This window comes from Ambystoma mexicanum, chromosome 4p, assembly GCF_040938575.1.
Source record: "Ambystoma mexicanum isolate Mex_15411 chromosome 4p, UKY_AmexF1_1, whole genome shotgun sequence".
Lineage (NCBI taxonomy): Eukaryota > Metazoa > Chordata > Amphibia > Caudata > Ambystomatidae > Ambystoma > Ambystoma mexicanum.
The window spans coordinates 499,956,912-500,029,000 of NC_090927.1; positions in this window are offsets into that span (position 1 = coordinate 499,956,912).

Genomic DNA, 72,089 nt, shown 5'->3' on the forward strand with positions numbered 1-72,089 from the left:
TATTTGGATGGGTTAAAATCTCTATTACGTTTATCATCATCATCTTACTTATAATCATCATAATTCCCAATCGCAATTAAGGGTGAGTGATGTAGACAGAGAGGTTTCCATATCCTGTTCTTCAAGACTGTGTGCTGTTTGTCTTGTCTGATCATTATCCTCAACCCTGAGGGTTGTTTGTGACAGCGCATCAGTATAGACAATCTGCCCCTCTCCCCCGTCCTATTTTATACACAGTTGACATGACCTCCTCCTCCACATGCAATACCTCTCTGCATGGACTAATGACGCTTAGGTTGCAGGTGATTTGATATTGACATTGATGGCCTCAATTTACTATGCACAATTCTGGCCTCCCCGGGGCTCCCATCAGCTTCTTTGGCTGATGTAAAACACGCTCTAGCTGCATCTCTCCATCTGTTATAGACATGTTGACACTCGAGATTTACATCCACTAAAGGTAACCCATGTTTTGCCTTTCTGCCAGAAAAAATTAAAGGATTGTATCTATGAAAGTGACAAGTATTTTCTCTGTCCACAATAAGACAACACGCTCAGTTACAGCAGCGGATTGTAATGTGTTGCCTCCAAAGAATTTTAAAACGTGTTCCGCACACGCACTGGTTACTTTCTATGGTGAAAAAAGATGGCACTCTTCAGTACAGACATTGAATGCATTCACTGGCAGGCGGACGCAGTCACAGGCGCTGAATGAATTCTCTTCACTAAAGCATCTTGGCAAATGGAAAGTATTTGTACAGCCATAAAAGGATGTCACACTAAGGGCCTCATTACTAAATCTGCATTATCAACTGTGCTAATACTGTGCAAATACTGCCACTTTGAAGTTTCATTAACACATGACCGCAAAAAGAAAACTCACTCAATTACATTAACTGAATGGAATGAGCTTGTTTTAAAACGTTCTCCACACTTGCACTGATTACTTTCTATCATGAAAAAAGATGAGGCTCTCCAGTACAGACACTGGCCCTCATTACGACCCTGGCGGAATTCGGAAAACGATGGTGGAAATGCAATACCGCCATCGAATAGCGCTCGGTGCGACTATGACCCGTCACCGCAAAGTACGATGCCATTAGCGACACCGTAGTGAACGCCAACGCTAACTGCACCAAGCACGCGCGCGCGCGCCATGCCAAACCGTAAACACCACCATGGCGCAACGGTACGCCAATTCCGACCCCAGCGGACATGTACCTAACGCCATCAAGCATGGCGGAATGCACCATTCCGCCATGGTGAGAAGTACGGCATCGCGAATCAACCGTAAACGGCCCCACTGACTGCCCGTACACCGCTCCCTGCCCACAAAGTACAACTCCCCGTAGGTGCAACGAAGCCACAATGCAACCAGTGAAATGCACAAGTCACCCATGCATGCCAACGAACAAATGAACCTCAAGAGGGGCCAATGGGAGCTGCAGGGCACAGATGGCACGAATACAGAAGCCATCCCAATGGACATGACCACAGTCCCCCACCAAGAAACGCACGCAAACACAGGCACCTGTGACCAGCAATATTCAGAAAATCACAACATTCCACCAGTCCACCTGGCTGACCGGCATCTGTCACACAAAACCCAATCCCCCGCCCCTGAGCATGACAACATTCAAACTGTCATATTGGCAGCCCCCATCCCTGACCTCACGGGCTTCGTAGGCAAACGCGCCCAGTACAGGACCACGCAACAAAACTCCGAAGCTGGAACCCAATGCAGATCCCCTCACAATACATCGCTCCCCAAATAGGAATATGCCACATCACTTGCAAAGAAGAACGCTACACGGCCCATATCAGAATAGAATTTTAATGCACATCAATATCACCAAGCCCATACAGCCATCAGGCCATGAACTCCAAAACACATTTCACCATTGTGGGCTGCATCCGCAAGAAATGACCAGCCACTACTCGTGTGACGCCCTGTTCCCTCATGGTACACAGAGCCACATACACGTACGAAAAGGCAACATGGAAGCGCACAGAACCGCAGGGCCGTCCCAATGGGGAGGCACTAGTCCAGCTGAAAGGCCGAAATGTTGCTCCGAGCCACCAGTACTGCGTAAGGGCATGTGGCCCATTGGCGATCGTCCCATAAGATCGTAATGCTGCTCCACTGATTAACACGAAGCAGCAGGTGTCGGGAGTAAAATCCATCTGCAGGAGTGGCATACAGATGGCAGTGGCAAAAGGGGAGGAGATACCTGTCAACCAAAAGAAAAGAAACAGAATAGAATGGCCATCAGAACTACATTCGAACAACTCACTTCAATGATCACACTAGATCCACAGCCATATGCATGCAAGCCCACTCCAAAGGATCATCACCACCCCAAAACCACTTGCGAATCATAACTATCAATATCGAGGTGAAAACACCATCACAAACGAGTGTACCTGTGCATGCGCCTGTGAAAACAGAATCCTTCAGATGGGATTGGTAACGTGCATGGACACAAGTGTCTGAAGGCGCGTCGAGACAGGGAGGGCTCAACAAGGCCAGATAGACGATGGTCCCACTATGGCAGCCCTGCATCACATAGCGCAGGGGGGGCTGACAGATCCCAAGAAGCCCTGTACATGGCAAACACTGTATCAAATCACCTGCCCATGCATCCATTCATCATTCCCTCATCCCGTAATGAAAACGCCTGAATATTTACTCACATAACATTAGAAATATCCATTGAGTCTGTGCGTTATGCAGCCTGCAAAATCCACAGTGCCCCAGCCCGTAATTCCAGTCTAGTGAAGTAACATGTATTTGGGAACGTCCTGCCTTATCGTCCACTACGCAATTGCGCATCCCATACTATTCATATCAATCATAGCATTCTCGCCATGGCCCCTGTCCCAAGGACATTGAACAATAGAACGTTATATTTGCAGTCAGACCTGTGGGCATCTCCTCGCCGCTAGCTGAATACCGAAAGCGCCGCCCTTCGAATTCCTCATTTGCAACATCACGTCGAAGAGGCATCTGTGGCCGTTTGAAAACCCTAATTAATCCATCGAGTGCGCCTGTGTGTGAAAATGGCAACTGCCTTCACCCACGAATGGGACGCCCCGCCCGTCGTTGCAACTCGGTACAGTGATGAATGAGGGCCCACCGTTACTCGAGTACTACGTTCCACTGACCCTTCATAACTCTGTTCGCGACTGCACAGATAGTATGTGAAACAATGGGACCACAACAGAATGAACATATCAACCAATGTTACACGGCCATCGGGTACAAATACATGATTGCAATAGCAAGATGCCATTCCACGAATTGCAGCGTTGTGCGCGGGACGTGCTCGGCCAAAGGGGAGAGCAGTTTGCACAGGTGGAATGAATCACCACAGGTGGAGGCCATTCAGCCTGGAAACACATAAATTGCACAGCCAGTCTCCTCCCACAACCACACCGAAATGCTACCGGCAGGACTCGCGATGTTGGCCCTGGGGGACCTGATAGCACTGCAAGTACTCCAACTCCAAGAAGAAGACGAACACCAACTACAACCGGCCGCACGGAGGAGACGCAGGAGGAGGAGGAGGCCAAGGCAGGGCCAGCAAGGGCCGCCAGCACAGCCACTACCACCACGCAGGCAGCCCGCAATCCCACGCCTCCGAGCACATCCGTTCAACCTCACTGATGAGCAGATCCACACCCTCTACCGTCTGGACCGGGACACCATAACCGCCATTGTGGACATGACACAGGCTGACCTTGTCAGCATGATAGATAGCCCAACCGCCATCCCACCCCTACTGAAGGTGGTGTCTGTACTCCACTTCCTGGCCACAGGCACCTACCAGCACACAGTCGGACAGTTGCATGGCATATCACAGCCACTGTTCTCACGGACACTATTGCAAGTGCTCGATGCCCTCCTGCAGCACGCAGACGACTACATCTCTCTACCACGCTCGGAGCAGGAAATTACCAACACAAAAGTGGGATTCCATGCACTTGCCGGCATACCGGCTTGCATTGGTGCCATCGACTGCACCCATGTGGAATTGGTCGTCCCACATGCCATAGAGGCCCAGTACCGCAACCGAAAACAATTTCATTCCCTGAATGTACAAATGGTGTGTGACTCCAACAGGATCATTACACATTGTTGTGCCCGATTCCCTGGATCAACCCATGATTCTATGGTCTTGAGGAACTCAACAATACCACGCTACATGGAGCGACACGCAGGGAACAGATCCTGGGTACTCGGTGAGTCTCATTTCATGCATGATGATGTGGGGTATGTGATGCGGCAATGACCTGGCAGGAAGGGGGGGGGTGCGTACGTAGCAATGGCATTCCACATAATTCGTTTATCGTCCACATACAGGTGATGCCGGATATCCACTGAAGAGATGGCTCCTCACACCAGTCCGGAACCCACGGGACCAGCATGAGGAGGACTACAACCATGCCCACTCACGTACCCGTGTAGTCATTGAACAGGCATTCGGCCTACTGAAGACCCGTTTCCGCTGCCTCAGCAGGTCTGGCGGGGCACTCCTGTACCGCCATGAGAAGGTTGCAAAGATGGTGATGGCATGTGTCATGCTCCACAACATGTGCGTACGTAGAAATGTGCCCATGCCCCCTGACGCAGAACTGCAAGCACCTGAAGATGGTCATGATGAGGGTGGGGATGTGGCAGCACCTCAAGGAGTCTGCGAGGCACCGGAGGCCCGTGACATTCGTCAGCATCTCATTGATGTATGCTTCTAGCACTCACGCCTGGTGGCTGATACATGGACACGGGACTCGTGGCACTGTGTGTGTCTGGGACATGCACAATATGGACTGTACGCCTATGATGGCCTAGTACACAAAGATCAATGTCCACACATCTCATTGGTTGATCGTGCACTTTTTATGGCATATGTGATATCATGTTGTACACCCTATCGACCCGCCACCCAAGTGAGCCCAACACACCCCCTCCACCCTACTACCTCCCCCCCGAACACCAGTGTCCAAAGATGCTCATTGTCAGTGGGCAGTCGCTATTGCAAGCCCCCTCTGCGGGTATCAGGGGCACCCCTGCCTGTGGAGCGCAGGTTCCTCCCAGATCTACGTTGGGGGCTGCCCTGGACGGAACTTGCAACGGATGATGTCTCTGCCTGCTCACGTCCATGCATGTCCCTAAGGGTTTGCGAGAGCTCAGTGAGCACACGGCGCACTGCGGCAAGTTCGGCACATACGTCTTTGGACGTCGCATGCAGTTCCCCCCTCAGGCTCTCGGTGCTTCTCTCCATTTGGACTCTCAGGCTCTCGGTGCTACTCTCCATTTGTGCTCTTAGTGTCTCTGTGCCTCTCTCCATTTGTGCCCTAAGTGTCTCAGTTGATGTTTCTATGTCTGCCTTAGTGCCCCCACATTCATCGGCATGGTCCTTGAGGAGCGTGGCCAGTTGCTGCTGTTGCACGATTAACTGGTCGAGGGACTGTTGCCTCTGCTGGGCCATGGCCATTTGCGGGGGTGTCACAGAGGGGCTGTTGTCCTCATGTTGCCCTGCCACAGGGCTTGTGGGGGATGGCCAGTCGTCGTCTTGTGGGTGCCCCTGCGTGGTATCCTCATGTAGTACGGGATGGAACAGACAGGGGGATTGGGACAGGTCATGGATGGATCTGACTTCGACATCCCCGTCTTCTGTGTCGGAGCATGCTGCCATCAATGGGGTGTCACCTATGGTGCTGCTGCCACCGGAGGCAGTGCCTTCTGTGGCATCCGTTGGGGGGACCTGTGGTGGTGGTGTTGTGGGCATGCTGGCTGCTGGGGTGCCTGTTGATGTTCCCTCCTGTGTGCTGCCACCTGATTTGTGCTGCTGCCGTGTCTTGATGCGTGCAGCTGAGGTGGAGGGTCTTTGGCCGTCGGTCTTGGCCCTCTTTGCAGGTGTGCTGGTAGGGGTGTCCTGCAGCTCGTCGTTTGGATCGGACCCTGTGGTGGAGTAAAGGAGGGCGAGGGTTATTGGTGGGTCTGTGGGAATTGGAATGGCATTGTATCACATGCATTGGGGTGGTACCTGAGGGTGATTTGGGTCGGGGCCTTGGAGGTGCTTCCATTTGTGTGTGGAGTGAGGGTGCAGTTGTTTGGCAGCCTGCAGTTAGGGTGTGCCTGCTGCACGTGTAGTGCGTGTTTTAGGGGTTTTTAATTATTTATGTATTTATTGTGGGTTTTAACGTGCGCTATCAGGCCAATGTGTGTGGACGTTCTCCTGGACATGTGTTTCTGTTGCACTATGGGGACACATGGTGCTTCACATGGATGGACTTTGTGGTTTTGGCATTGTTTCATTAGGCCCACCTACCTGAATCTTTGGATGTCTGCACTCCTTTCTCCATCCCTCCGACTCCCTCTATGGTCTCCATTCCGATGGTGGAGGCACAGATTTCTTCCCAGGGGGTCAGCTTGATTGGTGATTCCGACCCTCCCCCGGTGGCTGTGGCAATGTTGCGGTTGGCAGAGAGTATGCTGCGGACGCGTATCCGCAGGTCGTCCCATCGCTTACGGCATTGCTGTGGGGTGCGGGGTGCGGTCCCCACCGCACTTACCCGCTGTGCCACCAGAGCCCATATGGCCTTCTTGTTTGCGAGTGCCGTCCTGGTCATTTGCGTGGAGAAGACGACGGCAGCATTCTCCTGGAGGGTCTCTGTTAGCACGGTGAGTTCCTCACGGGAGAAGTGGACCTGCCGTTTGCGGTCGCACGCTTTCTTTGCTACTTTTCCCATTTTTCTTGGTTTTGCTAGGGTGGATGACGGGTTGGGTTGTGTCTCAGGGTGGTGATTTTAGTGGTTGTGTGGTTTTAGTGGTTTTATAGGTGTACGGCGGGTTGTTTCCCGTTCCGGGCCCGTGTTTTAACTTCCGTTTCCGTATATTTCCGGTCACCGTACTTTACGGTAGGCGCACACTGCGGTGTCCGCTGTGATGGGTGGCGGTATTGCACCTAGGGCGCCGTACGGCGGCGGTGTGGGCCGTTTTGGGGTCATTTCCGCCATCGCGGACTTTGCACTTCCGCCATGCCGTGGTGCTCGTGCCCGATGGGTCGGAATGGGCCGCACTTTGCTCCTTCTTGCAATGGCGGAAACGCTATTTACGCTGTGGCGGTCCGGTCAGTCACTTTCCGCCAGGGTCGTAATGAGGGCCACTGAATGAATTCTCTTGATTAAAATAAATTCAGAGATTTCTTTTATTTGCATCTTGGCAAATGTAATTTATTTTCACAGCCTTAAATATGTCACACGAAAGGCCTCATTACTAAATTTGTGATATTAACGGTAATAATACTACTCAGAATTGTCATTAACACCTGGTTGCAAACCGATAACATACTAAATTACAGCAACTGAATGCAATCTACTACAGCCAAACAATCGTAAAGCATTTTCAATGCAAGATCCAGTAGTTTTTTATGGCCAAAAAGATGACACTGTCAGGTGCAGCTACTGAAAGCATGCACACATGCAACAATGATTTTGTTTGGCCATATAGCGATTGCAAACCGAGTTACAGCCACTGAATCTAATCTCTCCCTTCCCTCAAAGAATTAAAAGGCTTTCTGTAGGCAAACCACAATCATTTTATTCGTCCATAAAAAGAGCACTTCCTTATTTAAAGCCACTTTGATGCTGGATATGCATTGGAGGGACAGGGCCTCCATGCCGGTGTCTTGTACTCCCTTATCATGTCTGCTCTCTGTTGTTTTCTGCACAGGAGTCCAGTTGGAAACAATTAAGGGTTAAAAAACCCTTAATTGTGGGGTGCAGTAAAATAGTTATTTTTCTGAAATACCACGTGATTAATGGTTACTGCACAAATTGTAATGAGGTCTTGAGTGTCAGCCACTAAGGCCCACATTACCAGTTTACCAGTATCCCGCTGGTAAAAACCAAACAAAGATGATCTTTAATGAAAATCACTATATTGTCTGCAATCCAGTAAGGTAACCTAACTTTTTGAGATCTTAAAGATTAATAGTCTTGTTTCTATATATTTTCTAAAAGCACAATTTTTTTTTTTACTTCACAGGTTTTGAGAAACCACATGCAGTGGACCTATAACACCCACAATTGTGCTAAACCCATTTAGGCGGCCAAATGCAAATGTTGATGTTCTAACAGCACAATAATTGTATGTTTATTTGCAACTTTAATTGTTTCTTTACACTTACTACATTAATGTGTCATAGTAATTGTAACCCAGGGACCTGTATGACCACCAGGATATGAAATTCATTGGAAATAAACTATTATCAAATGTTCTTTGTTCATTTCACTTTGGAGTCAAATTCTATTTTCTATGTTTGTTTCTATTTTTTTATCGCAATACATTAAAGTATTAGCATAATAGTGTTACTTAGGACTTGCAGATTGAGTTTCTAATGCACTGAGCACTTGTAACAGCACAGAAAGATGATATAATTATGTTATATATATATATATATGAAAAAACTGTGTTAAAGAGATTTTATGGTTAAGTTGCACTAATAAAAACATAACAAATTCAGTGGAACAACTTTATTAAAGGGATATTATGGTTACAAGTAAAATCGAAAAACCCCAGAAATTCGCCAGTTATGGTAAGGTAAGCAACCATATCTCACACCACCACTGTGCACTGCTAAAACTAACACCCGGGACATCAAAGATGATATGCCAATTTTCACATCTTTACAAACGGTTCTGTTTATCATGTTGTTAACAAGGTGTCATGGGTAATTGGGGGATCTATGCAAAACTGCTTAACATATGAACAAATGTACTTATGCAAAGAAAATATTATATTACAGTGTTCTTCTTAATACAGGAAGCTACGCATACACACACATAAGAAATGGGTGCAGCATACACTGTAGAAGTAGAATATTTTTATTCTCCTAATTCTGTTTTGTGACATCATGAAAGATATCCTTGCAGTGTCGGAAGGAGGAAAGTCTGAGTTGGGCCCTGGCGGGATTCAAACCTGCATCAGCAGGCTCTACAGAGATGTCAACGCGAACGCGCTACTCACTATGCTATCAGACCGGCTACATGGAAGCATGGAATACATAGATAATAAGTCAAGACCTACTACATATGTTTGTTACTACGAACAACACATACAAAGACCCACAATGCATGCAAATTAGAGGCACATACCGGCATACTACAGTACAGAAGAAAGAAACAACGTCAACACAAAATGTCTATAACATTATAAATCATTATCAAGTACTCGCATGAGTTGTGTGTTCATGACCTGGATATTGGCTCATATCTGTGCACCATGAGCTGGCTGATACCAAACCCTAACCCAAGTACTCTGACAATATACAAGAAGGTTAACATCTTCTGCATATATTGCAACTTTTTCATTTAAACATTTCTACAGTCAGTGAACAAAACCAAGTGGCCCAGATTTCTGAGGTCATATGTGAAGTCATCAATGAACATTTTCATGTCATCTTTAATGTCCTGGGAGTTAGTCTTAACAGTGCACAGTGGTGGAGCGAGTTATGGTTGCTTACGTTACCATAACTGGCTAATTTCTGCTTTTTTCTCGATTTTACTTGTAACCACAATATCCCTTTAATAACGTTTTCCCACTGAATTTGTTGCACATGGCCAAAAACATGTACATGAAACTTTAAGAGATTAATGTACCACATCCAAAATGAATATGTATAGAAATTATGTACTTGAAAAACCAGAAGTATGTTGTCATAGCTTGCACAACGTAATGGAATGCATCAAGCACAAAAGTTAACTGTACACCTAACAATAACACCGCAGTGTAACCTTCCTTACACACTCATAAGCAGCTGTCAGTTATTCCAGAAGAAAGCCTAAGAAAAATGTTAAGTGCACTATTTTTCTTTCTGTACCATTGCAATTTTTGTATAATTTGTTATGTATACATAACTTGTAACCCAATATACTAAAAGGGGGAAACCTAGGTACTAGCTCTACCTTTTATTGGGAGAATAATTATCTTAAACGTTAAGGGTAGTTACCTCATATCAACAATAGGGTTGTAACGGTATACCGGTATACCGGTATAAACACTGTGAACAATTTAATTATCTTTAAATAACCGTTACCTTGTTTGTAACGGTATACCGAATCCCGATATAAATGATGTTTTTGTAGTGCACTTTACAATGAATGCAAGCAGGGGTGTGAGTCACTGGGCTGGGCTGGCTGGCTTCTGTTCAGCGAGTCTGGGGCTGGAGGCGGAGTTTGCCCAGGCACAGGCTTCACAATGAATGCAAGCAGGGGTGTGAGTCACTGGGCTGGGCTGGCTGGCTTCTGTTCTGAGCCCGGGACTGGAGGCGGAGTTTGCCCGGGCCCAGACTTTACAATGAATGCAAGCAGGGCTATGAGTCACTGGGCTGGGCTGGCAGGCTTCTGTTCAGTGAGCCTGGGACTGGAGGCGGAGTTTGCCCAGGCCCAGGCTTCACAATGAATGCAAGCAGGGGTGTGAGTCACTGGGCTGGGCTGGCTGGCTTCTGTTCTGAGCCTGGGACTGGAGGCGGAGTTTGCCCGGGCCCAGACTTTACAATGAATGCAAGCAGGGCTATGAGTCACTGGGCTGGGCTGGCAGGCTTCTGTTCAGTGAGCCTGGGACTGGAGGCGGAGTTTGCCCGGGCCCAGGCTGCTTGGAACATTCCTGACGCATGTGTAAGACAGACACGGACGGCCCATGCTATCTGCAGCAGAGAGGAGGTTACAAAAATAAGTTTCTGAAGTTTCTATCAACACAGCATGACTTCAGTCACCAAGAAGAACTCTGAAAAGCCAGGCAGCTATTAGACTGAGCAGGGAGCAGATTTACTTCAGACAGTGCCCTCCTGGATTCTGGAATGGAGGCCCACTGGACCTGCGCAGGGTTGTTCAGTGCCAGAGTTGTGGCCTGCTCCTTGACGATCGTGGGTGCAATGGCAGCACCTGCAGGAGCCTATATACCTACGTACGTGCAGCAGCAGGTAAGGTACCCCTACCTACCCTTCCTTTCCCCCTTCCCAGCCCTGTTCGCCAACCCCAGTTACAAACCAGCCACAGGTGTAACTGTAATTCCTATTCTCAGCTCAAACAGGGCTAGGCACGAGGAGGGTATTGGGAGGGAAAGGGGGCACGAGACAGGCATAGGCAGCCTCAGCTGAGAGAAGAGAAAGTCAGGATGCAGCTTTCCCCTTGTGGTCTGCCACATTAGACAGAAAATTAATAATGGGTATCAATTTCTGCACTCCGCCTGCAAAGCCCCGTGTGTGTGTGTGTAGTCTCTTCTGTCTTAGGGGGCATGGTGAGGGGTAAAATATGGGGCACTGCACTTCTCTCTGATGCCAGTTAGCATGAGAGGAACGGACATGGTGGCGGTACATTATGCGAATGCGCAGGGTTCTCACTCATGTACTGACTCAGTTTTAAAAACTAGCAAGCACGTATCTCTCCAAGAAAATGCATTTCGTAATGATCCTGCACGGTTTTTATCATCCCCCTCGCCCCCCCTTTCAAAACTATTTGAAACCCCTCGCAAAACTAAAAGACAAACATTTAGAGCAGCACAGCATACTTCACCCGAGCAAATCGAAAGTGGCCATTTACTGTGTGGCCTTAGAACTGTCTTTTAATTGTACAATTGCTCGGTTATTATGAATGCTATATGTGGCATAGTGCATTCTACCAGAAAACCAGTTAAGTCTTGGAATGTACTAGGGAATGGTGGTACAAAGCATGTTTTGGCCGTACCCTAGCAGTTTACTCTGTATGTTATGTTCTGCAGTGGCGCAAAACCATTGTTCTGATCGGACTCTACCCCAGACCCCCGCCCCTTCCCCCCGGCCACCAAAATGTTGGGCTATTGATTCGACCTGGCTGACCTAAAGAGCTGTGGCCGGACCAACAGACAAAGGGGCTGCATTACTAACTTAACTCATTTCACTGTTAGCACCTGTATTCGAATGCATGCATACATTTTTAGGCAATTGAAATCGTGATGTGGGGTTAGCACTGCGTGCCAGGCGAGTGATTGGAAGTGTAGATGCGCGCCAGGGGAGTGATTGGAAGTGTAGAGGGAATAGGAGACTGCTCAATCTCACAGCAGTTCTTAAATCCTCTAATGACTTGCCCTGTACTTGCCTTTAGCCTCTCAGAGGTCCATCTCTTCTTGCTTGGCCTGTATTTATGCCATGCACAGATCGCCACCTCTGGTGGCTTGGCCTGCAGAGCTGTCTGAAGTTTTTTCCCCAGGCTAACACTCCTATGATAACACGTTTCTGTTGAGAAATTGTGAAACACATAAAACAATGTGACTCATCGTGATTCGTGTCCCCTGCCAGCTGCGAACACTGCCATGTTACCCTGACAGAGGCAAGAGCCAATTTCAGCTCCTAGAATTTCACAACTGAGTGTTTAGCCCCGAATATAAGAGTGGGCCCGCCCAAGGGGGACGAGAGTAAAAGCAAATAATATACCCGAGATTTTCTGACAAGCCTCTTTCCATGTCTTCTGACTGTCTCGGAAAGGATACGCCAGCCCATGTCCCTAGAGCAGGCCCCTGCACCCGCCGGCACTGTATAGGTATTGCCGTTGTGTGGCCATATGCAATGCATGACTGACCCTTGGAGACCCAATACGTTGCATGCTGGGACATGTAGTTTAATTGCTCCTACCATAATTACTGATGTTTAAGAAAAACAGGACTGGCTGAGACTGTACGCAACTAACAGGGCTAGGCAACTGGCAGTTCTAGAAATGGTATGCTGGGAAGAAAACTCTGTGGGGTCGGTGATGTACCTGCTGCTGTCAGGATCTGAAAGTGGGGTATCGCAGCCTTTTGTTATGTTGTGTTGTAAAGCTTTCGTGTTGTGCCTTCATGTGTCCACCGCAGTAGTCTCTGAGCATCCAGGCAGGTCTGGAGGTTTGCATATTGTGCGCCCCTTGCCCGGGGTATCCAGACCGTACTCTGTGAAAGGAGAGGAGTGGATAGGGGCCATTGGAATGGGGGGAGGGGGGAGTGGTGAGGGCGGGAGGAATGTTTTGTGGCAGCAAGGCTGCATGTCCGTCCTGTGGATCTGAGAACTTGTTCTTCAGAAGGGGGATAAGAGACGCACGATTCAAAATAGGTTTCGGGGGAGACGTGGCCTGCGGGGTGTTAACAGCTGTAGAAACCACTCCTAGGCACCAAACGCTCTACTCCTGTTGCCCCAGGGCCAGAAGGCGCTCACTGCTTTGACATTCAATCTTTCGCCCGCTCCCTATCAGTAGGGGACACTCGAACTGTTGACAAAGCCCCATGGGCACTTGGAGGAGAGCGCCTCCTTCCTAAAAGCAAGATGTTGGCCTGGGCCTCTTCTGTCATCGGCACTGGTGGCGTGAAAGGGCTCTTTATTCCGTGCCCGGCGCTGCTGCTGGCAGGGGCGAGTGGCAGCTCTCCAGCTGGAAGGGAAACCAGGGTCGTGGGGGATCCGGTACCAGGCCGCCGATCTGACCCGAAGCCATGATGCAGCGAGGTGGTGGCATAGGAAGCGGGGAACCCCAATACTTTGGCAGGGCTAATGGGATCACTGGAAAATAATGCTAGGTGGTGTGTCAGAGACGTGTGGTTGCTGTCCTGCAGGTGAGTGCTCCTTAGGGCGCTTTTACCCAGGGGGAGGGTGGTCGCCTCTTTAAACAGGGGATGGCCTACACTGGCCATGCACAGGACTTCAGGGGTCTCGGTCCTTTCCTGCGGCCGGAGATCCCTCAGATCATGTTCCAGAACTCAACCTCTTCATCCCGAGGTTCAAAAGCACTAGAGCAGGGGGGGGCAGCTTTCCTGTTGCTGCACCAAAAATCTGGAACTGTCTCCCCATGCATATCAGAAACAAGCCATCCCACCAGCGGTGCAAGAGCCTAATCAAAACTTGGCTCTCCAACAAGTTTTAACAATCCATGACAATGAGATCCTCATTCTTTCACTTCACCCTTCAAGGATATTTCCCTCTGCCTGCATTGTTCTATAATTATGTTATGCCAGAACTGCACTTCCAGTATTGCACTATAACCATGCCATGCCTTGACTCTGAGAGCCTCATTCTCCCACTTCACCCGGCTATCTTCCTCTGTCTATATTGACCTATATCTATGTTATAGCCCCGCACTGCCTGTATTGTATTATAACCAAGTAAGTGAGTAGTGTGGAAAAGGTGGCCCAAGAAAATGTGTGGATGCGCAACATTGAGATATTCACAAATCGCGCTAAGATAAATCAAAAATAGGAACAGCTGCAGCCGTGTGGTTAGACTGGTGATTTTCCACTGTCACCTTGAAAAACATGTAACTTAAAAAGTTGCTAGCCTCACAGACTGCGCTTGATCTTGCATTTGTCACACTCTTGTGGCATTAGATAGGTGGATTTGTTCAATTTGTGAAATATATTCATTGATTAGAGACACACCTGGTAAGTGTTGATAAGTAGGGTTCCAAGTTTTAATATCAATAGATAAACAAATCACTTAGAACACGTTACATCAATCTGGCAATATCAATTGTTCATTGCTAAGTGCACCCTAGTATTCCAGAGTACTTTACGCATTAGAACATATTATGCCAAAAACACATTGAGCCTATTATACAACACGTGTTTCAACCTTCCTAGGTCGTCTTCAGGGCGTCTAAATTACAAACAATTAATCCAACGTATAATTTAAGTAGATAAATCCTAATTTCCAGAGGTAGTCAAGGGAGAGAACATATACAACGAAGAGGTCAAATAATTTCCCAAAGGAGAGCAAATGATAGAGTCAGGGAAACAAAAGACAAAAAGACAAAAGAGCATTAGTATAATTATAATGACATTACTATTTTCAAAAATAAACCAATGATTTAAAAACTTAATCAAAAGGTTTGCACTTGAAGAAGATTGCAACTTTTCTATGAAACTTATTGCTATTTATTTGGTGTACAGGCAATATTAGTAATTATTCTGCTTCGACAGAAAATCATGTAGCAAGTGCCGTGACTTAACATAGGAGAAACTCGGGGCCAAGTCTTTCCCCCCAATATCTCACCTAATGTGAAAGTCTTTTCGGGTGCTGAGGCCGTGTATTTTCCGCTGACATCATTAACAAAGACTTATTGGTGATGAAACGTTGCTATTTTAGCAGCGGTCAGATTTCCTGAAAGTGCAAATAGTAATGTCATTATAATTATACTAATGCTCTTTTGTCTTTTTGTCTTTTGTTTCCCTGACTCTATCATTTGCTCTCCTTTGGGAAATTATTTGACCTCTTCGTTGTATATGTTCTCTCCCTTGACTACCTCTGGAAATTAGGATTTATCTACTTAAGTTATACGTTGGATTAATTGTTTGTTTGCCCTGAAGACGACCTAGGAAGGTTGAAACACGTGTTGTATAATAGGCTCAATGTGTTTTTGGCATAATATGTTCTAATGCGTAAAGTACTCTGGAATACTAGGGTGCACTTAGCAATGAACAATTGATATTGCCAGATTGATGTAACGTGTTCTAAGTGATTTGTTTATCTATTGATATTAAAACTTGGAACCCTACTTATCAACACTTACCAGGTGTGTCTCTAATCAATGAATATATTTCACAAATTGAACAAATCCACCTATCTAATGCCACAAGAGTGTGACAAATGCAAGATCAAGCGCAGTCTGTGAGGCTAGCAACTTTTTAAGTTACTTGTATTATAACCATGCCATGCCTTGAACTGTGCCGCTGGTGGCTTAATCAACCACCCTAACCCTCACTGCACTGTACTTTCCCCTGTACCCAGTTAAGCCTGTTCATGTAACCTACGCCGTGATACCTCCGGGTTTGGGCGTATAACAAATGTAATAAATAAATAAGTGGGTGATTTCAGAGGTATAGGGCAGAGTTAACAGCTTTTAGCCTTCAAGCTTGACCAGAATAGTCTCATTGGAATGTGTAAAGAAGTTAGATGCCCCCACACAAGTATGTTTGCCACTCCCCCACATTCTCTGAAGTTAGTGCCTCCACCAACATTTAGCCCCCCCGTCCCCCACCCACCGAAATGTTACCCTAGGTGCACCACTGGAAGGAGCAGATATGCACACTTGCTGTTGGCAGAGAGGTGAGGAGGGAAGACTTTCCTGAAACCGGCAGCATTAAACTTTTACTCTGTTTGTGCACATGCAAAAAAATGTACTTGCACTAACACAGTAAAACTTGAAAGCTGCTATTTTCAAGACTTCCATGCCTGTCTGCCTCAGCAAAATCAAATGCTCACATAAGCAACCTCCCCACGGATGCGAGCCAACATATAATGACATTATGTGTACTTTTTCACACCCGAGGTTAGGGTCTGTGCAATTGCTTTTTCTTCGGCATATTTGTTATGTGAATGTCACTAGAATAGCATTTTGGTAGTCAGTCTAGTCATTTATTTCTGTGGCATGACCTTATAGGTACAAGTGTTATCGTGTACAATCTACTTTGTATGGCATGACAGTATTTTACATCATTTGAGATTTGTTTTTCTTCATATTGATGGTCTAATTACCATTAGTGCGACTGAGACATAAGTGACTTCTACTACAACACTTGCATAACTCCACATTTCTTGACCTCCTACCTCTCTAAACTTCTATAAAGGTTGTATATTGTATGACCAAGTTAAGTTGCACCACCAGGATCCCCGTCTGCTGAGTTAAAGTAACATAAATTTATGTAAGAAGAACTAAGGCAACTTCTTGGTGGAGACTCTTGTTTGTGATTTGTGTCTTGGTGAAAATGTGTGACTTTCCCTGGCAAAATATTATCTAAGATAATGGTTAAACACGCGTGTGTGCTATACCGCGATAACCACAGTATACCGTCATTTCGCATGCAGGTTATCATACCGTCAAAAAATCAATACCGTGACATCCCTAAGATTCAACAATTTACAGTCAACATTCATTAAATTTGTGCTGTAAAATTACGTATTTAATCATTTTTTAATAATCAATTTCATTGAAAAACACACATTGGCTTAAAAGAAGCGATGGGCCAATCCCATTCACTTTGCATAAAACAATCGCACGTTGTCTAAAAACAAACAATTAAGGGGCCGATTCATGGAACAAACGTGCGCCGAAAATCTTCGCGCAAGCAGGCGCAAGCAGGCGCAAGCAGGCGCAAGCGGAAAAAAACAGGCGCACGCGCACGCGTGCGATTCATGGAAGTCCCTGCGCGTGTTCACCGCGGGATGTGCGCCAAACCCATGCATGGCGCACAAGTCACTGCAACATCGCGAAAGGCGTGCGCGACGCGCACAGTGAAAGCGCACAACCTCAGCGCACACACCAGAAAGTGGGCGGGACATGGGGCGTAACGCGCGGAATGGGGAACAACATGGGAAAATAAGGGCGTAACTGGGGATGTACTGCAGGGAAGCAGACGGAACGCCCACACGCACTCGAACCACACGTATTCATGGAATCGAATAGGGCAAAGCCACGCACAGGCAAAGACACGCACAAGCTGAAACACGGCCGCCACACGAAGGCAGGCGGTAGAGTCCCAGCGCATCCAAAAAGTGGCACGCGGGAAGTCAAATACGCGATTGAGCGGGGTACGTGGATCTCCGGGGTGCGTGAGAAATTCTACACGCGATTGGCCTGGGTACGTGTATTTCAGGGGTGCGCGTGAAGTTCCACACGCGAATGGGCTGGGTACGTGTATTACAGGGGTGCGCGAGAAAATCTACACGCGAATGGGCTGGGTACGTGTATTCCGGGGGTGCGCGTGAAGTTCCACACGCGAATAGCCTGGGCGCGTGTATTTCAGGGGTGCGCGGGAAGTTCCACATGCGATTTCAGCAGGGTACGTGTATTTCAGGGGTGCGCGAGAAAATCTACACGCGAATGGGCTGGGTACGTGTATTCCGGGGGTGCGCGTGAAGTTCCACACGCGAATAGCCTGGGCGCGTGTATTTCAGGGGTGCGCGGGAAGTTCCACACGCGATTTCAGCAGGGTACGTGTATTTCAGGGGTGCGCGAGAAAATCTACACGCGAATGGGCTGGGTACGTGTATTTCGGGGGTGCGCGTGAAGTTCCACACGCGAATAGCCTGGGCGCGTGTATTTCAGGGGTGCGCGGGAAGTTCCACACGCGATTTCAGCAGGGTACGTGTATTTCAGGGGTGCGCGAGAAAATCTACACGCGAATGGGCTGGGTACGTGTATTCCGGGGGTGCGCGTGAAGTTCCACACGCGAATAGCCTGGGCGCGTGTATTTCAGGGGTGCGCGGGAAGTTCCACACGCGATTTCAGCAGGGTACGTGTATTTCAGGGGTGCGCGAGAAAATCTACACGCGAATGGGCTGGGTACGTGTATTCCGGGGGTGCGCGTGAAGTTCCACACGCGAATAGCCTGGGCGCGTGTATTTCAGGGGTGCGCGGGAAGTTCCACACGCGATTTCAGCAGGGTACGTGTATTTCAGGGGTGCGCGAGAAAATCTACACGCGAATGGGCTGGGTACGTGGATTTCAGGGGTGCGCGAGAAATGCTACACGCGATTGGCCTGGGTACGTGTATTACAGGGGTGCGCGAGAAATCCTACACGCGATTGGGCCTGTGCGAGTGGGGCAGTGTATTACGTGGGTGTGCGAGAAGTTGAAGAGGTGAATTGCCAGTGTGGGTCCTCCCAGGTCTCCCCTCTACCGCCTCCACGACCTCTGCAGGCAGCCCACACCACAGGGGACTAGCCTGCACCCCTGGTCATGTCCCGCAGGCAGCCCATCCACCATGGGCATGCCCCCCAGCCAAGCCACATGTCCCCCTGCACCCCCACCCCCCAGCACTGTGGGGCACCTGCCAGCAGGCCCCCACCCATGTCCAACTCATGTTCCCCACCACCCCCACCCCCCAGCACTGTGGGGCACCTGCCAGCAGGCCCCCACCCATGTCCAACTCATGTCCCCCACCCCCCCACCCCCCAGCACTGTGGGGCACCTGCCAGCAGGCCCCCAACCATGTCCCACTCATGTCCCCCTGCACCCCCACCCCCCAGCATTGCGGGGCACCCTCCACCAGGCCCTCGCCCATGTCCCATCCATGCCCCCCTGCACCTGGGTCCCAAAAATCCCCAATCATGTCCGTAATGGCCATCCTCCCCTGCCAAAAGGCCCAACCAACTATCACATCCACCCACATATCAAAGGCAATTACATGTTACACACCCAATGTAAATAATGCAAATGAACACATGTCTGTCACACACAATGGCTGCAAGTGAATGTTAAAACACCCAACATGACATGCATGAAAGCAATGAGATGATACGACACATTGAAGGATGAAAGTAAAAATGTATTGAAAATCAACTAGAATGGAAATGAAATGAGAAAAACCACAAAGAAAAACAACAAAAAGAAGATGAATGTCCATGAAAAAAATCCAAAAAATCAAAAAATCCATAGAAAAACCATTAACAAGACAATCCCGGGTCCATGAGCCCAACCAAATGAAACCTAACTATGTCAACTAACTAAAAACTGAACTATATACAAAAAAGTGGCGCATTGTCCAATCGCAACCAAATAAAAAAAAAAAATTCAAAGGAAACCTACCACTAACTATATAACTATATACAATGGCAGCGGGCAAGTCCTGCGGCTCACTCTGTGATGTTGCCGGCCAGGGCATCATCGAACTCCATGTCGATGTCCCGGAGGCGGGACTCTGTCCTGGCCCCGAGGTCTCGCAGGGTCAACCCCGTGTCCACCTCAAACTCCCTGCGAGCTTCCTCGAGGCACTCAGCCCACCTCAACGCCCGACGCATGGAGAACTCCGCCCTGACCATGGTGAGCCGCTGCTCTTCCGCCCGCTGCCGCTCCGCACCTATCCGCTGGACCAACTGCTCCCACACGGAAGACACTGCCATCCCAGGGTTCTCCTGCCCTCCGGCCGATGCCTGCCCCTCTGATCTTGATGGCCCCGAGCCATGATGCCTCCCACGTCGAGCCTGCTGCTGCCTCCGACGCCACTGCCTCTGCCAGCACGACGGCATCCAGGCTGATGGAATCCACCGATGCCGTCGTGCACGTGTCCTGCCAGATGATGCCGGCACATCCTCCATCTGCAGGGGGACAGTTGTTGGTGTGTCCACCCCTGCTGGACCTTCGACTCCCGACTGTGGCAGGGATGGGGTCCCCACCGAGCTGGCTGCGTTGGTCGGGGCAGGTCCACAGGGGGCCCTGGTGGCATCTGGGCCGGAAGACGGCATGGAGCACGACTGGCGCATAGCCCCCACAGAGGAGGAGAGGGTCGCCAGAAGGCCACACACATGTAGGAAACCCCCGACCATGGCGGCTCCCAAATGGTTCACGTACGCACGGTGCTCTTCGTGATGATGTGCATGCTCCTCCCGGGAAGCATGCACCTCATCACGAATGCCAACCGTGCGCAACGCGACACCAATCAGGACCCTCTCCACACGGCCAGGGGTCCCCTCGTCCGCAGGTAGAGGAGTGTCAGATGACATGGACATCTCCCCTACCTGCGGACGGGCCTGGGATGGGCATCCCTGCTGGTGCATGGTGGTGCAGTCACAGTGTCAGGGACAGTGACATGCACAGGCACCTCCACGGCGACCTGTGCTGCCTCCTGCCCCTGGCCCTGGACTGCACCACTTGCACCAGCGGGGATGCCCCCACCAGGCCCCATGTGTGGCTCAGTAGCGGCCTCCTCCCCCTCTGTGGAAACCACCAACCTGGATGTCTCCACGCCGTCTTCCGCCGGTGCAAGCCCCTGTGGGGGCTCACCCACCCCTTCCACTGTAGCCGTGGCGGCATCCCCGCCGCTCTGCTCCACAGCGCCTTCTCCGCCCTCTTCTTCACTTGCCACTGTGTAGAGGGAGACATAGAACACAAGCATCAGGGTACTATACAATGGTCCCCTAGACAGGAAGCAACAGCAGATGAGTGGCACTGTCATACATCACTTCCATCATGTCCCTCCACAACACATGGGTCAGTGCAGGCAAAACACATACAGTAACAGGCATGGCGCATGCCATGGACATTGGCATACATGACCAAGGGACTCATGATTCATACAATGTTGGTTTTAAACTCACATGCATCATGGGTCTTGCCATCACATGCACACACCTCACCGTAGTTCCATCCATCTGGCCTCGTACACCACAGACGCAGTGGATACAAGGATGACTAGGCTGCATCAGTGAATCTGAACATTGTCACAGACATGTGTCATGCATCCATGGCATTTACAAGTCACAGACACGCAGGTCAGACACACACACATGGACACCATACGTGTACATGGGACCAGCACCCATCCCTCACCCCCACCCATGTCCAGGAACAGAGACTGCCATGCTTCCATGTGTCCATTCCGCACAGAGCCCCCCATGTTGCAATAGAACACATCACTGTACTCTCATGCCTGACCATGATGTCCCTGCACACACACATACGTACATGGCCTATGTCACACATACAGGCAGGTATCAGACAACCAGCACACTGCAACATGCCCTGTCTCACACAGCAATGCTTGGCCACTTACCGGCCAACTCCAGATGGGTCTGCCTCCGAAGGATCTGGGCGTGGAGCGCTGGGTCTACGCGTTCCAGGACCCTCATCTGGATGTCACTCAGGCGTGCCCGGCCCCCCTCCGCGAGGCGCCGGGCCTTATTGAGGGTCCTGGACCTCAAGTCCTCCCAGCGCTTCTTGATGTGCTTGATGTCGCGGGTTGCCACCCCCTCCGCGTTGATGGCAACCACTACATCGTCCCAGATCCTCTCCCGTCCTTCCTTGTTGGCGCGTGGTCTTCCGAAGAGGGCACCATAATGCCCCAGGACATGCTCCACCAGGACACCAACTTCCTTCTCACTGAAGCTGGTGGCCCTCTGCCTCTCTGGCTGGGGGTCGCCACTGGTCTCAGATGGTGCTTGCCCCGACATGGCGACCCCCGAGGCAGGCGTGGGTCGGCAACTGGGTCCTGGGGCTGGGCTGTGGAGTGATGGTATCCCAGTCGGGAGTCTACTGTTCCAGCAGGGGTGGACACAGCAACTGGACCCCTGCAGATGGCTGATGTGCAGGCACCAAATGGCAGGGCACGGTGGCAGCAGGCAGGCAGGCAGCAGCAGATGGCACGTGGGAGGCTGCTCGGGGCACTGGGGGGCAGTGATTCGGCCTTCTGGGCAGGAGCGTGGTCTTCCGTGTGTATTCGCGTGGCCAGCTTGATACGGAGTGATTTGGCACGTGAAAAATCTGCACGTCAGCGTGTAATTCGAGGAAAGGCCCTTAGCGCGTAAGCGCGTCTGCACGCATACGCATTTTCATTGGACCAAAGGCCCTCAGCGCGTGAGCGCGTCTGTGACGTGACGTGCGAGGGTGTATCCCTCATTGCACGTGATGACAGAACACACGTGGATTTCAACCAATCGCGTGTGAAAGTTCACGGCACCCCGGAACACACGCACCCAGGCCAATCGCGTGTAGAATTACTCGCGCACCCCTGTAATACACGTACCCAGGCCAATCGCGTGTAGAATTACTTGCGCACCCCTGTAATACACGTACCCAGCCCAATCGCGTGTAGAATTACTCGCGCACCCCTGTAATACACGTACCCAGCCCAATCGCGTGTAGAATTACTCGCGCACCCCTGAAATACACGTACCCTGCTGAAATCGCGTGTGGAACTTTACGCGCACCCCTGAAATACACGCGCCCAGGCTATTCGCGTGTAGAATTTCTCGCGCACCCCTGAAATACACACGCCCAGGCTATTCGCGTGTGGAACTTCACGCGAACCCCTGAAATACACGTAGCACGCTCCCCCAGGCCCGATCGCGTGAATCAGTTCACGCGAACCCCTGAAATACACGTAGCCCTCTCCCCCAGGCCTGATCGCGTGAATAAGTTCACGCGAACCCCTGAAATACACGTAGCCCGCTCCCCCAGGCCCGATCGCGTGAAAAAGTTCACGCGAACCCCTGAAATACACGTAGCCCGCTCCCCCAGGCCCGATCGCGTGAGTGACTTCACGTGAACCCCTGGAATACACGTAGCCCGCTTGCCGTGCTGGTACAGGGTTAGCGCAGCCCTTTGCGCTGGATTGGGGATTTTGATGGCTTTTCCCTGCGCGGAAGGCGTTCTTGGGGGCATAACTGGCGCTGCTGCAAGGTCGCTGCGCCACTATGCGCCACGGCTGGTTTTGGTGGCTGGAATCCATGAATACGCTGTGCGCGGAAATGGGTTTTGGCGCACGCGGCTGGCGCAGGGATTCGCACGCGCACACTGTGCGCCAGCCGCGTGCGCCACTTGTGCGCCGAATTCTATGAATTGGCCCCTTAGTCGTGATACTTAGACTTAGAAACAATCTAATAACATCTGTCTAGTTGATGGGTATTGGATTAGATGACCAATGCAGGGAGCAATTGCTAACTTGCACTGTTCATGAGACCTATATTTGGATAACTAATTTGTCAGTCTAGTATTTAATCTAGATGGAGAAAGCTCGACATGTTTCAGTTCTCTGAACAATTTGCGGAACTTTCTTCAGGAGTGGCGTCACTGTATCTGAAAGTATTACAGTAAAAAAAAAACAATGGCAGCAACAACATTAGAGCGTACTATCAATACATCTCTCTTGAGTTGATGGTTCTTGTTGAAAGTGTTTAATATCAAAACTTGAGTGTTCTTTCTGCAGCAAGTCTTGTCGGGACGAGTGGTTCTAGGAGAGGTAGGTTCCTGTGTGAAGCTGGATATTAGCCTCTACGTCCTTAGTTGGCTTCAAAATAAGTTTACGGGGACCTCGCCTGTCTGCACATTTCCGCTTACAGGTGTCGTACTTTTAATTAGTTTGGGTACGCTATCCCTGTCCTACAGACACTGGCATGCATGCGCACCTGATCCCGTTGTGCCCCCGGAAACAGCACTTCTCTGGACATGTCCGCTCACATGTGATGCATTTTTAATAAGTTCGGGGACTTTGCCCCTGTCCTAGGGACACTAATGCACATGCACACACAATCCCCCACGCAATAGGTGTCAACAGGACAGCCGTCCTGTCCGTGGCCATCTGGGGATGTCATCATGTGACCGCACTCGCGCTGCATGTCGGGGGTATCCGCGGACACTGTCCATACCCCCTGACAGTTAAAAACTGTATTTTTTGTCCAATCCACAGTGTTTAAAGCTGACATTTCACCCTCGCAGACCATGTCTTACTTGATCTGGCAACTTTTTGTTTGTAACTTTTGGAACCCTATCTGTGGATCAAACTGTATGCGGACTGTTGTGCCGTCCATGGACAGCCCCTCCAAAGGGACCCACCCACTACTATTGTGTTTTTTGGATGTTCTGTAGAGGGCACCTGCTGCTGGTTCTGCTGCTGTCTGTTGGCTATCTTTGCTTCTGTGTATCTTGACAGAATGGCTTCCATGACTACTGCAGCGGCCCCTCTACCACCAGGACCAGCATCTGGAGGGCCTGGAGAGGGGAACAGGCATGGTGATACAGATGTGGATCAGGTACTCAAAGTCCCTCTCTCCAGCTCCTGACGTGAATCCTGGGTGGGGCAGCTTTTTACCACTGTTGGGGGTGTACCTAAGGCTCAGGCAGACAAGGTTAGATGCACTGAGTGCAAGGTTGTACTCAGTTATGGAAACCTCAGTCTGTACAGCTATGGAACAACCTCCATGTGGTGCCACCTCATTGTCAAACCACAAGGCATGAGTAGACTGATGGCCAGCACTGCACCCTCATCATCTGGTCCTGCTGCCATAAGGGACACTCCTGTGGGGCAGAGGATCCCTGCGGAACCCTCGCAGGCCATACATGACACAGTCAACCCTTATCTTTCGAGGGTGAAGGTGCTCTGTATGTACTATGACACACCACTCTGTAGGGGGGAGCAGTTTGCAAGTGTTTTCGAGGCTGAGGTCAAGGAGCATGAGAACACTGTCCCCTTCCTAATTAAGGCCCACCCGACATCCTCCTCTCTCTACCTGCTCCTTTGTCCCTGTGGTTGGTGCCCCTTTCTTCCCCTCTTTTCCCTCCCCTTGCGTGTGTCTCCTGTGAAAAAAAAACAAAAAAATATAAAACACAAAAATCAACAAAAAGAGGATATTTTCAGAGCCACCTTTCACAGTTCAAAAATAGAAGTACCAAACAAAGTTACAGGCCCACAGGCAGCTTGCAAAGTGGGCGGACAGCACAGTAATCCACGGACATCTAGTAAAATGAGGGCGGTGGTGTCATCAAAAATGTTGACCTGTTTTGCGTGGGAAAGTGGTGGCTCTGAAAAGAACCTTTTTTTGTATTTTTTGTTTTTGAAAGTTCTTTTCAAGTTTTAAAGTAAAGAAAGCTACATTCTACTGAACTATACTTTTTCCTTCAACTTACAAAACAGTAGGCATTTAGTTTTCGCCGTCCTTCCATGTATTTTTTTTCCACCTACTGGAAAATGATTTCTATATTTACAAAAAGTGCTTCAAAGCATTTGGCATATTTTTCAGAAAAAGCTGATTACCGGCATCAGTAAGATGTACTCCATCTCTGCTGAAATATTGGCATTGTCAAATTTAATATTTTCATTATCGAAAGACATTAGGCCAACATCTCCCAAAAATACACAGACAGTCTTGTTGACATTGTGCATTGCTTTCTTCATTTGCAGAACAAATGAACTGAGCGCATCCATATCTGTCTCTGGGCAATATGCGAAAAAATTAGTCGAGAGTTCGGGAACATTTCCTTAATTTTGCCAAATGTCTCCTTCATTGCAAGCTGCAGTGAAATTCCAATTACATGCAATAAACCATTCCCTTCACAATGAACAATGATAATGTCCGAATGTTGTGTGACCAAATTTACACAAAATGGGAGCAAATCCACACACTTCTTTTTTTATTTTTTTTATTTTAATTGTAACAATTAGTTTATAAATAAACTTCAATTACAATAAACAATCCAACTTTCACATAAGTACACATAATCCAACTTTCACATAAGTACACATAAATCCACAAGAAAACAAATAAACAGCACAACAACAAATACATTCTTTCATTGGAGGCAATCTTTCTCATTAAGGCTGATCCTCGCTCAGAATATTTTCCACAAATTCACAGACTGCACATGTAAGTGACACGTTTGTTCCCGATAGTATGCAATACCACCATTTATCCATATCCTCGTCAACTGGAGCAAAAGAGCCAAGATAGTGAGTTTGTTGTTACGTGATTTTAGAACACTCAGTGATCAGGTGTTTTACAGATTCAACTGTATTTTCACAGAACCTACATAGATTGTTCTCAATGTTGGTGACTCTTCGTCTCCATAGGATCTCCTTGGTTGTGTATGTGTTCAAACGCAGTCTCATAAATTGATTGCTGTGTTTTCTTGAGGGAAATTTTTGTAGATATCTAGGTAAGCGGTCTAGACAATTTGTTAGAGGACCTAAGTCGATCGACAAAGGTAACAGATTTCTTTGTTCTAAGTTCTGTATCCAATTCCACTTTCTTAGTTTCTGTTTCGCAATTTGGGGCGTAGCTATCAGAGTTTCCCACGTTATGTCTGCAGTAGCCAAAATCATTTTTAGGCCGCTGGACCAATTTAGCATTATACTACAATGTTGTTGTTGAGCTATATTTGCAAAGATTTTATAGGCCAGAGCCTGATCCTTTAGTGACATCTTCCGTAACATGGCCAACGATTTCCAGACAACTGAGTTGTACATTGATTCAAGTCCAAGTTCGTATCTTATAGAAATCATTGAGACGCCCTTTGGTAATTTAAGGATACGTCTCCAGAATAGACCTTCAAGGGTTGGCCACAGATGATAATCTAGGTTCCACCCGGCCTCAGCTCCAAACGTGATTGAAGGGATAACCTTTTGTATATGAAAGGTTAGTACAGGCTTTAAGGTGAATTTCCCATATTTGGCGTGAAGCTTAGCCCCTTGCAGTGCGAAGGTCAGCATGCGTTGTTTGAGATCACAGATCCAATCATGTTCCCTGATTGAGGTGTTATAAACAATGCCCAAGTATTGAATGGATGGTGCAAGTTGAATCTGTAGTGCATCAAGATTCCATGGCCCTCATTGCGACCCTGGCGGAGGTCCATGGTGCAATTTGCACCATGGACCATGGCGCAGAGCTGCCAACACCGCCATGGGGGTTGGCGGACTTACCGCCCCATTCCGAGGTTGGCGGGGCGGTAAGTCCCCAATCCCCATTTACCCTTCCCCATTCCCATTTTTGCCCCATAGGGTATAATGGGAGTGGGGAAGGCGTTAATTACGCCACCGTAAATTACGGTGGCGTAATTAACAACAAGTCCCGTAGCGCCATGGATTTTTCCGCCTGCAAAAAGCAGGCGTAAAAATCACCATGGCGCTACGGAATGTCGTAGTCTGGCGGAGAGGTACGCCATGCATTACGCTGGCGTAAACCCCTCTCCGCCAGGGTCGTAATGAGGGCCCATCTAAAGTTCTTGGTTAGTCGTTTGGAAGCATTTCCGATCGACATGATCTTTGTTTTCCCCACATTAATTCACAGCGAATTGTCGCATAAGTAGTTTTCCAATGCAAATAAGAGTCTCTGAAGGCCAATTGGTGTTGCGTCCATTAGGACAATGTCATCCGCATATATTGTCCAACTAATGCTGTTGTTGTCTATCCTTGGGGGAAAACAACGTGTCTGTGTAAAAACTTCGGTTATATATCAGATATGAATAGTTTGAATAACAGGGCAGCCAGGGGGCATCCCTGTTTGACTCCTTTATTTGTACTTATTTTATCAGTCAGCTCACCAGCTTCATTGATTCGCACTCTGACTGAGGTTTCTGTGTGGAGAGCCATTATAGGCTGCAATAATTCAGGCAGACACGACCAGGTCGTCAGTTTATTCCACAATTTTGTTCGATCTAAGGAGTCAAAGGCTTGTTTCATATCGATGAAAGCAATGAAGAGATTTTTGCCTTGCTGTAAAGCGTTTAATTTCAGCAGATTTAGTATCGTCAGGTTCACTTCTGTTCCTACACTTTGGTGAAACCTGTCTGACGTATATCGAAGTGACCGGAACACATAGCCCACTTTGACAGCTTCTGTTGTAAGAAAGACGCGAATATCTTACCCAATATGTCCAAAAGGGCAATTGTTCGGGAATTAGCCGGATCGTCGCGGCTACCCTTTTTAAAAATAGGAATTATGATGGCTGAGTTCCAAGATTTAGGGATCATCTTTGTTGTGGCAATTATTTGGAATAGATGGTAAATAAAGGTTATCCAATGTTCGTTGTTTGCTTTTAATGTGACATTGGAAAGGCCATCAGGTCCGGCCGCTCGAGAGTTTTTTAGATGTCGAATTGTTGTTGATATCTCTTCTCTTGATTCAATTACGTTCCAAGTCTGGGCTTCTTCGAATCTTTCATCTCTCAGCCTGTTTGAATTGCTCCCAAAGACCTTAGCAAAATGATGTTCCCAAATGGCCTTAGAGATACCATGATGGGTCTTTGCCTGCTGGAATATTGCTTTGTTATTTATAATGTTCCATAAGTCTTTTGTTTGATGACAAATAATAAGCTTCAGAATTTGTTCTCCTCGTTCTTGGTCTCTCATCGTTGTGAAGCATTTCAGCCAAGTTCGGTACTGCGCCTTTAGATGTTTCATTTGCAACAATTTATTTGGATCTGACTCTTTTTTTAGTTTCCTCAGATCACGTTGAAGTTGTTTTTTTTTGTGGAGCACCATTGCACTGAATTCATATTTCTTTAGGTAGGAGCAACTGTTTGAATATTTGAATTTGATTTGAAAATCTACCAACAGAGCAGTGTAGTTTAGTTTGTCACATGGGGCTATCTCTTCTGAGATTATCATTTCATTTAGATTCCGCAATTGCTTGATGTTTATTTTTAGTCTATTGCCTCTTTGATTCACCTCAATTTGCTGGTTGAAAAACTCTGCATTTCTAGGCGGATATGCTTTTAGTGTTAGTTTGAGCGGATTATGGTCACTGCTTAGTGATTTCAAGATCTTCAGCTGTAGGATCTCGTTTAACATGGTGTTTGATGCCCAAATATAGTCAATGATTTTTTTTGTGCCATCACTCTGCCATGTGATATTCGGGGGGCAATCCCCTTTGGTTTGACCGTTAAGCATGTGGCAGTTTCTGGCAATCATAGTTGAGAGAAATTGATAGCCTCTACAAGTAGAGTAGGCTTGATGCTTGAATTTTTTCATTGTCAGGTCATCATCGAACCACGAGAAATTCAGGTCTCCACATAGAATCACTTGTAGGTCGGACAACAACTCCATGTTATCATCAATCAGTTTTGTTATCGATTGAATGAAATGGGATGAAGAGATCATAGCTGAATTCCAGTAGGTGTTGAGAAGTAATAGATGTTTGAATGGTACGTTTGGTCTCTGACTATTTTGAAGGATTGTTCCTTGCACAAACAAATTTGGAGAAAACGATTTAATAATCTCCCATCCTGAAGCGTTGTTTATCATAGTCAGGAGACCAGAGAATGGTCGACAAAACTGATTTTTCCAGCCGGGTTTAATATGATTGAGTATCCTTCTCTGTGAGGCGCCTCCCGCAACCATGTTTCCTGGAGACAAACTGCATAGTTTTTTTCATAGAGATATCAAAACCCTGGAACAGGTGCCGGAAACCTCTAGTGTTCCATGATAAGAGGCCTTTACAATCTTCCTGATTGATGTGCAATGACTAAGTTCTGTTTGAGCGATTCTGTGTGGCAGGTTGAGAGAAGACATTTTGGTTTCCGACTGGTCTTTCTTTGATGTTGAATTGTTTTCTTAACGCTTCACAACGTTGTTCATGTGTTTGCTCTAGATCGACTGGCACATCTTTTCCGTTTCCTTCTCTTCGGTGTTTTGCTTCTATTGTCAGGTCGAATCCATATGACAACAGCTCGTCTTTTGCAGCGAGAAGAGTATTTTCCACTGCCTGCAAAGTGATGTGCAGATAAACCATATCGAGAGAGTCCTCATTGATGTATTCTACGATAGCTATGTCGTTAGATGTTATCGTTCTTAATGATGGAAAGTTGTGTGACAATCGCGTTACATTTTTGCGATTTAAGTTATTTGCGTCAGAGAAAATATTCTCGAGTCTTATTCTCCAGAGTTTTTGTTCCAGTGCAGGTTTCACAGACACAGTTTCTTTAGTTGTCATTTGCTTTTGCTTTTGCCATTGAGCTGCCGTGATCTTCGGATTTAGTTTTGAGGAAGTCCATTTTTTTTGTTGTGCAGCAACATTGTCATCCTTTTGATTTTGGATTTGTGAGGTCTCATTTGAGAAATTGTGATTTGCATTCATGCAGATTTTCTTTCTTTCACCTTCCTTAGGTCTTTCAACTTGATGGACTTTTCTCTGGCCTTGAGGAAGTTTCGTGACCGGACAGCAACGTTCGTCTTCCTGTGCAGACTGCTGCAATTCATCAGATTCAACTGAATATGTGGACAGGTCACATAAGTCGGTAACACTTACATCGGTTGTCTTTGTATCAAAGTCAGATTCTAATCTTTGTCTTTTATTTGGATTTGGAGGGTCTACCACGCTTGTTTTTGATGTTTCTTTCGGCACTGAATTTCCGGCAGGAACACACTCAAAGTCGTCCTGTTGGGCATTTGATGGATTGCGTGAAAAAAGAGCAAACTTTTGAGGAGTAGAAAGATTCCTCACAAACTGTTTTGTTTTATTTCTGACACTGCTCGTTTTAATTTTCCGCTTGTTAGCTGTTTGTTTTTTGGCTGGAGCTTTTGTGGATTTTTCACATATTTTAGATGCGATCGAGGGAACAAAAAGTTTTGCGGTTCCAGTGAAAATGTCGAAAGAAGTAACAATTCCTTTGGAAGGCGGTACAGGGGCATGGTTTAAAGATTGAGCTTCCACCGCAACCGGCTCAAGTAAGTTAATATGACTTGGGACTACTCCCGACCCTTCATGTGATTTGTTTGAAGAAGTATCGTTAAGCTGGTCTTCTGATGTAGAGATCAGTTGTGGTTCAGTGAACACAGTAGATTCACTATTTGTCTTATGGAGTTGAGGTGTGTCAGAGCTCTTGACGGGGACAATACTGTGCGTACAGATGTTATTTGAACCACATTGGGTTACATTTGGCCTGGTTTTTGCATTTGTTCTCTCTGGACGATGTGGGAGTCTCTCCTTAGGGGGACATTCCATATCTACCTTACTTCGGGAAAATGAGTGGCGACACCACTTCATAATTTCTAAAATCGCCTCCATTTGATCGTTTTTATCTGTGTGATCCTTCATTGCAATGTCTGAAAGTCGGTTTTGCCATTGGAATGAGATCTCTGCTTCACGTTCAACTCTGGACATTAGATGAGTAATATTTTGCTCCAGTGACGAGACTTTGTTTGTCAGGTTATGCAACAAGGCATTTTGATCTTTAACAGTCTTGTTGACTTGTTCAAGGAGTTTGATTCAAGGGATCAAAGCTAATGATGTTGCCGCCAGAACATTATTATGGATTTGAATTCCAGCTGCGACCAATAGGTTTTCTTTGGAGTGAGTAGTAGGCTCAGATTCTAGAGTCGACGGTTCATCATGTCTGCTAGAGCACCATTCATTTCTTAAGGCTTGGTGAGGTGCTTTAGTGCTGCAGTGAAATCGCAGATTTTCAGTCGATTCCTTTGCAGAACTCGATTGTGATTTTCTTATTAGAGTGATACCTGTATTTTGGGTGTTCTGTGGATCTTTTTGGTGGGGTGTGCTTGTCCAAGATTTAAGCACGTCATTTGAATTTTGAAAAAACGTCACTCCTTTCTCACTATTTGTCAGCAGCTTTTCTTTTGGGAGTAATGTTCTCTGTGGTGCCGTAGAAAAGCTGTGTATTAGTTTGTTTTTTACTGCTTGATAGTCCGCGGTCAGCCTCTCCGTCAGCCATGCCTCACGCCCCACTAGATCTACTCCAAGACTTTTTTATAGTTTGACGTAGGGAGGGATGGCAGTGGGGGCAATGATGGAAAAGAGTCTAACTGAAGTGATGCGTCTCTTCCAGGCGAGTCTGACTCGATTTCAGACACTGTGATCCCAGCAGCAACTCTGCTGTCAGAAAGATTGTGTAAAATATCACTGTTTAGAGGCGGGACAAAGGACAAGTTTGTTTGGTTCCCTGATCCATTTGGTAGTTTTAGGGCCAAGAGTTCCGTGTCCGTTACATCAAACGGGGATAAGAAGGAGGCGGTGTCGATTTCAACCATCACGGTTGACTCAGGTAAATGGAGACCAATTGCCATGGGTGCCACTATATTTTGATCAAAATCAGGGGGGCTCTATGTGAGGTCACAAATCCCACAGTCTCACTGCCCACATCAACCAACATACTAGCGTGGGGAACTTGGGGCGAGTAGTCGGGCATCACAACCTGTTTGACTTTGTCAATTTCATCTCTATGTGCCAGGAGCGGCAATTGAGTCTGATTTTCGATCACAACAGATGTCATGGGTCTTTCAGTCTGAATGGTCATTTTGCTGGCAGCGACACTTCTGGATATTTCAGACAAAGGGAGGACTTGAGGTTGAGCATTCTGCAACTGCATCGCTTGGACTTCAACCGGCACATCAGCCGGCGACACCGCAACAGGATCAACAGCAACTGAAGCAGCGTTCGATTCAGTACCGCTGATGCCCGCCGTTGAGGGTCGTGAAAGACTGCGAAGTGGACTTGCGGCAGTAAGTTGGATCGGGTGAGGAGAAGAGGAAGGTGAGGGAGAGGGAGGAGAGCAAGATGTGCCCACGGAAAGGGACAGGGAGGGCAGGGGAGGGAGCAGAGGGAGTGTGGAAAGGGGGAGAGGAGGAAGGGGAGTAATAGTAATAGCACCAAATGTTGGTGTCGCGGCATCGGCTGCGAACGAAAACTCGCCACGATTTCTGGCCGAAACATCAGTTACCATGCTTTCTTCTTACCAGTGATCAGTGATCAGAAGGATTTCAATTTGCTGTACCTCGCGTTGTAGATGGCCTCTTCTTCGGCGATGAAGGCGGACTGGAGGCAGACTGGATTCTGCTCTGGACTACGCGCCGCGCTCCGCGCACAGGTAGGTGTTTTAAACAGATAGCCAATGGAGGTAGAAAGAGGACTGAGCACGTAGTGCAGCTCCTCACAGTGACTGTTTACACCAAAAAACAGCAAGGACTGGAGGCAGACTGGACTCTGTTCCGGAATCCACACACTTCATGCTGCATATGCCATACCATTCCGCATGAACATCATGAAATCCAAGATTTTCAACGACTCCACACTGCTCTGCATACACCTTCAACCAATGGATCCACAAGTGCTCCAAAATCCACGCACTTTGCCTCCTGAAAGACATAGCCATAACTATAGCCCTCTGTGCTCCTCTCAGCAAATACACCTTCTGCCAAACCCTCTCCTTGCATACCACACCGCGGAAACCTTGTTGGGCAATCCCCACGGCTGCACAGTTACATTTCCATGCCTGACATCCTCAAAAGGATCTGGATGTGGCACGTTCCGTCCGTGGATCACAGCGATGTCCACAGAAATATCGTTCAATTCAAGGAGGTGGCGAGAGAAATTAAACGCAAGGTATGTTATTTAGTCTTCAGTGGTGGCTCTTAAAATAATCTTTATTTTATTTGTTTGTATTTTGATTTTTTTTGGGGGCTTTTCAGATTTATTTTGCTATATCTACTCGTATGCACTCTACATCATTTTCACAAGTAGTTTATGAGTGCATTTTGAATATTGGCAAGAAAGATTGCATTTCCACAATCTATAAAAGTGACGCTATCACTTAACAAAGTACGTCCACCATCTACCAGAATGTTTTCATTTGGGATGTATGACATCACAACAGCGTACAAATTGAACATACTCCACTGTTCACAAGGCACCTTCCTGTGTCTTGTTGAGGATAAAAGACATTGGGCCATTTCCATGGTGCCCCAGAGCTATATGTGAAAAGATTACCTTTCCACAAGGGAACAGCTTTATTAGTGCCTTCAGCAATTCTTTCACTGCACTCTGCAAACTTATTGCACTCATATACCCTAAACTCTCTCCTCCACACTGCACCCCAATGACATCTGGAGATTGTAAAACAGACATATGTTTGCAATCTGCAAATAAACTCTTTGGGTTTTGCCCAGGCACACCACACCAAAAAGCCTCCACTCCCTCCAATCCAAGGCTAGCAGAAATGCCACACATGTCTGTGTACCTTTGCAAATCCACCATGAAAGAATCTCCCACCATCCACACATTAAGCCTTTTCATCTCCAAAACCACAGCCATCTTCCCTACACACAGCAATGAAAAAAAGTATTACCCTCTCTTCCTATAATGCACAACCAGAAGACCTCAATGGCTAATCCCCACATTCCCCGTTCCATGTCAGGCATCCTGAAAACACCTGGATGTGGCAGCACTGTACGTGGACTAATGCACTGTCTGCAGACACTGTAGCACAGGACTGCCCTTCTTCCCTTTTCACTTCAATCTTTGTAGCATTCCCTCATTGGCTACTGTCAGGCAGTCACACACCCATCCACAAATCACATCCAATAACTCTACATCTAACTCTGTCATCTGAGTTCAACACTTCAGATGTACTGTTGAACACTCAGAGTACATGTCTCCTGTTACTCCCAAGCACCTGCATCAAAAACTACTATAAAAATATACAATGCAGTGTGGTTGCAAAGTTTTCTTTTAATGAGCATTTTCATAACAGTTTCAAAACACATATTTACAATTTCAGCAGCACTGTTTATGTCTTTTGTGAATTAAAAGAAATCCACATTTAAAACATTTCCACAGAGGGTTTCAGTGCCAGATCGTGTGTGAAAGTTCAATATTTTACCAGAACATACATACTTGCCCATTTCACCCATTATAATGTACACTGTTATTTTCTTCTTTCATTCTGTCACTTTTAACACTACTTCTCCCACTAGCAAAGTTACACTAAAACTCCCACAATGCTAATTCAAAACGAAAACTGCATGTATGACTGAAGCATGACATATACATGGAATGAAAAATGGCAAAATACAATGCGTTTAAAACTATTTATTTCAGCACCATTTCAAGTAAAACAAATAAATGCACATATACATGTACAACAATGCAGTGTGTCATTTTTTATAAATATATGACAGAAAATGGAAACAATTTCTCCAACATATTGCAATTACACTCAGTGTGTCCAATTTCATTAACTTTCCCACACATGCATACTTGCTAACATTCTAATTTCTAATCTGTACATGCTTATTGCATTCTCGATTTTTCTCTGCATTCTGGAACTTACAGTGCACCTTTTCTAATGCAAATAGTGCAAGCACAACTTCCACAACACAAACAAAAGAACCATCATTTAATAAGCAAGTACACATTACAATACATCCCATTCACAAGTATGCATGTACTGAATGAAAACATAACAAACCTTCTCACTTTCTTTCTTGTTAAGGCCCTGTGGGGCATACTAATCACAGAACCACCGGCCCCATTAGCAATGCTGAAGGTGCTCCCCATTCCCATACAGTGCTATGGAACTCGAAAGAAATAGGTACTAACATTTTCCAGCACCTGGTTTCCAGGCCAACGGGACCTGCAATGTCCTGGTGCCTCTGGGAAGCTAGCTACCGAACAATTATTAGAAATCTGGTCACACCCATCTGCAACGGCAGGATTGCCACCATACTCGTAATGACATCCATTGTTACTAACTCTTCTTCCCAACAACTCCTCCTACATTCCAAAATATTGTCTTCTTGTACTAAAATGACTCCCCCATTACCATACATACAAACTAATTTTCTTCTTGACCAATTGCAGTGAAGAACAACCTCCTGGAAGACAACAACCTACCTCCTAGAAGACAACAACCTGAACAACACTAGTCTCCACATCCTACAAAGTAAGTGTATTAGTATAGTAATATTATTTCTGTTACTCATACAGTACAGTGTAGCCGCATACTAGCCTACAAAATTCCTTTCAAACCAACAACATTTACTTCACTCTTATTCATTGCACCTCAGCAGGTACACTCTTTGTATTCTCATCTCAACACCATTACCATAACACCCACTTTTAACGTGAAAACATTGTAATGTCCTTAATTATGTATGCACACTAGCACTCTCTTATGCAATAACCCAAGCCCTTCATACATCCATATGCACACCTACTCTTACAACCTTCCCAACCAGAACTAGCAGCCCATTGGACAATCACACAGCCCAATATGTATGTCTGTCCTCTTATTCACACACTCATTAACAAAGCACACACATATATTCCACAAACCCACAATTTCCTTTTTTCTCCAACAGACAGAACAGAATGCCTACTAAAAAGGAACTCCGTAGAAAACAAAGAAAAAATAAAGCAGACAAAATAAAAAGCATGCAAAATACTCATCCACCTCTAGCAGAATTTATAGCAAATATTCAAACAAAACTGCTAATGCAGCCAGTCAACAAAACTGAACCAGCTAGCACTAAAAAAACTAGTGCCCCTCTTCGAAAGAGTAAAAATAAAAACAAATGTATAAAGAAGAATACAACTGCGAATAACCCTACCACTATATCTCCCAATGTTCATCTAGCCACAGTTAAGCATGGCAAAACAATTATTTTACAAACAATGTTCCACTGTAAAGTACTTCAAAATCTTATAAAAACAGCAGAAAAGTCATGCTTTACCCTTAACAATTACTGCAGAAGACTAATCCTGGAAGCTCTCATTGACAGTGCAATGCTTCTCAAAATTATTTATATTAATTTTAACCAGAAGAAACCACTAACAAAATTAATCCGTAAACCACAAAAAGTACTTCTAAACATGCAAAATGTCAACATAAATACCTTTTCAAACTTCTGTGCAGGTGAATGGATTCACACAAGCAGCACAGAACCATATTTCAATAAAGAGGCTCATAAACAAGAACAGAAAAACCCAATTGCCATACATACTAGCAACCGAGGCTATGAAATGCTAGACAACACCATTATGGCACAAGAAACCCTTATTGAATAAATGTCCCCAACAAACTTGCAATCAACTGTTCAGTCTACAAATGGCCATGCACCTCAATGTGTAACATACAGAAACAATCCATCACATCTTTACGACAATTCCTCAATCACTATGTGAAAGTAAAAGAGAACATTAGAATTAAAACTTTACAAATCATGGACTCCTGGCCAGTGCACAATCACACTGGACTGCAAAGACATTCATTAGCCTGCATTTCAAAAGCACCTTCCACCACATCAAAATGTTAGCAACACACCATTCCACATATGGAATCTTCTCCAGAGACAGTACTATGCAAAAATTCCTGCTTTACAACGGCAACATTTTAATAACGTCCTCCTACAAGGGACAGCCAAAGAACTCCTTCAACAAATAGACCACATCCAAAGTAAATATTTTGGAAGTGAAGATCACTTAGAACATTCAGTAACTTGGGAGAACATTAGCAAAAACCTTACAAATGCCAATCTTCTAATAAACACGTACAAAAAAGAAATAGCAAAGTTTAAAAGCACATCTGCTAAAGTACCAAACCAATTATGTGTGTGTTGTCGCAGAACATAAACTGTAAATATGACTTACAAAATAGAAGACAATAAGGAATCCCAGTGGTTCCAATTAGCTCTATATTTTATAACAGAAAACAAATACAAAATAACTGACCCCACAGTACTTTGCACATATTTCAATACAAAGCTTGATATTAACCAAATGCCTTCACGGGCTGTCACTAATAACTTGGAAATATTCCCACTTCCCAAACCTCCATAGCAGCTTAATTTGTCTGAGAGCATTATACTCCAAACAGTACACATATTTCAAGCTACAATATGCCTTCAACCCAAAACATCTAAATTGCCTCTATCTAAATTATTAAAAGGCATTTGTGGCAATGTAGTTCATTTGAGATTAGATCCTAACGAAAATGTAGAAACTCTAGGTGTGCAACAGCCAATAGATCTTTCTTTGATTATCCTAGTTAATGGTGTACCAATGAAAGACATCTAGATTTGGCAACAACTGGTAGACTTCAACAAAGTTAGAAAAGCCCTACAATATCCAAGAGAAAACAATGACTACTACAAATAATTAAACATTGAACAGAACTTAAGGGAAACCACCCAAATTATTCAGGATTCCTCACCAACTGGCTGATTTAAACTAGTGGATCATATTACGGCATCCAACATTTTGACCAGTATGCAATTCACCCACTGCACTCCAAAGACACAATAGGCAATGCATTAGAAACATTTCAAATGCGTCAAGCCAATGGATCGCCAATCAGCATATGGGAGAAAAGTGTAAGAAGCACAAGCCTTTCCTCTATTCTTTCCTACAGGAAAAGGGGGAAGATATGATGAAAGATGCACACAAATAACGGCATCAAAATACCACACTTTTCAAATGTATTCTGAAGACCCCAGATTCAGACAAATATTTGAATACATATTCCACCTCCTGTTTGAAAGTGAATTAGCAACAGGCTCTGATTTTTTAAACATGTATGCTATCTAATAACTTAAAAAGATAAAAGACAAAGATGAAATTTTGAAGTCAAGTCTCACAAATCTCTTGCCAAACAAGCGTGGTACAAAAGAATACTGGTTCCGACGTCATGCCGATGTACAGTGTATGCTAACGAACCTTGGCCCACCCACATGGTTTGTGACTTTAAGTTGTGCAGAATATGCACGGGATGACTTGCACAACTTCTTATGCATAGCAAACAAAAACAAAGAAGGGATAGGCCTAAAACCACCAAGATACTTTCACCACCATTTTATTGCCATGCTGCACTTCTTCTGTAATAAAAACATTCCTCCCCTAAGAGAAGTGCAACACTTCTTTTGGAGAAAAAAATATCAATCCAGAGGAGCAGCACACATCCACATGCTTTGTGGCTAAAAGATGCTCCTAAATTTGGTCATGATAGTGATGCCACTGTTTTGCAGATTATTCACAAATACATAACCAGCGACAACCCTTCAGAAACCACACATAGTGAGCTATGTACACAAATGTTATGCTTCCAAAAACATAATTGTGACAAATTCTGCCGACGCAGATATAAAAAGAAACGTAAACACTACACCAAATACTGCTTTGGTTTCCCTAGACCAGTGTCAGCAAAAGGACAAGTAAACAGCTTCATGTATTCTGTTAGACAGAGTGTGAAAGGCAAATCGCCTAAAAACACATAATGCATTAAAAGAAACAAAAGCTTCAAAGTACATCAGTGATTGCAATGCAATAATTGCCCTCTTGTGGAATGCAGACATAGATATGCAATATATTGCAGAGAATTCTGCTGCTGTTGCAAGATATGTTACAGCCTACCTAACCAAAGCTGAGAAAACAGAGCTAAAGACCTCTGTGATATCATATAATCTGACAAAACACTGTCACAAAAATTGTACAGCTTTGGCATAAAAATTCTCTCCCATAGAGAATGGCATGCTATGAAGCTGCATACTATTTAACCACAGCCACAGCCTTATATGGCAAATCTGATCACATAGTCTGGATAAGCCGTGGTCCAACTGCACCCAGGAAAAGAGTGCTGAAATCATACCAAGACATAGAAACAATAGCCAAAAATGTTCCCAACAGCCAGGACATTTTGAAAAACAATGTATTAGACACATACTACCCAAACAGAAGTACTGCTTTTGAAAACATGTGCCTGCACCACATAGCCCAAAACATAATTTAAAGGGGAAGTGTGCTTAAAAATGTTATAGTCCCGATCTTTCGGGCATGTCGTGTTTAGCATAACGTGACAGATCATAACACGTTTTTGTATGCATCTTACCTTAGTTTTCCTCACTTTTACACATGTGAAAACAACGTGTTTGGTGCAGCCATTTTGTGCTAATCTTATCCGTTGATGCATCACCCTAAGTTTAAATGCCCTCCCGGCAATAATACAGATCACCCGCCCATGAAGCTGACATCACTAGGCGCGCTCGGCCCTTTTCACAATGCCAATGCAAGTTTTGTTTGAACGTTCTCTGTGGGCAAGCTATTGATGTGTCTTCATGGAAACGCCTGTACACTTCTTTCCCCAATAACTATAAACAGACCTTTTCTGATCAGACAACATTGGCGTTTCTTCGTCAATATTGTCGCTGTGTTTAGTTTAGATCACCCGTGGCTCGTTTTTGCTCTGTTCAACTATCTTCCTAGTACGAAGCCCTTCCGAACAGATACTTACACTAGCAAAACTGATTTCACTCATTACTTGCGTTTTGGTGAAATATTTGGCATACAATGGCAACGATACAGCCCTACTAGTACAAGCCTGAGTATTCTGAGGAGGAACTAATGGAAAGAGAAAGCTCCGGAAGCGATGGGGAACTAGATGATAGTTTGGAGCATGACCATCAGCCTAGTCGCATGGAAGACGTTTCCACCTGGTGTACCTGCAGTCGTTGTGAGGTCATGCTAACCGAGGTGGAGAACTGCTGCTGACAAGAAAATTCTGGATGCTTGGCCTACATATCAGAAGAAGACTACCGAGCTGCATGACTTTAGGCCAGCCTGCCTCACAAGGTCTGTGTTGAGGATTATGATGGTGCTTATGCATGAACAGTGGGCAACAGTTCGCCCTTGCAATCCAAGTAAGAAGTAAGTATACTCTAGATGTGATATCATTTTGACCACTGAGATGAATAACATTTCATGTTGTTCTACATTGTCGTAACTTTAATTGATCATTGACAAATTAATCTAGTCTGTAAATTGAATACATTTCTCTCGCTTTTTGGAAATCAGAGTGTTTATCGCTTACGTGTCTTTCACTTCCAACACAAAAAAAAGATGTCTCTATGACCCAAACTGTTCTGTCTCGAATGAGTGTTCAATTTTGTAATGTGTCCAGACTGCAAAGTTACTTTATTAAGGGCAACTATGCCATCAAATTTAGGATGTACACTTATCATGGTTCATTCAATTGAGATATGTATGTTTCTCTTTCACAGGTGGTACAGGATGGTGGCTTATTGTTCGTTTACATGGTGGCTTCATGGGAGGCTTGGATACCGCATTTAACAAGTAATACCCGCCTGTGTCATTTGAGCCATTTGCGCCAAATTCCCCAATGACAGAGGACAGTACAGGGGTTTTTCTCAAACTGTGCTTCAACCTCAAGTATACAATTTGTAGTTTGTTTCTGCCATCAACCTCACCATATTAAACAAAATACAACTGAGCATCTACGGATAGTTGTTTGAGTTTTCCAGTGAGTCAAGAACACGCTCAATCATCTGTGAGTGTCCTGAAAGAATAGTTGGTGCCAGGGGTGGACTGGGAACCAACACAGGCACTGGAAATCATTTTCAAAGTGGCCCCACATCACACATTTTGAGCTTGTTCAACCCTTTGCCTATGTTAGAATGTGAAAATAAAATACAGAATAGGCCCAGAGTGCAGAGGCACACCAGGAAATCTCCAGAGTACCCTGTAGACCAGTCCAGCCCTAGTTAGTGCCCTTTTGCGCTCACCTTATCCCCATCCATCCCCCCTACAGTATCAATGGCAGTTCACAGCTATGGACGTGCTCTTTCATGGGGACTGGGTGGGTTGAGAATCCTCTAGTTACCAAACACTATGTGCACCTCAAAGGGATCTTTCACACAGGGACCATTGTTCACATGGCCTCCCTAGACCCAGTGTCTCCAGACTTACATCTTCAAGACCCATCCCCTGCAATCAACAAAATGTTGTGTCCCTTCAGCATTATCCCGGCCTTTTTGCACTCGCATCATGCCCATCCACCTCCCCTCAACTATCAATGGCAGTTCACACTTATGACCGTGCGCTCACAGGGAGGCTGGGTGGCTGGGACCGCTCAAGTTGCCAAACACCATGTGCACTTCAAAGGGAATCTTCCGCACTGGGACCATTGTTCACATGGCCTCCCCAGACCCAGTGTCTCAAGACTGCCCTGTTCCAGTCCATCCACCCCCTTCCCTCTCTCCACAGTATCGATGGCAGTTTTGCACCTAAGACCATGCGCAAATACATAGGTGTGCACTGTTATCCTACTTCTGTACTTGTTGGACACTTGTACCATGAAACAGGAACTGGCCCTCTTTAGCTCACTGATAGCACCCTTTGTGGGCTATCAGGTTTGTGTGTTGTGGACCCACATCTTGTCTGTCGAGCTCTCTTGCAATTGCTGGCAACTGCCTTCCAAGGCCCATGATTTCATGTTGTCGACATGGCCATGCCAGGCAGTTTCTCCAGCCTCCCCTCTTAAAGAGCCCATCCAGGCCTTTTGCGCTCACCTCATCCCCATTCATCCTCCTCCCTAGTATCAATGGCAGTTGGCACCTATGTATTGGGTAGTACTGTGCCACAACATTGATACGTGGCACACAGTTCCAAGTCGATATTCCTTCCGTTTCGGGCACTTGTTGAATATTACCCAAAGGTGAGTATTTTGATGAAAAGGTGATGCAAATTGTGCTTGTTAAAAATATATATTAAGCAACAGTGTTCACTACTAGGCAGTCATGGCCTAAAAAAGCATGCCACTTTAAAATAAAGCAAAGACTCACACAAGCATGTTTGCATTTGTGAAAGAAGCCTGGGCCTATTGCCATATATGGTGTACGAGTAGGCCTATGCCTGTGTGCTCGCAAGGCGGCAGGGTGGGTGCATATGGCAGATGAGAATCATTGGCATGGAGGCAGAGTAGGTGTCTATGAACATGTCATTTGTTCACATACACACCGACTTTTGTAATCCTTTATATACACCTTGAGATTTATCTTGAGAACATCTCAGAGATCTATGAGGTATATCATCAACACGTTATCTGTTCATCGGATACGTGTTCCTCTGCTGAATTGGCTCATTTGTTCGGCCAACTTAGGGTAAGTCACCTATTTACTTCTCTATGTTCATCGATCGTTGCTCTGAACCTTTATGTTGAAACTTTTCAGACAAAGCTCTGCTATAATTCCTTTATTCACATTAGTACAGTACTATTCGGGGTAATCGTTCATATTTCTTTATACAGATCTTATGCACTTTTCCAAAATGCCTTCATGTGTCGTTGTTGGTTGCACTTCTGCAAGCCACACCAAAGCTCTGGGTACCATCCTGCATGTATTCCCGAAGGATATTGGTTTAATAAGAAGATGGATTAAAAATTGCAGTTCTGAAGTGGACAAGATTAAAAGTAGGGCCCAGGAAATCTTGGCTGACATGAGGGCCAATCGATGCTGCATCTGCTGCCTGCACTTTACCGAAGATATGTATGAACAATCAAAGTACACAAAAAACGTTCTTTGTGAATGCTTTGTAAATTGCTTCAAAATGCCACCCCAACTAAATTTCTGCAGATGGCTGGTGAGGTGAGTAGTGAAGGTTGAGTTTGTTATGTTTGTTTGTAGGATGATGGACTGCATTAATACGTATTATCTCCCATCTCTTGATTTATTTAAAGTAGTACATTGGTGTTTATCTACATCAATGATATACGACTCAATTTTGCATAGTCGACGGATTCAACAGAAGTTTCAAATCTTTCATCTTAGTATACTTCATCTTTCCACCTTTCTGGAGCCACTAACCAATAAATGAAATGTGACCCTTGATAAAAAAGAACTTCCTTAGTGCCACGTACAAATTTGACCACTTACCACTTTCAAGACATGGAAAGCAAAAAAATGGTGAGTTTGGTGGTGGTGCAGGTGTCTCAATGTACATCATCTATGGCCATGGAGAAACATGGTTTCATTAAATCCATCAAACAACGGGAATGCAAATAGACTTGATAGCCACTGACTAGCACATTTCAATAGCCAAGGCCATGCAAGAGCAGTTTCCACACATTCAGCATCAAATTGATGTATGGCACATTGCCAAATCAATCAATAAAAGAATTATAGCTGCAGGTAAAAAGAAGGGTTCAGAAAACCTTTAAAAGTGATGTTAGTCTATCAGCAACCATCTTTGGTGGAGCTCCAAAACTTGTGTTGGATCTTTAGAAATTCTACTTGAGAAATGGCATTCATTGATGCACCATTGTTCCAACGTACACTCATGGACAGAAAACCAACATTTCCACGAATGTGCACATGGATCTTTGTCGGGGGAGGAAGAGAGAAAGAAGAAGTGTGTAGTGCCATGTTCCCCTCCACACAAAGCACTTCAAAGGTTTGTGTATGATAAAACGCTTTCAAGAGACCTGAAGGGACTCACAGAATTCTGTCACACTAGAGATATTCCATAATATGTGCCTAAAGTGCAGGCCCAAAAGGTTGCATTTTGGCATAGATGGTATGAAGGCCAGAACAAGACTAGCTGTACTTGCCAATATTGAGAACGTTGGGAGGGATCAAGCGAAAACTTCAGGAACATTCAGGATGCTTTGTTACAGTGTTTACAAAATGAGGCAAACAATGGGTGGCCAAGCCAAAATATGAGGAAATGGATTTGGAATTTGTCAAAGATCTGACATTGACTCTGTTGGCCATGCATACTCATGGACTGGATGCTGATTTTGTTCCCAAGACACACACAATGCCACAAAACATTGCAAATGAGCCTTGTACACCAAAATCAGAACTTGTCGAAAGGTTGACTTCTAGATTCAAATGATTTCTAGCTCTCTTTAAAATGTGCTCACAGTAACATTTGAACTCAAAATAAACTGCAATTGAATATTATACCCAAAGGTACAACTCCCCTATAACAAATGTGTTATCCTGCATCAGAGTGATTGGTTTATACTGTGCCTAGTATCTGAGTTTCACTAGATCAGAGAAATATATTGTCAAGTCATCCTCCTCATCGGCACACCTTCACCCTCCTTTCCTGTCACCCTCTGGCTGGCCTCCTTGGACCTCTCCTTGCCCCACCTGCAAGGCTAAGAACATCCGGGTCATCTTTGACTCCACACTTTCCTTTTCTGCCTACATCTCTGATGTCTCTATAAAGTCAAACTTCCAACTGCATCTCCTCAGAGGTATTCTGCCTTTCCCCTCCTTCCCCCAGAAGCTCACTGTCTCTCGAGCCCTGGGTCTCTCTAGGTTGGATTACTGCAACAGCCTCTTTCTAAATCTACCTGCTTCTACTCTCTGCCCTTTGCAACTCATCCAGAACAAGACTGCAAGACTTGTCCTTGGTCTCAAGCCCTGGGATCGTATATCTCAAGCCCTGAAATCTCTTAATTGGCTCCCAGTATCAATTCAATTCAAGGTTTTTCTAGTATGTGATATCTCACTCAGCGTCACTCAGCGTCACGGTGCAATCAATACGGTCTACTACCCTTGCATTACTCAAAGTAATTTTAATGTAAGTAGTAGTTTCGGATTTAAATAAACCATTTTTCTTTTCAATACATAGGGGGTCATTCCGAGTTTGGAGTTTGGAGGCAGCCATGGTGCTATTAGCACCATGGCTGCCTACAAACCCAGGTTTGGGTCCCGTCTGGCTGAATGGGGACTTACTAGGTAATTCCGACCTTGGAGGACCCGGTAAGTCCCCATTCAGTAAACCATTCCCCATTTCCATTTGAGCCCCCATAGGGCTCAATGGGAATGGGGAAGGCGCTAATTGCGGGTCTGCAAATAGCTGGCCCATTATTAGCGCCCTGGTCCCTTAGCAGGACCCGCAAAGGACGTGTGGTCAGAACACATGTCCTTTGCGGGTCCCGCTAAGGGACCTCGGAATAGGGCGGTACGGGTTTACGGGCACCGGCATCCTTATCGGTGCCGGTAAACCCTTACAGTCCAACTCGGAATGAGGCCCATAGTGTTTTGTTGGAATGTTTGTATTACAATTTCACTTGTACTATTTCTACAGCCCCCTCTCCCTCCTAACACAAGCCTGCCAGCTCTGTCTCCGCTAACCTGAACTCAGGTGGTACAGCATTATAGTTATCTTTGCAGGTTGCAAGGAGGCACTGCAGGTTTGCAACTGTGTGGGCAGGGAAATGGGCCCAAATTCGTAGGGTGGCCGGGTGACCAGTGCAGTATCACACAAGAAATAGACAATTGAGAGGAAGAGAGAAGGCAGAGGCAAAGATGAAGGTAGGTATTGAGTTGCTTCCGGAACCGGAGATGGTTCTCCTCAAGTTTCAGAGAGGCAGAGAGGCTGTTCCAGAGGGAGGCCCCAGCCAAAGAAAGAGATCTACCACCAACTCATTGCTGGTAGAAGCAACAGACCCTGAAGGAGTTGGAGGTGGAGGAGCGAAGAGCTCGAGTAGGAAGTTATTTCCAAAGAGAGGGTTGGAGGTATTGCGGAGAGTAGAAGCAAGCAGATTTTGAGAGAGGCTCTTGCAATAGTCCAGCCTAGAGAAAACCAGAGCTCTAGACACAGTGAGCTTGTGGGAGAAGGTGAGATCATTGGCGGCACACTCAGTCCTAGATAGCGTACAGACAGTGGGAGACATTCTATGTTGGCTTGGTTATCCTGCACTCTCCAGCTATTCTCACTGTTTGTTAACTGATTTTACACCAATGGCACACCCTTCTCGAATAGTGGGAACCAATTCGTCATCGCTTTTAGGCCCCTTCCTGACTTGACACAGACTTCCCAAGCAGAACCACATTTTGCTTCAGCGGCACGATCGTGCGCTTTCATCTGCTACTGCAAAGTTGAGAACAAGTTGACACACTTCTCAGGGTTGGACTCGAAAGTTAGAAATGATCTTAACTCCCTCCTGAATCATTTTTACACCATTAGGGTACCCCTTGATTACCCTATGCAAAACCACAGATGATTGGCACAAGGCCTAGACGGATCATGAATGTAAACTATTTAGTGCGGTGCACGCAATGTCGACCATCTCGCACAAAGGTTACAGAGAGGGCTGACTCAGCTGCGCAAGGGAATATGAACGGACATGCATGAATTATAGTAAGTGCGGCACAGTTGAAAGCTGTCCCCTGTTGTGCTCACACCTCAATGAACAACCCTTAAGTGAAAGAAGGCAATAGATAGCTAGCAAGGATAACTGTTTAAATGTACAGAATATGAAAAATATCATGAAAGTTATCTGAATACAGAATGAATGTTGGTGCCTTTTGAAAGGCCACAGCACCAGCAATGACATCACACATAGTGCCTGATTCACAGAAGCCTTTTATAATTGCAAACTACACGTTCACGTCACGTAACATATTTTACATGGCTGTTTGAGGCTGTCCTTGCTTTTCTGAACTACTCACTCACGCATCATCGTCTTTACCTTTTTTTGCATTTGTTTACTAAATTGAAGCCTACATCTCTCTGTCTTCTTTCACTGAAAACAGGCTCCTTTTTTTTCCTCAGCAACTGTTTGAAGGACACAAGTTGTCCAATAACCACATAAAATAATAACATTTACTATATTTAGAGTGGACATTCCCAAAGTTAGTTTACACTTCTGCGATCCGTAGTTCAGAGCGGTGATTCAAAGAAAGAACGTGACAATGGAATTTCCCAAAATTGTTTAAGTTCAAGTTCAAGTTCAAGTTTACATATTATTATTATTGGCATTAAAAATAATATGGTGCTGTGTGCATAATAACTAATTCAACAACGTGCGAACTGCCCTTGTTTTGGGTTGTTAGCTGGGGCATATTGTAATGATTATTCATTTATTTTTATTTTTATTTTTATTTTTACATTTGTAAAGCGCCACACAGCCCAGAGGCATCGGGGCGCTGTTGCAAGATAATGACTTAGTTTCAGTGCAACGAGGGGTAGATAGAGGAGGTTACATCAAGATCGTATCTACCCCTAGCCTGGAAAAAAAAGACGTTTGACATTACATCGGTTGTACAGTTGACAGGGCCCAAGAGGGGTTTATACAAACAGCATCGTTTTTATTGCTTTCCTGAAACACAGGTGGGATTTGATACCTCTAATCTCGGCGGGTAATAAGTTCCAGTTGGTGGCAGCGAGGACTGGGAAGCTAGTGCCACCTGCTCTGGTTCTGAGGCTTTTTGGAATTGCTAGGCGGTTGGTGTGGCTAGATCTAGTTGGTCTGTTGGAGGGGGGAACCGAGAATCTCTGCGCAAGGTAGCGTGGTGCTGTGTCCTGTCGGCATTTGTGGGTGAGTGCCAGTGATTTGAAAAGGATTCGTTCCTTAACTGGACGTCCCGCAAACACCACCGTTGTGCAGGATAGTGATTTCTAAAATGCTTTGTCTCATGGAACATACTGGGGGCATGGGGTATGGCCTAAACATTACCCGTGGGCACCGGGTTTGCTTTTCGATCTGAAATCTTGCCAGTTTGCCTATAATGACACCTGTCTGTGGTTCAACCTAAAAGGTTGATATCTTTGTCCTTGTTTTCTGCATGTATGTTCTCCATCCCATTGGGAGCTGTACCTACTTCACAGCACTCACCTTTTACGCAACTCATGGTTTCAAATACTGCCCTATGTTGTCATGTGCGTTCAATATGTGTGGTTTGTGTTTATGATTACGTTTTATCTGGTGATGAGTTATGCGGTAACTTGTTATATTCGATTACAGAATGCAGACTGAAATGTATTTGTATTTTGTTATGAACACACATATGGTGTACCATTCTGCGTCTGACATATTTTCCAGCTGCCCTCAGATGGATTCTTCAATCAACATTGCCGAATAATTGTAAATGATGCTATTTCCATTACCATTAGCACCGACAGGGACCAATCTGCCCTTTGGCGGTACCTGCAACAAGGAGCAACATATCATCCTTCCAGATGTAGCAACGTGCAGAAGAGAAAGCGTTGTGCTTGACAGTGCCAAGAATCCATATCTTCTCCCACAAGGAGCACCATATGGGTCATTCAAATGTTTTGCTCGTGGAATTTAAGGACACACAAGAATTATCGTTGATAGTAATCGCCGTATCATGAGGAACTGATAAATCACATTCGAGTCATGCGATTTTCATTAGCTAAAACTTACATGGAAAAACAAATATTGTTAATTTCATGGACTTAATAATCTCTTGTGAATGTTCTTTGATAAATAAAAGCACTTATTACATTGCAGACTATTGATGCTTTCTTAAATAATTCTATATTCCAATGCTATTTCAGGCAGGAAAGATAAGGTACACTCTTTGTGAGGATATCTGTGTTTATCTTCTTGGTTCTGCGGGATGGGTGATGACAAGGCACGTTTGGCTATTCTGGCCCCAAACGTAACGAAAATAGGTGAAGCAGATTCTTCGGATTGCCCAAGACTGTGTTCGTGGACTACTGCAGTGTTCACAGACTGCCGCGCCCCGTATGCTCTTCTTCCACCTAAACAAAGAGCCCCATATCATCTTTTTTTCACTTCACCGCCCTTTACAGCCCCTCTTTCCAACATCAAATGACCCAAAATGGGTTTCCCTGCCTTGTCCCCTACACTAACCAAGCCCTCTTGTAGTCACCAAATAACCCTAAATGTGTTTCTCAAACTGCCTGCCAAAGACTTATTATTACAGTGGTTGTGGCCAGATTCTTGGGTGCATGGCCATATTATGCTGTGGTGGTTGTGCCAGTGTCTAGATTCGTGGGTGCATGGCCTATTTTTCAACTATGCAAATATCCCCATCACGACAGCTCCTCGGCCAATCATAGGCCCGTTCGTTTAGCAAACAGGGAAATGGGTCTGTAGGCCGACCCCAGATATCACAAATGTATTTGTACCTACTTTGGGCCGTTATAAAAATAACTACTGGATGGATTTACACCAAATTTACAAAAGCATGATTTTGGGACAAGCTGCTGCTCCAGCTGCAAATTTGGTGAAAATCCATCCAGCGGTTTGGGCTGTACACGTGATCAAAAATGTTTTTCCATTGCGTCTATGTAAATAAATTGATATTTTGGGACCCCCCTCCAACTTTAACCCCCCTTGATGAAACCTCACCAAACATGAGTATCAAGAATATTCTGACGGGCCATATACTTCATTTGCAAAGTTTGGAAAGGATTCGTCCAGGGGGAGCAAAGTTATAAACTGCCCAAAAATTGTTCTTCCTATGAGTAGTTGAGCGTCTTAACAATAACTACAGGGCTGCTACAGCATGTAAAATATATATATATATATATATATACATATATATATATATTCAGTGAAAAAACTTTGTTAAAGAGACGTTATGGTTAAGTTGCGCTACTAAAAACCTAAAGTAAAACCGAAAAATCTGAAATTCGGCAGTTATGGTAACATAAGCAACCATAACTCGCGCCACCGTGCACTGCTAACACTAACACCCAGGACATCAAAGATGACATCACACCATTTAGTTTATTTACAAAATGTCAGAACAGCCATGTTCTCCTCAGAGAAATCGAATGCAACAAAAACGGCTAGCACATAAAAAAACAAAACATTGAACCTATCTCATACTCCCCCACCCTCCCCAAACACTCTTACACACCAACACACGGCACTAAATACAATTTTTTATCCACGTTTCACCGCGCTGTACCCGGTCGATGGCGAATACAAGATGGCGGGCGCCACAGAAAATCTGACGCGCTCCACGCCCCTCGCCGTCCAATCAGCGAACACGTCGCATGTCCGCGGACATGACGCAAGGCCATGGGCCAATCGGGGTGCTGTCCGCGGAGCGAACAGGGAAGTCCGTCCGCGAAGCGAACACAGATATCACTAATTTTTTTGCCTTACGTTTTGGTCATTTTATAAAAAACTACTGGACGGATTTACACCAAATTTGCAAAAGCACGCTTTCGGGACCAAGCCCCCGCTCCTGCCGCAAATTTGGTGTAAATCCGTCCAGCGGTTTTTTCCCATTATGTCTATGGGATAAAAAAAAGTTTTGGGACCCCCCTATAACTTTGCCCTCCCTGGACGAATCCTCACCAGACTTTGCAAAAAAATTCAGAGTGACCCAAATACTTTTTTTTGCAAAGTATGGTGAGGATTCGTCCAGGGAGAGCGAAGTTATAAGCCGCCCAAAAAGTGCTCTTCCTATGGAAATACCAACTTAACCATAACTACATGGCCACTACCATGGCCATGTAATATATATATTCATGTATATTATAGGGCGGCGAGCAACAGATTTGACCAAAATTTCATAAGTGATTAGGGACTCACAGGCAACACCCAGACTGCAAAGTTTTGTAAAGATACTTTAAAAAATAAGAAAGTTAATAATAAGACCCCAAAACTTTTTTTTTCCAAAGTTGAGGCCTACTTCCCATTCATTTTCCCATAGACAAAGAAGGTCGATTTTTGCCAAACCGCTGGACAGATTTGGACCAGGTCTGAAACAACTAGGGCACAAAGCATTAACTCGCGATCTATGCTTGGTTTGGGGTTATTCCATGCTGCAGTTATTTAAATATTTGATGGCAAAGGGTAGCCCCTTCTCAAACATAGATAGCTATATCTCTGTGATTTACCCAAAACTGGGTGTTTTTTTAAATGAAACAACCGCCATCTTGTTTTTCTCTCGACGTGAAAGATATTCGAGGTTATAGCGGAGGATATGGGAACATGAAACACAGGAAAAAAGCCATTTCAGGTCATAAAACTTGCAAATGCCATTAGACTAGAGGTGGGGGTAGCTAGAGGGCACCAAGTCAAACTTGGGAGTTGGAGGGGCTCTGGGAACTGAGATTGCAACAGAAAGCTTTCAGTAGCCTCGGATATAGCTGCAAATAGCTGACATCTCAAAGCAAGCTGCGTCACAGAAACAGCATGTGTTGTAGGGGAAAGGGAGAGGGTAGGGGTGGTGAGGAGACCATCTGGGGAGTAGGGGAGCTTGCACAGATGATGGCGGTACTTGGTGAGAGCTTCGGGAAGCAGGAAAGCATTTTGTTTTGGCTGTTTTTTGGATATTAACGGCTATGTTCCAGGCTATAAAGGACTATGGCTAGCCAAAGGTATGTGTAGTTCAGTGTCCGCGGTTGGGCGCGTTTACAGTTTTTTGGAAGATATTTTACAGCTATAGTGATTTTGGGGGTGAACAATCACTGGCCATGGCATGATTGCCATCCTTGGTCTCACCTCCATGAAGTAAACAGGACATACCCTGCTTAGCTTCAAAGCGAGGATGGGCCCAGCCTCCTCAGGCTTTGTTGCCCAATAAATGAGCCAAGGTCACAGGACCATTTAGAGAAATGGTCCAGCCTTGTCCTTGATTTGAAGCTAAGCAGGGTCAGTCCCGCTTTGAAGCTAAGCAGGGATGGGCGACCGAATGGGCATCCAAATTATTATTTGTTTTAAACTGTGCTACTGTCAGTCCTCAAATGTTTTGCACTCAGAGACCATTTTATTGCCTTTTGCTGAATTGCATTCTGGTATTTGTAGTCTCCCAGACAATGATACAAAATATAGATACTTTTACAGCAACAGTGGGCTTCCCATCCCTGCAGTAACTGTGACAAACCCTGCTTAGCTTCAAAGCAAGGAGGGGGTCAGCGTAATAAATTAGCTCACCTTAATAGACCACTTAGAGAAACATGGCCTAGAGGTGCTGGATCCTTCCTCGCATTGAAACTAAGGAGGGTCGGACCTGGTTACTGCATAGATGGGAGACAGTCCACAGACCCGAATGCTGTGTGTTGTCTTAGTTTTAAATATCTCATAAAACACAGCATCTGCATTTATTTTAAACCATGCTCCTGTCAGTCCTTGAAAGTATTGCAGTCAGAGACCATTTTTTGCCTTTTGCTGATTTGCATTCTTGTATTTGTAGTTTCACAGTCAAGATGTGGGGAATAATGCCACAATTGTACACTTTTTGCCTAACTTAGGATTTATATATTTGAGTGACACTGTGTACTTTTCAAGTTAGATTCATAAAGCAGAGTATTGTTGACAAGAGAGTTTGCAATCCTGGAACATGGTGTAGTTATTCTTCCCTGATTTTAGCTGCTGAACCCAGAGGTCCTTTAAGACGAGGTAACAGTATCTGAGATGGATGGGGATACAGATCTTACGCATACATCAATAATCAGTCTGGCTCAGAAAGTTTGGCAAAACGCGGCTGTTTTAATAACACTTGTTAAAACAGGGAGTACAACGGGCATCCACAGACGCTGCACAGTATTTACTCTCAAGAATTCCTTGAGGCATTACATGAAAAAACTAAAATCTATACAGAAAATGTGTCATAAATGATGTCATACTACGTGGCAAAATAAGAAATCCTACTAGGGGATGTGATAGGCTTAAAGGGAACTTCTAAGTATACTTTCTATAAGGGCGGGATCGTGATTGGGTCTCTAAGGTCAGGTGGATAACTAAGCCCACTCCAAGTGCATGTCTTCTTCTGTGTCATGAAAATACATAACGTTATATTGTCTTCGCAAACTATAGGGCTCCTTGCTATGTGCCCCTCTACAATTGGTTGTCACACTTGTACCCTTCAGGAATATTCCACTTTCTAGCAGCACACACGCTGGTATCCCAGGTGCTGGGGGGTTGGCCTGGTCATGCCTCACCACCCAATTAGCTCAACATCCATCATCATTCCTGCGGTCTGCCATTCAATTACTGCATTTGAACTTGGCCTTGCGAAGGCTCACTGTGCCTGAGAATAAAACAGAGTAAGGCATGGCCTTATCATCTGGTCTCGGTGTAGCTCGCCCCAAAGTCTGTATTCATCTGACCATGTGACTAGAGACCACGTTTTGAGCTCCTTCGTTGTATTTAATGCTATTAAATGAAGAAAACCTAGACACTTTAAATGTCTTTCCATTACACCTCAAACAGGAGCTTGGCTTGCTTCTCAAGTTCATTGTATCTTCCCAAGTAGATAACCAGGCTCTTGTCGGCCCCTTCTCTTGACACTGGGCCAGGCAAGCCTTCTCGAATCTTCCTTCACCGTTACCTATTCTATTCTGCTGCGCCACACTTTCAGCCGTTCATTCATAGGGTCCAAGTTTGCTAAAATGCATTGTGGAACATCCAGATTCTATACACAGTTATATATATTGGCGCCACCGCCTGCAGTCTATTCACTACGTATAGCCATCCTTATGATTATTTCGCCTACTTGCGTTACTGCATCTGTACATTTATGAAATGGCTTTGCATTTTCTTCAGTGCTTCTTCGCACGTTCAATCTTCATTCCACGCATGAAACATTGCTCAATTATTTACTTTGTCATCAGATTTTACAATGTCTACATGCTTTCTTCATTGGCAGCTCTTCTGGGTGTGTCATTTTTGCTTCATTTGATGTCACCAGTCTTTTCTCTCATTCATCTTCACACTTCTTCCAGAACTTCCTTCAGGAAGACTGAAGAGGGACGATCGAAATCCGGCTATGTTCCCCCACCTACAACATACACGAACCGGAAGAAGAACCAAAGACAATATGGCCGCCGATCGTATGTGCTCACACCAATCCCCACTGCACCTACCATGGACAAGTACAATGAAAGATACCCTCTCTGTCAACCTTACAAGCCAGGAGCAGCACAAACATTACCCAAGGTTGACGAACACCCACATTTACAGTCTCGATTAAAGTGCCAAGAAGCCATGCATCAATTTGTAAGAGACAACACGACATAGCAGCGTTATACATGAAACACCCATGCCATCCGCACACTCAGGACACACACACACCCAAATACACCAAGAACACATGCATACAGTGCTATAAGTTGGAGGACAGTGACATGCACATACTGTCTGCACGTTTATTTTTTTGCCATTAGCTTTTTGCAGCAACGCAGAAACCGCAAGAAGCAACAAGATCTTGTGTACATGCTTGCATATGCTTACATGCAAAGAACCCTATGGAATGGCAGGAGCACTCAAGGGACCTTACAGAGCCATAATCTACTAACCTATGGATACTATGGAAAAGTGCATACAGCAGAAACTAAACCATGGCTTAGGAAATCACAGTAGGCCACAATGGTCTCAGAAAGCTGAAGCTAAGCTGAATACCGCCCAGGCAAGAGCTGCTGTGTGTGAAACGGGGCCACTGTCAAGGTCGCAATGTTGCAAGTGACATTCTTTGCTCTGAACTGAAGTGACACCAGAGCAACAGAAACAAATAATTCTCCTTAAATGCAGACTAAGTTGGAGCTCCAGAGTCACAAACACCGTTTCTGGACACGTGTTTCGGCAGGGCTGACAGGGAGCCAAGAACTGACATCTGAGAAGAGCTGCAGTCTTATGGACCAGACAATGGTTGCAACAAGCCGAAGTCAGAAATTGGGAAAGGAACACTCTCATGGTGATATTGATACTCATATGGTTATGAAGCAGACACATAGTTGCACATATTACCCTGAACAGGTACACTCCGAGCTGAGAACCACCTTGAGTCCCAGGCCTGGGGGTGAGCAGCTCAGCCAATCATGATTCAGGACCCTAGGGGAGGGCAGCTGGGGGCACCAACCAATCATCAGGCCCACATACTGCAACATTTAGAAGTAGCAGTTTTCGGGGATGGTCCAGGCCTGACACCTGACATGGGAAGAGCCAGTAAAATAACCTCTATACCTCTTGAGCCTCTTGAACTTGCTGCCTGTCTGGACTTGCATTCGTTTTGGGGAAGGGGAAGGAATTAGGCCTTCCATGAGTTCTGAGGTTGCGAACTCATAGCAAACCACTGTGCTTGCCTGGAAGTACTCCTTAACAAGACCGTCACTTCTTTGTGGATACATATAGGGTTTTATCAATGGATATCTTGTTTCAAGCACTATTCGCGATACAGGTACCCTTATTGTCTTTGCACATGTCGCAATTTACGGCTGCCAAAATTTAGGAAGAGTGGTGCGGGACTTCCGGTAGAGGTACTTCGCTCCTCCTCTACACTCCCCGCTCTGGTTGATTAATCAATCACTCTCCCATCAGTCTTCACATCTAGACATCCTTTTCAGAAGAAGTACTTCTTTGGAGTACATATCTGTATCACTCCTTTCAGACATCCTGCTGATTTCACATGTTCATCAACACTTCAAGTCATAAGACTGCATTGCCAATTCGGGTTGCAGTATATCCATCTTCCCACATACTTCTTGTGGTCTCTGAGATACAGGAACTTTGTTCCGTCAGGTGCATGAATACTAGCCTTTACAAAGTCTTTGATTTCTTCATCTGACAGCTCTTTGGGTCAAAACCCTGACTCAACATCAATCATGTTCTTCATTCCTGTTGCTTTCTTCGTGGTCTTGTTGCATTATTATTCTGATCACACAGACTCCAAACATGATCATCACCAAAAATGCCCCAAGAAACATCAAGATATTCACCATCCACTGTGGAACCCATGAGAAGGTTGATGCAAACCAGCTGTCATCAGCTTTGTCTTCTACTTCATCTTGACATGTAAGATCATGAGCATCGTTATGGCCTCTGTCAAGGTCCCAATCTTGTCATTGTGAGAAGGTATTGACGTGCAACATGATTCTCCACCATCCATAGCTGTAATCATACCCAAGACATATCTTTTCTGGAAAGTCATCAGTCTTATGGCTCTCAGCTCTTCCTTGATAGCATTGAATCTCTTTATGGTAGTGATGATTGCCTGCAGGGGCTCCCATCTGGTTATCTGTAACCATCTTTCATTTGCCATCGTCTGGATCCCTGGCATGAAGATTGGCGTGAATATCGCTGAAGTCTGACTGAACAACCTGGGTTCATACGGAATGTCATTGAAAGCTTCTATCAATTTAGCTGAGAAGTAGTTCTCCCTTCTTGAGGAATCCAACTGTCCTCCTCTTTCTCAGGTGAGCATCTGCTTTTGGAAATTCTCCAATGTTAAGGTCACTCTTCGGTATCACAGATGCTGGAACAATCACTATAGAACATAGTCCTCACCAGTCTCTCGGCAGCTTCATGTATGCTCTGAATCCACAGGCCCAGTTGTGGTCCATTATCACTACTGTTCCATCATTCATTCCAGGTGCATTAAACATTCAACCGCACTGCTGATTCTCTCCAACTATTCTTGTGCCATTGTTTCTGAAGCATAGCTCTGCACTAGCCAGAGTAAATATCTGCAACGGGCCTCCTTTGTCTTCGACCCATGTCAGCAATCTGCAAAGCTTCGGCCATAGAGGTTTGCATCCTTTTTCCATATGATCTATAACCGGTTTGTGAAGTCTTGTTACTGCCACAGCTCTGCATACGACTATGCCTTCTTCCCAGCCATCTGGAGAAAAAACGGATCCCCAGATCTGCATCCGTCCTCTCTCCTTGCATCTTCGTATTTCTTCATCCATTTTTCCTTGGCAATTTAGCTTCTTGTTTATCTCCCATTTGATTCCTGCTCCTGTCTTTCCAAGCTGCTCGTATCTTATCACATGATCTCTGGTGTGTGCTCTTGTTCTTGTCTTTAAATCTTGAACGTAAACATCTTCTTCCGGAGCTGATGATTCCGTCACCCATACCAAGGATGCTGTTCGACCCTGGAATTGACCTCTTGTAAAGCAGAGTACAAAGTGAGTCAGGCAATGCGCTGTCCGAACTTCTTTTTCTATCGCTATGGATATCTTGGACTTCCCCATAGCATAAGGTAGGAGAGCACATACATAGCAACCTTCCTCAGAGGTTCTTTTTCCTACCTCCTTCAACCTCCTTCATGTGCTGATACCACATGTTGTCCTCCAAATGTGCTGTACTATTTATATAATTATTTAACTCATAAACATCTTCCCTTACACTTCTGTTAGGTCTCTTTCTTGCAAGGAGAATACGTACATATCGCTCATGGAGTATATCAGTCATTTTCCTTCCTACAGAGGGAATCATAGGAACACTTGTCAGAGAAATGGGTGAGTTTACATGTGTCACTGGTGTAGGGATAATCACATATGGCCTTGGTCTCTTTGCAACAGTTGTTTCTGCATCGGTCTCTGGTGTGGGAAGTATCAAGGGGACTCCTACTTTTCTGGGACCAGCAAGGTAAGCAGCGTGGATTAGCAAAAACAAAAAAACAATAATAGATGCTATGCACACATATATTCTGCTCCAATATATGAGACCCCACCACTGGTGTCTCTGCACATGTCATTGAATCTGCTCATTTTCTGGAGCTGCATTATTCTCAATTATCCACATTGTACCTGTTTACTGCTTTTTAAGGAAGGAAAAAACCTTTTTAATCAGGCAGCCTTGTTACATACTCAGGTAGCTGCCGAATTTTCTCAATTATTGCTACAAGCAATCTTCTAACGCCATAGGCATTCTTAGGATCCTGCACAAAAGTATGTATGTCAGTGCTATGCCCAACAAGAGCAGGGAAAGCACAGAGTATAAAAATGAAGACAACGAGAAGGAGCTTATGGATAACGACATCAGATAAAACCATGAGTTTAGCCAAAAAGAAACTCAGTGCGGAATGAATTGGAGAACTGCTCCCTTTTCCAGTCGTCGAATATAAAATCAAGATCTGACATTTTTAGCACATCAGTGCTTTCTAAAGTCCAGTAAAATAGGTTCCTCTGCTTAAGAATGTTGATCACTGCACTCCTGCTAAAATATCTATAAAGAATGTTCTGGGTAAGCCACAGTCCAAATGCACACTTGCTTTTATTTAATCACCAATTTTAGCATCCTTCTTCCTCGTCATGGATTGAGTCTGCACATGCAGAACTGCTTCTTCTTGTGTTGCTTTTGAATCAACAGGTGGGAGTGTATTGGTCTCACCAGCATATTGCTTAATGTCACCCAAATGAATCCAGGCACAACTTTTTTGAACATTCACTGCTGAGGAAGTGATATTTTCAATGATAAATGGTACACTAATATGGGGCTTGTGCCACTTACTGGTGAAGTTACATACTAAAACGGGGTCTTCAATAAACAACTTGTGTACAGATGTTAGTTTTGCACATCCAGTTTCTGAATGGTCTTCATCTTTGTCCTGAGACCTACACCCCTACCGCCTGAGTTGATCTGAAATGACAGAGATACTAGCCCTCATACATGTTAAATACGCACTTAGCTAATTTCCTAACAATTCTGCAGACTGTCTGGGCATCACTTCTACCCCTTGAAGAAGTTGACAGGGGTATTCTCATTCACCTTCCTGTTACTAACTCATGGTTTGTGAGGTGGTGGTCCGACCCAGGCTGATTCCTTAATGCATATAATGCAAGGGGCAGCCATCCCTTCTTCTGTGTCAATTTGAGTTTAGTGATTCTTTCTTTGAGAAGACCATTCATATCTCACAAATCCCATTCGCTTGTGGGTGGTAAGCAGAATAAAACTTGTGTTTTATACTAAGCAATAGGCAAATCTGTTTGAATACTTCATTAACAAAATTGGACCCATTGTCAGATCTCAGCACCTCACATACTCCCCATCTAGGAAAGACTTCTCAGACTAAAAACTTTGCAGCACAAGTGGCATCAGGGTTGGTACATGGACTATCTTCAATCCATCTCAAAAATCTCCTCTAATTTGATTCCCAGTGTGTGCACAGTGGTAAACATTTGACGTATGATGCAATTTACTACATAAGAGGCAACATGCTCTAACAGGTTAGGTACAAACCAGTTCTCCGCTATAGCTGCTGTCATGTTGCCACAATGCTTCGGAGGGGGACAAAGAACACCCCCTCTGTTTCCACAATCCCTGCTCTCCCTGAGGAAAGCACCACCTTGAACTTCCATCAACTGTGTTCTGGACAAATGATTAAACTCTTCATTTACAATCATAATCGTGACCATTTTTTCTTTTACATCTGGAGTATCAAAACTCGAAATATCAGCAGAATATGCAACCCATTTGGCCTCTTCACCTATAGTTCCATTCCCGCGTGAAATAAAATCAGTTCTCATAGTATGTGTTGCGCATTTAACTATTGCGATGGCTACTGGGAGTTGTAGTGCCTTTACAAGCCTGTCCAATAATGCTGTGTGTTGCACTGGAGTGCCGTCAGCTTGGAGGTAGCACCTCCTTTTCCAACATGCTAGCCCTATATGCACAGTTGACATTACATAGGTGGAGTCACTGTACACTGTTACTTCCTGCCCCGAGTGTTTCTTGAGCGTGACAATAAGCGCCACCAGTTCTGCAGCTTGTGCCAAAAAATGAGAAAGTAGTCTTGCACTTGCTACCACTTCAAATTCTCCATTAGTTCTGTGCCTTACCACAGCTGAACCTGAATCCCTTTCCCCATCAGTATGATCAATTTTTGAAGACCCGTCCCTCCCCCCTGCTAGACCATTCTCCTTTACACTTGGAATCTCATCTCAATCGTGGACTTGCTCATCCACCATCACAGGTTCGACTACAAACATGGCAGGGTTCACTATTTTACACCTGACTATTTTGATCACTGGATTCAATAAGGCTACGTTACATGCATAAGCCCTCGGAGATGTCAATGTACCCTTAGGTTTCTCCAAAACAGCAAACAAATCATGCTCAACAAATAAAGTCATGGAATACCCCAACACAATGTGTGTAGACTTCTCAATGGCAAAGGTGGCTGCTGCCAGCGATTGTTCACAAAGAAGGTGTCCTCTCATAACTGGATCTAAAATCTCACTATAATATGCCAGAGGTGTAGTATAGTCCTCTGTGTAAGAACCGCTGTCATAACTGATCCATTTGTGTACAAGAACAGGATGAACTCCTCCAATTAATTAAGAATTCCTAAAACTGCAGCTGTCTAAATTGCTTTTTTTCAATTCCTCAAACCCTCCCTCCATTTCCTCAGTGCATTCTAATTTTTTTTCCTTGTTCACTTGGGCTTTCTTGGGGTCTCGTGTATGAACTATAATCAACTACCCATGCTCTAACATAGTTGCACAAACCCAGAAACTGCTGCATTTGCTTTATCATGTGCGGTTTTGGTGTTTTCACAATGACTTCAGCTCTTTCAGGTGTGATTTTCATCCCCTAATGTGAAATTAACTGGCCTATGTACAACACCTCCTCCTGACAATATTGCAATTTCTCCTTGTCTACTTTATTTCCTTTGTTTGCTAGGATAGTCATTAGCTGAATCAAATCGTGTCTGCATTCATCTTCTGTTGTGCTACTGTTAGGCAGAAACCTGTGCAGTTCCCTCTGGGACCACTGCAAAAAGTTTAAGTCTACAGGAGTTAGCAGTAAACCCAATTGGTAGCAGTCTGCACCACCCAGATTGACCTGGTAGCTGTGGCTGAGCAGTCAGACTTCTCTCAAGATGAGTTAGGCAGTATTTGGAGTATACAAGATAGGGCAATTTACACAGTAGAACAAGTAGACACTGATCAGAGCTTGGGTGTAAAGATATATAATTATTTATTTAAAAACACATCTATGGAAAAACACACTGGCACTATTACGGCAAACAACTTCAATCACAATTACTATAAGTATATCAATCCCCTAACAATATTTCAACAAGTCTAGATTCATCGGCACCACTTATTTGCAGACAGAGGTGAATGCTTAAACCTAGATGGCACTCTAATATTCGTTGGAACGGGAGAGAAAAAGGCAGGGTATGAAACCAACTCGGTACCAACACTTTTACGAAGCAAATGCAAGACAAGCAAGGCAGGGTCTACTGTAGATCACAAAGTTCAGAGGCCAGGCCCACTCGGAGCGAGGCAAGGTGGTATGTCCCAAAAGTATCACAGTGGAAATGCACTTCGAGTCTTTGTAGCAAAATGTCACAGAAAGGTTGAATCAGTTTAGAACAAAAGTAAGAAGGTCTGGAGGCGACCCAGTGGAAAAGTAAGGATTTAAGACACCTCATGCTAACTGTCACAAGGGAAGCCAGGCGGACACAGTACCTTGAAAGTGAAGAGACAGCTCCGGCGGGGGCAGTTGTTCCTGGTGGTGGATGCAAGTCGGAACTTTGCCAGAAGAAGAGATGCTCTCGTCGTCGAGGAAAGCGAAGATCATTGCACCACCAGGGAAGAGACCAGCCGCAGAGTGCTCAGTCACAAAGCACCACCTTTTGGTCGTGGTACAGTGGTTAGTGGCTATCCAGTTGCTGGGGTGCTCAGCACGGGAAATTCGACCACTACGTCCTGGAAGTGAAGAAAAAGCAAGGGACCGGTTGTTCCCACCAGTCAAGGGAAGAAGACTCTCCAGCAGGGAGATCTCCTCTGTCGTCGGGAAGTGGTGAGTCGGTTCAGCAGGGCTCCACCGGAGGTGTCGTCGTTGCAGGTTGGCTCAGCTTTACCCTCGTCGGATTCTTAGGTCCTGTGGCGACGTCTGAAATTCCAGTCCCAAACGCCCTGCTTTTATGCAGAAAACCCCCATTCATTCAGCCTAGCTGTCACTCAAACATGCTAAGTGGTGAGCGGGGTGGCTCACCACTTGGGCCAATCACACCAGAGTTTGCGACTTGAGTTGGCAAGGCAACTCAGTCCAGGGTGCCTAAACCCCCTCCCACACTCCCTGTGGTACCCAGACAGAATGGCACCACTCTGGAGGGCTTCTGTGCAGAAGCCCGCCAAAAGTGGAACAAAGGGCTCAACCTTTGTTCGGAGTTACAGAGGCGAACACATATGCCATTTTAAAAACCGAGTTCTGGCAGAAAATACCAACTGGTGGATTTATTTAAGATAAATTAACGGGCGGTATGTTAGAGACCAATGTGAAAAAGTATTAGCCTCCAACAATCGGAAGGATCCCATAGGAATATATTCGGGGTTGAATATAAAAAGTAGTTTCCACTGCCACCAGCCAAAACTCGATGAGGGGGGATGGGACAGTGCCCCCTCGAATAACAGACCCAGGGGTAATCGAATTACCCCTACCAGTACGTCCACAATAGGATGGTTTGTACTATTTCTGTTAGTAAATTTAGGTCTAGTAAAGCCAATTGTGACTTTACATGCCCTGGGAGACAGTAGTCGGTCCCAGGGTATGTAGTCTATGGTGGGGATCCTCTAGGACACCCCAGTGTTACGGCACGGAGGGTGCGGTGTAACACACATGGCAAAACACATGAGGCCCTATGGAGTAAAAGACCCCACAGCCCTTAGAACACATTGACATTCAAAGGAATCAACCACATTCATGTCCAAGAGTGGGAGGTAAAGAGTCTCACTCTTGGCAGGATGAAAAAAACAAACTCCAGAAATCCAGCAAAGCTGCTGGGGGACTCACTAGGTTAGGAAATTCAGCCTAAACAGAGAATTCTCCCTAACAGCTACAAACTAAAATGTCAACTGTGTATTGGAGCACAACACTTTGCAAATCAATATTGCTTAGTCCATCTGCAGGACCCTATTAAAGATCGATGGAGATTCACAATATCCTTGGGGCACACAAGTACTCTTCAGCTTAGTCTGATGAAACGTGAATGACGTAAGGTCTTGGGTGTCCTTATGCAACAGGATTGAGAAAAAACAATTTTTCAAGTCAATCACCGTAAAATATTGTGCCTCTGTGGGTATAGTACATAAAATCGTTGCAGGATTTGGAACTAAAGGAAATCCTGGCTCTATGATCTGGTTAATTGGCCTTATGTCCTGAATTCATTTGCATGACCCCCCACTTTCGTTTTTTCACACGTTACACAGCAGTATTACACAGTGACTATGACGTCACTAAGATACCCTGTTCCATCATGGCTGATATAGTCTTAAAAATACCCTCATTCTCCCCTCGAGACATCAGGTACTGCCTTGTTTGAGGTAAAATTGCTCCTGGTTTCAGCTTAATCTTAACTTCTCCCACCCCCCTCAACAGGCCTACATCATAGTGGCCTGTAGTCCATAAAGAGGTTCACACTTTTTCCTTGTCCTCATTAAGAAATGCTGACCGCTGCCGCACTATCGCCGTTTGCTGTCGAATTTCCCATCTCTCTATTCTGATCCAATATGTAATACTCATCTCGAATACTACTTCATCATCTGATGGGTCATCTCTAAACATATCCTTGTCTGTGACGTCAGTCAATCTATACCCTTCCCCAATGGCAATTATCGATCTCCATGGCCTGCACTCATCATCGGTTCCTTTGAGCATGGCCAATTCCCCTTGCACTATGGCTGCATGTAACTCTAGGGGAATACTCTGTCCCCCCTCTTTGTCCATAGGTACATGTGGCCTGAACAAGATCTCATCAGGTATCCTCATAATCTTTCCCACTAGACCGGGTAGCCATGTCAACAAAATGCGTACCCCATAAAGATACTTCTGGCTCAAATGGCATTCCTCGCAGAGCCATTTGCCCTGTAAACACCATTATAAATTCACCCACGTTTAGATAATCTATCCCTGGAGTGGAACACACTATGGCCCTCATTACGACCCTGGCGGTAAGTAACGGCCATTACCGGCATGCCGCAATTAACGTGTTTGTGCTGGCAAGAGACCGCTAAAAGCTGCACATTACGACTTCTCGGGCACGAGCATTGCGCCATGCCGCTAATATAATCAGCGTCATGCCGCTAAAGGCCATAAACCCCCACTTCCTGGCATTGTATGCCGTGCAAATAGCACCTCCGCCACCCTAGCCATCGACATTAGCGGTCACCGCTAATAGCGGTAACCAAAATTAGCGGGAACCGCTATTAGCGGCGACCGTAAATAAGCGGATCCGGAAGTTGCGTCACCGCACAGGAACGGGAAAGAGCACGGCGGCCATCTTTAAAAACACAATCCATTGCCATCCTCTTCAACCAGTGGACACCTGACCCCCACAACCTCCATAAACCTTCTACAACACCCATTCCACATCACAATGCCAAAAGCTTTGAAAAAGACCAGAGATCGGCTGTGGCAAGAGCTCTTTTAAAGGGAGGAGTTAAATATGTTGGCCGAAACCCTCCAAGAGCATGCCGATGTTGTCTTTTCCACGGAGATGACCAGACCCGCGCTGATGAGAAAGAAGGCCATATGGGCCATGGTAGCCCAGAGGGTCAGTGCCGTCTGCACAACACCCCGCAATGCCAGACAATGCAGTAAAAGGTGGGACGATCTACGTCTCAGCGTCAGGAGTATACTGGCGGCCAATAGAAATCTGTGCATGGCGACTGGCGCAGGAGCTGAGTTGCCCATCAAACTGCAGCCGTGGGAGGAGATATGTGCCGCAACCACAGGCACGGAGGGCATTGAGGGGGTCGGAGATATGGAGAGAGGAGCCCCGACATCAGGCGACGCAGGTAGGTGCCTTAAATCCAGCTATGCCAAACTCAACACAATGATGTCCAGATGTTTGGGAAGTGCAATGATGCCTGACAGGGTCCACACGACACATTAGCACAAGACTGCCTACAGGCAGTGCTGACCTCGACCTTGTACACATGCATTATGCACTCCCTTTCTGTAGCCACCCACATGCCTCCATGCTTCTACCACCTAAGAGGGAGACAACCTGTATGTCACTGCCTCCAATTTGCATCTAGTAATCAAAATGAATGCAGCCATCACAATGCCTGCTCAATGTCCTTAGACCCATCACTAACCCTCTCCCTCCTTTGGTCCACCACAGGCTCTCATTTGGACAGTGCCGATGAAGACGCAGGCACAACACCTGCCAAGAAGCCCATGCCCGAAGAGCCATAACACCGTCCCTCCACCTCAGGTGGAAAAAGCAAACCCCCACAACAGCAAAAATGCCACAACACATCACAGGCCACGGCACCGATGTGCAGCAAGTCAAGCACTACGGCACCACCGACTCCGCCCAGTTGTGTCCACTGAAGGCACTGGGTCCACAGGAAGCAGCACCAGCAGTGAGACTGCTGCCACCGTAGCTAGCTCAGACAATGAGGAAGGGGATGTAGATGTTGTTGTGGGTCCCCCCGCTGGCCCCCTGCATTCCCCCTACCTGTCCCTGCGCAGGCAGCATGACAATGGCATACAGGGGCAATCTCCTGAAAACTCTTGGCCGGTCACTCCATGCCCAGTAGCTGATCTGCAGGAGGGGAGCAGCATAATGGACACGCCAGAACCATCAGCCACAGGCCACAAAACACAGGAGCCGATGCAGGAAATAATCACACGGCAACAGCAACTATCATCCCTGTTGACACAGCATGTCGCAGAATGCGCCAGTGCAAGGGGGGAAATGCGCGAATGTGCTGATACTGTAAAGGCTGCCATCAAGTCCACTTCTAAGGACATTTGTGCCAAACTGCCCGCGGTGCGGGCCGTACTTTCTGAGCTAGTCCAAACAATGAGGGACATGCGTCCATGTGAGCAGCCCAGTTCCTCCTCGGCTGCCAGTTCTACCTGAACCAGCCCCGTCCGCAGATCGGGCAGGAACCTGCGGCGTACAGACAGGGGTGCACCGGGTGCCGGGGGAGGGGGTGCCAATAGACGCAGCCTCGTGTACTGATGCCACATGATGCACTTGAGCACAGTCATCCACACCATGTTATGGGGAGTTGAGGGGGGATGGGGGAGTGGGTGTGTTGAGGAGTTGAGGGGGGAGGGGGAGTGGGTGTGTTGGGGAGTTGAGGGGGGAGGGGGAAGTGGGTGTGTTGGGGAGTTGAGGGGGGAGGGAGGAGTGGGTGTGTTAGGGAGTTGAGGGGGGAGGGGGTGTGTTGGGGAGTTGAGGGGGGAGAGGGGAGTGGGTGTGTTGGGGAGTTGAGGGTGGAGGGGGGAGTGGGTGTGTTCACTTAGAATTACTATTCCAATACACTTTTTGGTTATGCACAAATCACTTGTGTGGACATTGCTCATTGCGCACGTGTGTTTTATTGGTGAACAGTCTACAGTGTGCATGTCCCAGACCAGACACACCAAGTGCCCCAAGTGACATCTCCATGTGACACCCCCCATCCATGTGTGCTAGAAGATTTTGTTTATCAGAGTCCGACGCATGTCACGTCCCTCCTGTGCATCATGTCCTCCCTGCGGTGCTGCCCCATCCCCACCCTCCTCATCTTCTTCGTCAGGTGGTTGCTGTTCTGCATCAGGGGGCAGGGGCACATTCTGTCTGATGCACATATTGTGTAGCATCACACATGCCATGACAATCTTTGCCACCTTCTCATGGCGGTACAGGAGTGACCCACCAGACCTGCTGAGGACTGTGCCTTCAAGAGGCCAAATGTCTGCTCAATCACCACACGGGTTCGTGTATGGGCACGATTATAGTTCTCCTCTTGCCTGTTCTGTGGGTTCCGGACTGGGGTAAGGAGCCACCGCTTCAAAGGATAGCCTGCACCACCTGCATGTGGGCAACAACGTATGTGTAAGTTAACTCATCATGTTTGACCTAATTGAGTGATACCATGGCATGCATTTGTTTCTTCATCTCAAGCCCATTTCCATGCATGGATGGAGTCACACGATGTGAGTGCTATGTGTGTATTCCTCTTATGGACTGTTTTGCATGCCATCGACTAGTGTGCGCTGGGGGGTCCAGTTCCTTGTGAGTGCACATGCACTGTGTTAGTCCACGACAGTTGTTTCTGTGATCTTGCAGATGTCCAGTAATTTGTATGCTTTCATCCTGGCAACGTTGATGTCAGCCTCATGATGCTCTCACTATGCACAACAAATGGTGTCATGCAATGTAGTTGGGCATCTGTGTCAGTGTAGTGGTGTATTGATGTATTTGACCCTCATGTGACTCCTTTATACTCAGTGATGGGGGACTGGCCTTTCAGTTCATGGTGTTTTGTGGTGTGTATTGGCTATAGTCGTTGCTTGTAGCTGCATTTTGTTGAGGGGGATGCGGTCTGATTTGGTACAGTGCACATGCAGATATCTGTGGGATGGTTGGGACACCGCTTCATTGGCATGGTAGGGTTGCTTACATCTTGCATTATGTGGTCAGGTGTCAGGTCCAGTCTGGGCTGCTATTGGGGTATGTGCTTGCTCCATTCCCTCTGGCACTTGCAACTAGGTGAAGTATGCATCTCCCCCCCCCATCTCAGCCAGGTGAAGTATGCATGTATGCCTCAATCACCTACCCACATCACATTTCCATGAGCCTGACATGCAACTCAACGAGTAGCCAGGATCTCTGCCATGCATGTCGCTCCATGTAGCGTGGAATCGTGGAGTTACGCAGGACCATTGAATCATGGGTTGATCTGGGGAATAGGGCACAACATTGTGTGATGATCTTGTTTGAGACACATACCATTTGCACGTTGATTGAGTGGTATAGCTTACGGTTGCGGTACGCTACCTCCATGGCATGTGGGACCACCAATTCCACATGGGTGTAGTCGATGGCGCCAATGCTACCAGGTATGCCGGCGAGTGAATGGAAACCCACTTTGGTGTTTGAGATCTCCTGGGTAGACCGTGGTAAGGAAATGTGTTTGTCTGTGTGCTTGAGGAGGGCATCAGGCACTTGGTTCAGCGTACGTGAGGATAATGGTTGTGAAATGCCATGCAGTTGCCCCACTGTGTGTTGGTAGGTGCCTGTGGCCAGGAAGTGGAGCACAGACACTACCTTCAGTAGGGGTGGGATGGCGGTGCGTGTTTCAATGAGGCTGACTATGTCGTCATGTATCATTTCCACAATGGTGGTGATGGTATCCCGGTCCAGGGGGTACAGTGTGTGGATCTGGTCAGCGGTTAGGTTGAGTGGACTGGCTCAGATGCGTGGAATCTGGGGCTGCCTGTGTGGTGGCACTGGCTGTGCTGGTGGAGCATGCTGGTCCTGCCTTGCCCTCCTTCTCCTCCTGCGTCTCCTCTGTGCTGCCTGTTGTTGTACTTTTTGTAGTTGATGTTGTGGCACTTCCACTGCAATCAGGTCCTGCAGCCCCTGCATTGCTAGTAGTGTTGGATTCATAGTGTAACTGTGTGTGGGAAGGGGTGGGGTGTGCTCCTTTTGTGCTTGACCAGTCTGTATTGACTCCACCTGTGCTGATTGTGTGCACCTGTTGCAGCTGGGAAGAATGCACATGGCCATTTATGGTTGCTCCGCGATGGCGGTATTACCGCCATGGCGGTAAGGTACTTTACAGCCTTCACAAAGACGTTATTTCCATGTCCGCGTGACTCGTAATGTTCACAATTTAGCGCCATGGTGGTATTTCCGGCATAGGAGTCGCATGCCCGCGCCCTTGGCGCTTTTAACGGCACCGTTGATTGCGGTGCCGCTAATAGCGCTATCTCAGGTCATAATCGGCCCTAGTGGTAAGCGATGCCGGTAATCCTTTACTGGCATCGTTTTTCACTTACCGCCAGGGTAGTAATGAGGCCCTATGCCTTCTTCATTAAAGGAAAGGGTCATATTTAACTTCGTCATTAAATCTCTGCCCAAAATATTAACCAGTGTCTGCCTTGAATACAATAATGGAACAGACATGTCACATTCTCCTATCGAGACTGGTAATTCATCAGTAAAAGGAAATCTACTTGTAGCTCCAAAGAAGCCCTGAGCATTTATGGTATTTCCCGATTACATATATTTTCCTTCTCGTATACATGAGCGAATTGCCCCAGTGTCTATTAAAAAAGAAAAATATTTGCCTCCTATGGTGACATCAACACTTGGTTCCTCTTGGGGGTTTTGTGTCACTGATAGTACTGAACACATCAAGTCACCCTGTGAGCTGTCCTATTGTGGGTACATGCTTATTATTATTTATTTATTTGTATATGGTTATGAATAACCTTTACACAAATGTGAAGAAAACTATACCATTTTAAAACATATTAATAGATAATTAAAGAAACAAGACAATCACAAGATCAGATAAAACAAGACAATCACAAAATCAGATAAAACATTTTAAAAAAAAAGAAAATCGCAACATATAAATGACATATGAGCAATTTACCTTCATTACACAAGAACAAAAGATAGAAACATATTAGACAGAGGGGATGCATAGTTCTCAATGTCATCGTCAACATCACAAAGGGAGCATGGAAAAGTGATTCAAGGATTCTAGTGTTCTACTCGTAGGCTTACTTACTCAACGTTTCCCACATGTGATTCACTTTGTACTTCTAGTTTACATACATATCTCAAATACCTCACAATGGTTAATTGTAGAGATTTATCTGTTCCATGTAGCATTTTCATCCAGAGTAATTGCAAATTGACTAAACCCACAAAAACAACAAATTTGCTAAAATACTGTATCCGAAGAGGTCTTAATATGAAGCAGTATGCCATCATGTGCTCCAAAGTCTCTTCCACTCCCACTACCTTACAAAATCGACAGCTTAGTTCCCGTACAGGATCTTTGCTCCGAGCAGATGAAATTTCTCTAGTCGGTAGAGCATTACACCGAAAGCGCGGAAATATATGTCTAGCTGGTTTATCGGGGAACAGTGCAAGATATGTTTCAACAGTGGCAAGTTTTTTTTGTGATTTACAATGGCCCTCATTACGACCCAGGCGGTAAGGGGTTTACGCCGGCGTAAACTTCGCCGACCCTTACCGCCTGAGTACGAGTTCCCGTAGCGCCATGGTGATTTTAACGCCTGCTTTTTGCAGGCGTTAAAATCCATGGCGCTAAGGGACCTTGTTGTTAATTACGCCACCGTAATTTACGGTGGCGTAATTAACGCCTTCCGCACTCCCATTATGCCCTATGGGGCAAAAATGGGAATGGGGAAGGGTAAATGGGGATTGGGGACTTACCGCCCCGCCAAGGTCGGAATGGGGCGGTAAGTCCGCCAACCACCATGGCGGAGTTGGCAATTTAGCGCCATGGACCATGGTGCTAATAGCACCATGGTTCTCCGCCAAGGTCCTAATGAGGGCCAATGTGTTTTTGGAACCTGGTGGCCCCTACTGTACCCCAGAAGGGATGCAGAGTTCTCAATGTCATTGTCAACATCACAAAGGGAGCATGGAAAAGTGATTCAAGGATTCTAGTGTTCTACTCGTAGGCTTACTTACTCAACGTTTCCCACATGTGATTCACTTTGTACTTCTAGTTTACATACATATCTCAAATACCTCACGATGGTTAAGTGTAGAGATTTATCTGTTCCATGTAGCATTTTCATCCAGAGTAATTGCAAATTGACTGAACCCAAAAAAACAACAAATTTGCTAAAATACTGTATCCGAAGAGGTCTTAATATGAAGCAGTATGCCATCATGTGCTCCAAAGTCTCTTCCACTCCCACTACCTTACAAAATCGACAGCTTAGTTCCCGTACAGGATCTTTGCTCCGAGCAGATGAAATTTCTCTAGTCGGTAGAGCATTACACCAAAAGCGTGGAAATATATGTCTAGCTGGTTTATCGGGGAACAGTGCAAGATATGTTTCAACAGTGCCAAGTTTTTTTTGGTGATTTACAATGTGTTTTTGGAACCTGGTGGCCCCTACTGTACACATTGTATTATCCCAATCCCCCATTCCAATCTTTTTTTTACTTTATTTGGATTAAGGAGCTCAAGGGTTAGGCCCAACTGCTCAAGATGTGTTGTACATTCTTCCCTGAGATCGATCATATAAGTAGATGTAGTGTTATTGCTGTGTATAACCGAACCCAGAAGATCATAAAGTGTTCCTCTCGCTGTTGACACTAGGGATAGTTTTTTCCACATTATCATGCATGAGAGAGAATTTAGGCCTAATTCATACCTTAAAACTGTCACCGGAATCACTTCGGTAAACATGGTAGAATTATTCTCAATAACCATATTTGCACAGTTCTTCCATAAACCAGCAAGGTTGTGGCAGTATTTTTTGCTTATGAAAGCGTAGAGCTGGTAAAACCGAAAACTTCCCATATTTACAATCAATTTTTTTCAATTGTAGCAGTAAAGGTATGATTTTCAAAAATTGGGTATCCCAAATATCTTATATTAGGTGTTACCGCTAATTTTATGTGGTACAAAAACCAGGAGTATTGTTTTGTGTAGGGACGCAGGTGCAGTCGAATAACAACTGTCTTGTTCTCATTAATCTGTAGGTGGTTTGCTACCGTGTGTTCTCGGAATCTACAAAGCAGACGCTGCAACCCTATGGGAGTGTGATCAAAAAGCATGAAACATAGAGGTTGAAAATCGTAGGTGCGAAAACGCACCCCTGTCTTAGTCCGTTCGGTGCATCGATTAAATTGGAGAGACTACCTTCATTGTTCAACTGGACCTGCAGTTGGGATCCCTCGTGTAACTGGATTAGAATGGAAAGTAGGACAAGTGGCATTCCCAGATGTTTTAACTTGCCCCACAGCACCGTTCAATCCACTTTGTCAAATGCCATTGCCAAATCAATGGATGCGATGTAAATTGGCGCAGCGTCCTTTTTCCATGC